At 41.2% G+C, this 72089-nt stretch overlaps 1 protein-coding gene across 1 annotated transcript; it reads right to left on the bottom strand.

Moving 5' to 3' along the window:
* Nucleotides 1–17700: 17700 nt before the first annotated feature.
* Nucleotides 17701–48042, bottom strand: LOC126354757 (translocator protein-like). Its single transcript, XM_050004639.1, has 5 exons — nucleotides 47803–48042; nucleotides 47530–47666; nucleotides 35667–35787; nucleotides 33279–33373; nucleotides 17701–18183 (listed from the first exon to the last, which is right to left on the bottom strand). The coding sequence occupies exons 2-5, from the start codon at nucleotides 47629–47631 to the stop codon at nucleotides 18004–18006; spliced, it is 498 nt and encodes a 165-aa protein (XP_049860596.1). The 5' UTR covers nucleotides 47632–47666; nucleotides 47803–48042; the 3' UTR covers nucleotides 17701–18003.
* Between the last annotated feature and the right edge of the window lie 24047 nt (nucleotides 48043–72089).

Here is a 72089-nt window from a genome sequence, read left to right as displayed (position 1 = left end):
CAGTGAAATTATAATGGATTTTTCCACCATGTGACTGTGCTATGACAGCTTTTAAGCACTTACTCTGCATTCTGTATTGTCATCCAGGAAACATGGTTTCCAGCAATTTGGACCCCTGCCCTTCATGGCTACTGAGGCTGTTTTAAGAATAATACTGACTATGAGAGGGTATCGGTTGGAGTTTATACATGTTTGCTGGACTCTATATCAGTGGTCTTCTGCCTCTTCCTACACTACTGGAGGCTGTGGTTATTTGAGTAAGTGCACAGAAGGGTTTTACCATCTCTGATGTTTATCTCCCTCCTGATGATGTGTCCCAAGATGTACTCTCAGCACTACTCTCTCAGTTCCCCCATCTTTCCTAGTCTTAGGCAACTTCAAAGCCCATAAACCTTTGTGGAGTGGTGCAACAATCACCGGCTGTGATAAAGACATCAAAATTTTACTGGTACGGCTCAAACTTTGCCTCTTGAACTCTGGTGCCCCCACACACTTCAGGGTGGCACACATAACTTATTCAGCCCTTGATCTCTCCTTTTGCAGCCCTGGTCTTCTACATCCATCGAATGGTGATTCCTTGATGACCTGTATGGTAGTGACCAGTTCCCAATCTTCCTTTACCTCGCTCAGCATTGCTCCCCTGGATGCCTACCCAGATGGGTTCTCCATAATGCTGATTGGGATTGGTCCACCTTTACTTTCATCCTTAGCTCCCCATCGCCGAGTCAGCATTGATGCAGCTGTTCAGCATACAATGGCAGCCATTCTTTAGGCAGCCAACCATGTCATCACCTCTTTCTTGGGATCCCCCCACTGGAAGATGGTACCCTGGTGGACACAAGAGATCACTGCAGCCATTAGAGAGATCATCAGCAGGCTCTCCAATGCCAAAAGCGGCACCCTTCACTGAAGCATCTCACTGCCTTTAAACGGTTCTGTGACCATGTCCACCAGCTCATTAAACAATGAAAGCAAGAATCCTGGGAATGGTATGTTTCCATCATTTGATAGCATACCTCTCCATCACAGGTATGGTTCTGGAATGAGGGTGCATTTCCATCTCAGCAGCAAGAAAGTGTGATAGTTCCAGTACTGAAACCAACTAAGAAACCCCTAGAGATGGAGTTATCACCCAGTCAGTCTTACTGAAGTCCTCTGTAAGTTGCTCAACAGCATGGTGAGCTACTGGTTGTGTTGGCTCCTTGAGTCCTGGGGCCTTTTGGCTGCAGCTCATGGTGGCTTTGACAAAGGCCACTCCATTTCTGATAATCTGGTTCACCTGGAGTACACCATCTGGATGGCCTTTGCACATTGTAACTTCATTGGTGTCTTTTTCAATCTACAGAAAGCTTATGACATAGTGTCTTCACTTCCTTACTATGATACATATGTGGAGACCCCATAGTCGTCTCCCAATTTTTGTCAAGAACTTCTTGTCACACCATACATTCTGGGTCCAAGAGGGTGCTTCACTCAGTGTCCCACATATCCAGGAGAAAGTGGTCCTGCAGGGCTCTATACTGAGTGTCCCCTTCTTTCTGGTTGCCGTCTATAGTCTAGAGGCAGCTGTGGAGTCCTCGGTATCACCCTCCTTATATGACAAAGATTTTTACTTTTATTATTACTCCTCTAGTAAGGGCACTGCTGAGTGTCACTTAAAGGGCACCACATGGGAAGTGAAGTCATGGGCTTTGACCCATGGCTTTCAGTTGTCAGCTGCCAAGACTTGTGTCATGCACTTCTGTTGCCGTTGTACTGCCCATGCACACTCAGGGCTTACCTAGATGATCAGTTAATTCTTGTAGTTTAGACACACCACTTTCTGGGACTGGTCTTTGATTCCTGGCTGGCATGGATTCCCCACCTTCGCCAATTTAAGTGAAAGTGCTGGTGACACCTCAATCCATTTCATTACCTCAGTAACAGTAGCTGTGGTGCAGAATGGTCTACCCTTTTGTGGCTCTACAAAGCCCTGATTCTGTCCCATCTTGCATATGGTGTAGCATCACCCTCAGCAATGTGGATACGGGACCTCATCCATCATTGTGGAGTCTGGCTTGTGACTACTAGTCGAGGCTGGAGTCTTTCCAGTACCTATCAGGTGCCAAGAACCGCTGCTGAATTATGCTATATGCATTTGTAGCTTCCCCAAACATTCCAACTACTGTCTTATTTTCCCTCTAAGGAAGCTCCACTGCCCACAACAGCGACCCAGAACTTGGTTTACAATTGCTGCATGCCTCCAGTGTCTGAAAATGCAACTTCCCCCACTGTTCCCCCTGATCTGAGACACATCACATCTGTCCCCATGGCTGGTGTTCAAACATTTGATTTCCTCAAAGTCTCGTTTGGTCCAAAAGATTCCATTGACCTCATGATTTTTTGCCATTTGATGTTGGCTGTCTTTGAGAAGTATCCAGGTTTGGAAGTGGTATTCACTGATGGCTCAACAGTCGACAAATGAACAGGCTTTGCATACACACTAGCATGGTGTAGTGAACTCCACTCTGTGCCAAAAGACTGCAGTGTCTTCATTGCTAAATTGATGGTCATTAAATTAGCCCTTAGTCATATTTGTTCTTGAGCTGGCAATCATGTCTGCTTGTGTGTGTGTGTGTGTGTGTGTGTGTGTGTGTGTGTGTGTGTGTGTGTGTGTGTGTGGAGGGGGGGGGAGGGCGGTACGCGCGTGCGCGCTAGTGTATAACTGTCCTTTTTCCCCCTAAGGCAAGTCTTTCCGCTCCTGGGATTGGAATGACTCCTTACCCTCTCCCTTAAAAGCCACATCCTTTCGTCTTTCCCTCTTTTCTGACGAAGCAACTGTTGGTTGCGAAAGCTTGAAATTTTGTGTGTGTGTGTGTGTGTGTGTGTGTGTGTGTGTGTTTTTATTGTCTATCTACCAGCACTTTCCCCTTTGGTAAGTCATGGAATCTTTGTTTTTAATATATTTTTCCCATGTGGAATATTTCTTTCTATTACATATATAAAATTAAAAAACAATATAAAAAAATCTGCCATTAGCCTCTACGTTTTGCTCTTTGATATAGATCCTGGTAATCAGATTCTGGGTTCCTTTCATTGGCAGCTGATTCAAAATCATCAATTTATCGCTGAGGTTAATGATAAAATCGTCAAGTGAAGTGAACAAATTAGTTACAATGTGCAGTGTTATTATTTCTTTTGAAGAAAATTACTTTTTTGTCCATTCTTTCCAATATAGAGCTCCAAATTGCCATTAGTATAATAAATTCTAGCTTTCCCATTTTTCTGGACAGACTAAGGGCTTCATCTCTAGTTTCTCTTGCCTGTTCCGTATCTTCTGCAATGGACATCAAAGTTTCTATAATTTGTTTATAACTTTCATGCAAGGTGCTTACTGCATCAGCTCGGGCTGACCTTCTGGTTTGTGAAAGACTATTAACAACTTTTTTTTAACCTAAATGTTCTGTCAATATTTTCCATCAGTGGGTAGAGCTCAACAAAAAGTTGTACACTTTCTGAACCATTTCAAAAAACTTTGATGCCTCTGATATACACCCAGCAGCTTGGATACCTACCAAGTTTAGTGAATGTCCTGCACATGATACGTAGGTGGCAAATTCACATTTCTCCTTAATTCTTGCTTGTAGACCAGTGCACTTCCCTAACACATTTAAAGCATTGTTGTAGCTTTGTCCTCTGCAATCTTTTATGAGAATATCATGATTCTCTAGAAAATTCAAGATGATTTCCTCTAAATACGCAGATTTATGGTCTTTAATAGGTATAAATTTCAGGAACGTTCAAACAGGAACCTGGTCTTTTATGTATCGAATTATAAAAGTTAGCTGGTCAACACTAATAGAAAAATATTCTGATAATTAACTTCATTTATAATTTTTTTAGGACCTGTTTCCCATTATGTCAATAAACTCATTATAGATGTTCGCTGCTAAATAAGAAGTGTTACCTTTTCCAGGATTCTCAAATTTTTGTAAGTGATCTGCAAGAAATGGATCAAATTCACTCAATAATTCCACACATCCCACATAATATCCATTGCTGGGAGATCCTAGGATTACATTGTCACCATGAAATGGAAGCCTTCTCGATGCCGAAAATTTTCCAGCAGCTACCATCGATTTAAGTACATTTCTCCAGTAAACAACTTCTTTTTGATGTTGAGATAATAAGTCTGTATTTATTCCACCAACCACTTTCTTCATACCAGATAAGTCACCATAGATTGCCTATGTGCTGAACTATTTTCAAGTGTTAAAATTATATGATTAATGTACTTCCAATCATTACATCCACTTGGTGAGTGTAGATTTACATCGGAAGGGTTAAATATGCAGCATGAAAAACAAAATACACAGTTTTCAGAAGGCAAGTACAGCAACCATTTTCTTTTGGTGGTTTCATTGGTATTTAATTTGCAAATAGATAATGCTGATTTATTAACATCTTTGTACATTGTGAATACCTCAGAAAAGTCAGTATCTTTATATTGAAAATATACAGTCACTCACAAATAAAACTTCCCAATTTCCTTCTGTAAAATTATCACGAAAATAATCAGTGGGCTTGTGTGATATTTCTTCTGGGTTGGAAAACTGTTGTTCAACTGACACAGTTGTTGGTGTTGGTGAAGTCACCAAAGTTGTAGCATTTTCATCATAGGGACGGTCACTTTCTGATTCAATCTCTTTTCTTAAATTGTTAGAAATCTGAAATTGCTGTACAACATGAACATTCAGAAAATCCCTCAATTTGTGATCAACATGACTCATCACGTGGAAGATTTATCATTTGATTGCTATTTACAGAAGTTGCTCCAGTAGTAGTAGTAAAATGTGTTGTAAATTTTGTAACTTTTCAATTAGATACTTCTAATGTGCAGCTTTTTTCCCTTTCTGCAGATCCACTAGCATATGACTGTTTAGACATTTTATATTATAATTTAGTATTTATTTTTAGACTGAAAATAGTTGCTAACACAAAACAAAAAAAAGGAAATGATGATTTAATCAAAGAATACCTCAGATACAGTCAATAACAACTACAAACAAGACAAACATCGCAACACTGGAGACAAATACAGTGGAATTCCTGGTCGTCGAGTCAGTTTATTTTTTAAGTCAGTCAGACATGTTTAATTTTACGTCGCTATTCGCTCTGTGCAGAACTATGCACTGCACAAAGCTAATAAGCAAGTAGGTATTGTAGTCAGTCATTATAATTTGATTTTTTCAAAATAAATTTGTTTTTTTGGTAATAAATATTGGTTATCATTTGGTGATGTGGCAGGAACTACCGGACCCCTATCGATCATGGGTAGGACTCCACCACGGACAGTTATGTCAAGCCTGAGTCGAGTACTGTCATCAGTTATAGTGTAGCTACCAGTAAAGCTCCTTTCGAAGGATTTTGAAGCTGAAAGCACAATATGTTTGTTAAAACCATCTTCAGGACTACAATTATGTTGATGTTTTGTAATTTGAACAAGTATTTTGATAGTCTAAGATGCCTAATACTTACCCTGTAATTTAGAAATATTGTGGTTAATACATACTGTGAAATGTAGTGCATGTAATCAACACAGTCCTACTAGACCCCTTACTGCTCCATAACATAATCACGGCAAAGTCTGTTCAGGTGCATTGCGTGAACTATATTTTGCAACAAACTCAGATTAAATATTTTTTACAATTAAGATCTGTGGCAAGCATACTGTTTGAAGGATCTTGTTTCAGTTGGTGTGCCTGGTAGTGCCAGGTTGTGTTGCCTTAGGAAATCAAAATTGGAATATGAATTAAAAATAAGTGAATGGGAGCCACACAGCAATGCTGCTATGTCAGAATCTTGAGGGAAGTATTAGACCAAATGGTAGTGTTGCCACTGGTGTGCATTGAAAAGGTGACTGCAGCCGTTTCTGCAAGTGAAGCGGTGTTTAAATAAACCCTTGCAGCATGTTTTTTTTTTTTTTTAAGTAGACAAGCCATCCTGTGTACAATTTAAATGTTTGAGGGCTCGGGTTGTTCACTATAGTATCCAGCTACAAGATTTGGATTGCACTGGGGAGAGCACAGTTGTGGTCAGTCAAATGATATAGCTTGAACAGTGAGCACTTACTTCGGTGAGTATCTTAAACAGGACTGGGTTTGGTGAAAGGCAGAAAGTCGGTTCAGAAATCAAGGAGGATAAGCTTAATTGTGGAGGTCAGATGAGTCTGGAAAAGGTGGTCAGGAGTGTGATGTGACAAGGATGTACCATACTCTTGACGTATTTGAAATTTTTGGTTGACACAACAAGACAATCACAGAATTCTGCATGTTTATTGGTAAACCTTCAAGAACTAGATACTGTATAAGAGTTGGTCAATGATCATTACCATCAGCTCTTGAAGCTGTTCATTTATGGTCATTTGCTGAAATGCATTAGTGCAGCCATGATGGAAGGAAGTAGTTTTGACAAATTTCAGCTTAAAGCCTGTAGAGATTTTATATTGGATTATGCATTGCCAGAGTTGATTTGTGTTCACTGTTTGTGAGTGGAAGGTGAACAAGTACTCTTAGCCAAATATGTTAGGAACATTAAATGTGGTGTTTAGGCACATCTACCCTAAGTGAAATTCGATAATATGAATAATATACTTGAGGGGATTATGCAGAGCAGTAGGTCACAAGTGAGCCCCACCTCCTGGTAGGAACGGGATGAAATGATGAGAGAGGTGGGAAACGTTAGGCATGCCAATGAGCAAAGACAAACAGAAGTCAGTAAGTGAGAGGTAATGGGTAACCGTGACAATAATAATAATAGTTCCAGATTTGTACAGTAGTACCAGCCACCTGATGTGGGATTGCCAGGTAGTTTGTAGGGAAAAAAATCTGTGAGGTTTGATTGACTAGCAGAGCAGACAGCAGCAGATTAATTACCAAGAGGTCTGAGTTTTGTAGTATGATAATTGGATCAATTGCTCGTGTTCTTTTGATTTGCACTAGTATAAATGAAGAAACAATTTGTGCACTCTTGGGCAGTTCAATTTCACTGATTAGCAAAACTTGGTACCACAATTAATATTATGTTTATACATTTCCATCATGAAGTTCATTTGCATGAATATGCAGGATGGCAAATTTAAATGACATGCAATTACAAGGTGACCCCTGGGCAAAACTGCGTGTTGAAGATTTTGCCTGGAAATTCCATGTGAAAATAGAATGTAATTTGGCAGTTCCACATAATTTTCCTCATGTTCTCACTGATGAGTTGGGAGTCACGAAACAGGCAAAGTACAATGTTGAGGTCACAGATAACGTTCCTCCAAGACAACCACTATACTGCACTTGCCCCCTTGGATGAAACAACCTAAGTCTGTTATTGATCAGATGTTACATGAGAAATAATTAGACCATTTAAATTGCCATATTCATCAAGATGCAAGGTGAACTTTAGCTAGCAGTTGATTATAGAGACCTGAATAAGAAAATAATTCTCCAGTCTATTCTAGATCTCCACTCATTCACGTTTTCGTGGTTTAGCAAGGTAGTTTTTTTTAAACAATAGACATAAATCAGGCTTATTATCAGATGCAAATGGCAGAAGAGTCAAAGCCAATAACTGCCTTTGAAACGTACAGGAATTTAAGAGAGTTTTGTTTGGGCTTTCAATAGGAGCAGCAGTGTTGTTATGTATCCTAAATAACTTTTTATCAAATATAAAGTTTAGATCTGTATATCATTATTTAGATGATCTCACAACCTTTAGTGAATGCTTTGAAGACCATGTTGGACATCTGTGGGAGGTTCCGATGTGGTTAAGGGACTGGCTGTCAAGCCATCCAAGGTTAAATTCACCTTACTGGAGACATCTTTTCTGGGTCATATTGTTTCATGAAAGGCATCAGCATCGACCAAACTCCCAATGAAGCAATTTTTGCTTGTCTCCCCTCCTAAGAATGCAAAGGGTATACTGAGGATCGTAGGAAGGCCAACTGTTTGATTGGTTTATATCAAATTTTGCCCAGTTGGTGAGACCTTAAAAATATTTAAGCGAAAAGGGCAGAAAGTTTCAGTGGGGTGAAACACAGCAGGATGCATTTGAGGGACTGAAAACTGATTTGGCAAGTGGGTCAGTTCTCACCATTCCAGACTTTTCAAAAGAATTCTTACTGCACATGGACATTTGCGTCAGGCGTGGTACCATATTGCTTCAGGAGCATCCATTGGGAGATGGCCTGTGGCATATGCCTCCCATGCTTCGTCATATCTTGAGTACTTAATTTATGAATTGAAGGTTTTGACAGCATTGTTCACATTAGATATGTTTAGCATATATTTGAACCAACAAATTGGCACTTAGTTGGGTTGTTAGAAGACCCACGTGTAATGGTCAGCGTGTGATTAGAATCAGGTTGAAGTATAGCATGTACAGGGTACAGAGAGAGATTTTCTTTTTGGCCAAACTGCCAAGGTCATTGGTCCCTACCTAGGCGTACATACTACTTAAACTAACTTATGCTAAGGACAACACACACGCCCATGCCCGAGGGAGGACTCTACCCTCCGACGGAGGAAGAGGTGTGTGTGTGTGTGTGGGGGGGGGGGGGGGGCAGCGCAAACCATGGCAAGATGCCTTAGACTGCGCGGCTACCCCGCACAGTAGTGGATAGTTTGAGCCAGATGTTTGGCGAGGAAAATAAGGAGCAAGTAATGGGGCACCTCAGTGATGTATAGAACAGCTGCTATTCATGCTAGTCAACGAACATTTTGTTTAAGGATGTAGGCCTACATCAGGAGTCTATCCTGAATTAAAGCTTATGTAGGGTAACCTGTTTCACATATTTACAAAGTAACATCCTTTTTTGCTACTAGGGGAGACTGGAGAAGTAACACAGTCTTACATACTGATTTGGTTCTGATGATTTTTAAATATTACCATGAATGTCCGGTTGGTGTCCTTAACACACAAGTGAAGATTAGAGAAAATTTGATTTGGACAGGGACTGTTTAAGAAATTAGGACCCTTGTTGAAACATGTAAGGTTTGCAGTATATGTAAACAAGTGGTGAATACTCTGCAAGGGTTGTTGGCCTCAGAGATAGTTGGATCAACTATCGCATTTATAATGACTATATTGGGCCGTTTTAATGGTACAAGGAAGGAAACCGATTCAGACTGATGTTTGGAGCATGTTTCTGTTGGTTCCCAACACACTATGCCCTAGCATAGAACACTGATACTTATATTCGATATTTGGCACCTTTGGCCCTTGTCATTGTCATGTATTGGACCAACCTATAGCTTTTACATCCAGAAAATTTCATTAGTTTTGTTTTGAGGTAGTAATCTCCCAAACCACTACTATTCCACTGAATCCATAATTTTCAACACAAATTAATTTTGACTTGCATTCAACACTTATCACTTCCCACTATCAAGACCGTCACTGCATTGGCTCTCCTCCAGTGTTTAAACACTGCTGTTCACGAGAGACACAAACAAATCCTCGCTACATTCGTGTTATGTTTCACATCAAATTGCCTGCATGAATCTTTGGGAAATTTTAGGCCTGGTTATTGTAGACAAGTTAAGAGATAAAATGCAGGGAGATGACCCACTTCACTCAGACTGGGCGACCATGTATCTGTTGGTAATTTTGGAGCAATGACCTAGGCAGTGGATAGGGTAATGAAGAAATTGGTGCCCAGATTTAGTTGGTCCTACTGAAATTCTCAGGATTGTCACACCTGTCACTGTCCTGGGTAGGTGTCCCAAAACTAACAATGGACTAAACCTTGCTTTATAAAATCTACATTTACATCTACATCCATACTCCGCAAGCCACCTGATGGTGTGTGGCGGAGGGTACCCTGAGTACCTCTATCGGTTCTCCCTTCTATTCCAGTCTCATATTGTACGTGGAAAGAAGGATTGTCGGTATGCTTCTGATTTTATCCTCATGGTCTCTTCGCGAGATATACGTAGGAGGGAGCAATATACTGCTTGACTCTTCGGTGAAGGTATGTTCTCGAAACTTTAACAAAAGCCCGTACCGAGCTACTGAGCGTCTCTCCTGCAGAGTCCTCCACTGGAGTTTATCTATCATCTCCGTAACGCTTTCACAATTACTAAATGATCCTGTAACGAAGTGCGCTGCTATCTGTTGGATCTTCTCTATCTCTTCTATCAACCCTACCTGGTGCGGATCCCACACTGCTGAGCAGTATTCAAGCATTGGGCGAACAAGCGTACTGTAACCTACTTCCTTTGTTGTCGGACTGCATTTCCTTAGGATTCTTCCAATGAATCTCAGTCTGGCATCTGCTTCACCGACGATCAACTTTATATGATCATTCCATTTTAAATCACTCCTAATGAGTACTCCCAGATAATTTATGGAATTAACTGCTTCCAGTTGCTGACCTGCTATTTTGTAGCTAAATGATAAGGGACCTATCTTTCTATGTATTCGCATCACATTACACTTGTCTACATTGAGATTCAATTGCCATTCCGTGCACCATGCGTCAATTCGCTGCAGATCCTCCTGCATTTCAGTACAATTTTCCATTGTTGCAACCTCTCGATACACCACAGCATCATCTGCAAAAAGCCTCGGTGAACTTCCGATGTCATCCACCAGGTCATTTATGTATATTGTGAATAGCAACGGTCCTATGACACTCCCCTGCGGCACACCTGAAATCACTCTTACTTCGGAAGACTTCTCTCCATTGAGAATGACATGCTGCGTTCTGTTATCTAGGAACTCCTCAATCCAATCACACAATTGATCTGATAGTCCGTATGCTCTTACTTTGTTCATTAAACGACTGTGGGGAACTGTGTCAAACGCCTTGCGGAAGTCAAGAAACACGGCATCTACCTGTGAACCCGTGTCTAAGGCCCTCTGAGTCTTGTGGACGAATAGCGCAAGCTGGGTTTCACACGACCGTCTTTTTCGAAACCCATGCTGATTCCTACAGAGTAGATTTCTAGTCTCCAGAAAAGACATTATACTCGAACATAATATGTGTTCCAAAATTCTACAACTGATCGACGTTAGAGATATAGGTCTATAGTTCCGCACATCTGTTCGACGTCCCTTCTTGAAAACGGGGATGACCTGTGCCCTTTTCCAATCCTTTGGAACGCTTCGCTCTTCTAGAGACCTACGGTACACCGCTGCAAGAAGGGGGGCAAGTTCCTTCGCGTACTCTGTGTAAAATCGAACTGGTATTCCATCAGGACCAGCGGACTTTCCTCTTTTGAGCGATTTTAATTGTTTCTCTATCCCTCTGTCATCTACTTCGATATCTACCATTTTGTCAACTGTGCGACAATCTAGAGAAGGAAGCACAGTGCAGTCTTCCTCTGTGAAACAGCTTTGGAAGAAGACATTTAGTAATTCGGCCTTTATTCTGTCATCCTCTGTTTCAGTACCATTTTGGTCACAGAGTGTCTGGACATTTTGTTTTGATCCACCTACCGCTTTGACATAGGACCAAAATTTCTTAGGATTTTCTGCCAAGTCAGTACATAGAACTTTACTTTCGAATTCATTGAAAGCCTCTCGCATAGCCCACCTCACACTGCATTTCGCTTCGCGTAATTTTTGTTGCAAGGCTTTGGCTATGTTTATGTTTGCTGTGAAGTTCCCTTTGCTTCCGCAGCAGTTTTCTAACTCGGTTGTTGTACCATGGTGGCTCTTTCCCATCTCTTACGATCCTGCTTGGCACATACTCATCTAACGCATATTGTACCATGGTTTTGAACTTTGTCCACTGATCCTCAACACTGTCTGTACTTGAGACAAAACTTATGTGTTGAGCCACCAAGTACTCTGAAATCTGCTTTTTGTCACTTTTGCTAAACAGAAAAATCTTCCTACCTTTTTTAATATTTCTATTTACAGCTGAAATCATCGATGCAGTAACCGCTTTATGATCGCTGATTCCCTGTTCTGCATTAACTGATTCAAAAAGTTCGGGTCTCTTTGTCACCAGAAGGTCTAATATGTTATCACCACGAATCAGTTTTCTGTTTAACTGCTCAAGGTAGTTTTCAGATAAAGCGCTTAAAAATATTTCACTGAATTCTTTGTCCCTGCCACCCGTTATGAACGTTTGAGTCTCCCAGTCTATATCCGGCAAATTAAAATCTCCACCCAGAACTATAATATGGTGGGGAAATCTACTCGAAATATTTTCCAAATTATTCTTCAGGTGCTGTGCCACAACAGCTGCTGAGCCCGGGGGCCTATAGAGACATCCAATTACCATGTCTGAGCCTGCTTTAACCGTGACCTTCACCCAAATCATTTCACAATTCGAATCTCCGTCAATTTCCTTCGATACTATTGCACTTCTTATCGCTATAAACACGCCTCCCCCTTCACTGTCCAGCCTATCTCTGCGGTATACATTCCAATCCGAGTTTAGGATTTCATTACTGTTTACGTCTGGTTTCAGCCAACTTTCTGTTCCTAGTACTATATGGGCGTTGTGACCGTTTATTAATGAGAGCAGTTCTGGGACCTTTCTATAGACACTCCTGCAGTTTACTATAAGCACATTAATATTGTTATTCCTTGTTGCATTTTGCCTACTCCTGCCTTGCCGCGTCTAAGGAGGCGTCTTGTCGGGCCTAGGGAGGGAATTCTCTAACCTAAAAAAACCCCATGTGCACTCCACACGTACTCCGCTACCCTCGTAGCCGCTTCCGGCGTGTAGTGCACGCCTGACCTATTCAGGGGGACCCTACATTTCTCCTGAGTGTGACCTCTTTCTTGTCTTTTGAAAAGGCATGTTGAAGTAATGAGAGTCTAAGACTGGAGATTGCTGTACTTTGAAGAGAGGTGATGTCTTTAGATTAGTATAAATGTTTGTATTTTTTGGCCATTTCTTGGTATCTCATTTTCTGTAAAGTCCCAGAGGAACTAAACTGTGCATTCAATTAAATCAATAGAGACATCATTAGAAGTGTTAACTTGACTGATTATTTTAAATGTCAATTGCAACAGTGTGACTTAATTATCTGGTACACAACAAATATTCTTTTGAGTTTCCCAAGAAGTTTTTGTCGATTGAGGAGTTTAAAGGGCTTCGGAGGGGGGGGGGGGGGGGAGGGAGGGGAGGGGAGGGGAGGGGAGGGGAGGAGGACAGCATGGGATTTGAATTTCCCAGTGCACTGCTGGGTCATGAGTCACATGGATGATGCAGTTGTCCATGCACTGCTCGAGGCACAAAGACACAAGCTGTGACCATAGAGTCTTGGGCCAGAGATGGACAGAGCAGCAACTGCCAAGCTGGTGTGCCTGTAATTACGTCTTGGCATGGGGCACCAGTTTTATCTAGTGCTTGACTGGAAGTGTCAGCAAATACAGTGTCACACAAACATGACAGTTATGTAGACCTTGTGCCCAAGTTCTGCCACCAGTTATAGTGTATGATAAAAGAAAATTGGTTGTAAACTTATCTTTTATTTATTGTGCTATTGGCCAATTTTGAGTAAGATATCATTATTAAGGACATATAAAATGTATAAACTACTGAAGAGTGAAATGCATAACTTGTATAACAGTCTAAAGATCTTAAAAATATATTAGGAATAAGGCACTGTCCTTTATTTACATATGCAGTAACATTACGCATCATGTTGTGCTAGATGTTTCATGCAAATCAATTGGTCAGGCCGCACGCGGAGCGACACATCGATGTTAGCATTGTCTGTATCAAATACCTATGGATGTTAGCTTTAACATCCAAGTTATACTACATACTTTTTTGATTGTATTTGATGCAGAGAATGCTGACATTGATATGTAGCTCTGCATGTTGACTGACATACTGATTTGCATGTCACATCTCGTGTAGCAAGGTGCGTAAGTTGAAGCATATGTAAGTAATGGACAGTACTTTATGCCTAATTTGCAACTTTGACACTTATGTTTTTAAGATCTTTAGTGTGTTATACAAGCAGGTTTAGGAAAGTTACTTTTTGAAAGTAAATAAGTGACAGTTAAAGCTACTGCCAAGGAAAAGTAACTTTGTTACAGTGATAGTTACTGTACATAAAAAATAAATGTCTCAGTTACTGCTATCATTACAGTTCATTTTCCACAAAATGTTGTTTTTCAAATATTACACATCTCCTAATTTGCCCCTCATTGCCCTCAACACAGTGCCGTTATACTGAAAACTCTCTCTTCAGATGCAATAGTTGGTATGTGTTAATTAAATTTAACAAAGAAGGTTTTGACTGTGGGAAACACACTGGCTTGTTGAATACATATGTTGAATAAAACAGTAAAAATTGTTCAGGATCCTAGTGAGCGCATGAAGTAAGTGTATCTTGTCTCTCAACACAAAAAAAATTTTCTCCTCTTCCTTGAGTACTTTTACTACTTCTGTAGCAGTGTCTCTTACAGCTGTTGTCTGCACCATGGCTTCCAGTGTATGACCCTTGGCTACACAGACATGTGGTTGATCCACCCAGTCAGTTTTGAATTTCGTGTGGAAGCACACAGACAGGATTAGGTATTTATTTTCAAATGCATATTCCAGTCTCTTCTGCAGCCCTGGAAGAATTGTATTAAGTAAAGGTCTGTATACTGTCAGCTCGTCTTCTTGTTCATCAGTCGTAATTTGCCTCCAGAACAATCTAAAAGCCCTGTAAAAGTTTGTGTCATTGTCTGTTGTGGTGCTACACACATTAATTTTGTATCCGATATTCTAACAATGACTTATTATTTCTTTGGCCAAAGCATCATATGTATGCACTACTTTCACATGTCTACAAGTGAAAAATGCCTTTTTTGAAGTATAAATGCAGACTGAAGCAACAAATGAAAATTTCTACTAAGATTAACCACTACACCGCCCCCCCCCCCCCCCCCCCGCCGGCTTTGCACAACTGCACGGACTATCCTAGCATGCCTCCCTCCTCAATCCGAATTCCCATTCATGCCTCAGCCCATTTGGTATTCCCCTAAATTCAAACAACATTGCAGAGATGAGTGCTAGGAAATACTGTGCAGTTGTGCAAAGCCACTGTGCCAAGGTGGCTTAAGAGTTAGCACATCTGCCTAGTGACCAGGAGACCCGGGTTTGAACCCTGCTCATGGTAAAAATTTTCATTCGGCACTTCAGTCCACATATATAATTCATAGATATCTGGGACTTGAAAAGATCTCTGGAACAATATAGTTTCATTTGACTGCCATGTTTCTTTTCGATGTGACTGGATGAAGCCAGTGATCAGTTTCTGCAATGAAGCTCTAAAACAAAAAGATATAATATAGTGGAAATATCAATGGATCTTGAAAACACAAGGAAAGCTACTGAGATCTGCATTCATTTCCACATTAAATTATACAGCAGACTAAGTAAATAAATAAAATAAAAGTAATGTAATCTAAGTATTTGAGATTTAGGAGCGTACCTTTTGCCTTCACTCCATACAATGGGGTGGTTGCCACCACATCCACCTTCTCAGGTTCTCCTTGAATTTGACTTTTCATTCTCTCAAACTTTTGATTTAATCCATTGCTTACAGTTTTTCTTGTCATAACTCACAGAGACTTTGGCAAGCACAGACGTACAAGATCTTTAAATGGCAGCAGAATAGCTGAGCAGTATCTATGATAAATTTAATTACTGCTCTGTCAACCATGCTTTGGGTTACATATTGTGAAGTTTAACGGTTGCTCCTTGATTTAAGTGGTGTTTGTTTTGAGTCTGGACCTGAAATGATATTGCTGCACTTACTTTTTGTGCCTCATACTTTATTTTTCTTAATTTGTTTTACGAAATGTGAATGTTCTCTCTAAAAGAAAGTGATAAATATTGAGAATATATGTTATTTAAATAAAACAAAGGTATCAATCATTCTTTTATTTAAATACCTAATGCTAACAGCAACCAAAAAACTTACTTGTTCGTGTTTTATTTTAAGCTGCAGTGGAGCTCCGACTTCTTTGTATTCTTTTCCCCATTATTGCACAATTTGCAAAGAAAGGAATCATTTTCTCCATCCAGCATCAAAAATTCAAACACTTCAACATAAGCTGGCCAAGGCACGTGTATCTCTGTTTCCTCCTCCACATCCAAAAGATGTGGAAATGAATGTAACATTGGAGAATGATTGTTATTCATGTGAGACATGTCATGTGACTGCAATGTACTCATTTATAACTTTCAAATAAAAATGTTATGAATAAATGAACAAAAATTAGGTGCAATAACGAAAAAAATTACAAGTGAGACATCAGATATTTCCTATGTATGGTCTGGAATATTATGCGCAAGTGATAATACTTAATAAATAGCAGACATATTGTTGATCAAGTGATGTGAGGAAGAACCACAAGCAGAAACAAACTGATGATAAGGTGTGGGCTGCGTGAAGAAAATGTGTCATTGGCGGCCACAGTGAATTCAAATGTTTTCAGAAAGCATCAACACAATTTGTTTTTTGTACAGTTCAGTGGCAGGGTGGTTCTTATCAGAATCGACAGCAGACCAACACCAACAATGATAGTTGAGGTATACATGTCGACATCACAAGCTGAAGATGAAGACAGAGAGAAAGTGTATGAGGATATTGAAAGGGTAATGCAGTATGTAAAGGGGGATGAAAATCTAATAGTCATGGAAGTCTGGAATGCAGTTGTAGGGGAAGGAGTAGAGGAAAAGGTTACAGAAGATATGGGCTTGGGACAAGTAATGAGAGAGGAGAAAGATTAATTGAGTTCTGTAACAAGTTTCAGCAAGTAATAGTGAATACTCTGTTCAAGAATCACAAGAGGAGGAGGTATACTTGGAAAAGGCCAGGAGATACGGGAACATTTCAATTAGATTACATCATGGTCAGACAGAGATTCCGAAATCAGATACTGGATTGTAAGGTGTACCCAGGAGCAGATATAGACTCAGATCACAATATAGTAGTGATGAAGAGTAGGCTGAAGTTCAAGACATTAGTCAGGAAGAATCAACATGCAAAGAAATGGGATACGGAAGCACTTAGGAATGATGATACACGGTTGAAGTTCTCTTATGCTATAGATACAGCAATAAGGATTAGCTCAGTGGGCAGTACAGTTAAAGAGGAATGGATGTCTCTGGAAAGGGCTATCTTATTGTCTTCTTCCACATCAATGTAAATATCAAACTCATCATCTGATTCATCATTTTCCTAGAGCAACAGATGGAGTACAATTCCCCTATGATGTTCATTTTCCGAACTGTAGGTCTTCCACAAACCCATGTTGGATCTGAACTAAAAAACCTGTTAGCAACAGCTGTTACAAACAAGTATTAAAAACTACTACATTAAATAAAAAAATTGAATATATACCTTCAGTAATGGCAAAGATCGCATGGGGTCTGGTAGACTCCAGCGATGCAGCTCTGGAAACAGTTTCTTCTCTCCAACACACTACAGTGACTAATGTGATATTGATGAGCTGAATATGTCTGTATTTAGTTAATTGAAAAGAAGATGGTACCGCATGTCCACAAGTGTATCGGTTCAACAGTGAGTGAATGCAGTACAGCTAGCATCTGTCAGATGCCACATGATCACTCCAGGGTTAAGAGCAATAATTTGTATTTGAAGGGCTTGGTGTTATTTCAGGTACTGATAATTCAGCTAATGAAAACACTTTGACTGAAAATTGTACTACTTCTGTTTTACGGTGCTCTTGAAACAGATTAGGTCAATGAAATTTTTATGTATTTAACCATGTAGACTTTGTACTGATAAAAGAGCCAACAAAGAAAATTTGTTTACAAAATATATTTTGAATTTTTAGATATTCTGTAGTAACCACAACAATTCATATATAAAGGCACAACAACATTACATTGCACAGGTGTTTCTAAAATTACAACTATTCTAAATATTTCACAGTACAAATAACATTAACTCTGACAATGAAAATGAGAGCAATCACAAATTTATATTACATGCTGATGCAGTCTTGCTTGCAAGCCATGTCTGTGATTACAATTGGAAACATTTAGTCTTTGGCTTCCTTTTCCTTGGGATTATCTCTCCAAACACAGTAAGTCAGAGCTGTAGCAAGAGTGAGCCATGCCATGTATGGAATGAAAATGTATCCAGCAATCGGGTTAATTTTGAAGAAATAATAGCCACAAGCAGCAGCATTTCCCCACAGCACACCAATCTCTAGTAGACTCTGTTGCAAGGAAGAGAGGGAAACAAATGAGACTAACATGTATATGACAACAGGAAAGCACACACAACTATACATGGCCAAGATGTGTAGTTTACATTTCGGTTAGTAAGGACATGACCTTTTACACACTACATAATTTTCAGACTAAAATCTGGCCCATTCTATTTATTTACTTATTTATTTCTATAAACAAAAGCAATGGAGTTGCCCAGGTTTAATCACTCAGTACTACCACCACCAAAGTTCCATTTGATACATAATTCACTAGTTCTACATACAATTTTATATCAGTACAAAACATACTGATGTAAAACATTCATTTTAATCTGATATTCAAAACCTACTTATTACCAGCAAATTTTAATTAATATAAACAGGAGTCCAATGACTTGTGTTTTTAAATGCTGCTAGTTAGATCTATCTGGATCTTCTCAAAAGTTGACTTGGCTACCTTATGCTACCAGGGTTGCCACAAGTTTCGCCAAGCAAAATTTCCCGACACTTCCCTGACTTCATGACTAGTTTTAGCATTTTTACATGACAAGTTTTGTCATCTCAAGAGTAAGTAAAGACATAAGCCAACAAAAAAAGTAAGGACTTTTGTGTTTCTAAACGTGTAAGTAGAAATCATAAGTATCAGCATAAACATCTTTTGTAATGAACTGTTTTTAGATGGAGAAAACAAGCCAAATGATATGTATGTTTCATTAAGATCACTGGTGTTATTTTATTTCAATAAAACAAAATGAATTTGGGGACAAAAATATGCATTTTGTTACAGTCGCAAGACATATTTAAAATACTTCACCGATTTCAGAAATAACCTCAGAAAAAAAGTGGGCCTCTTGAAAGACGTGTATAAGGCAGCGAAGAGTTGTTTAAACCAACACTATAGGTGACTGCCAATGAAATGTTGATTCTACTACGTTTGTTAATGTCGGTTATTACCCTCTGTGTTATGTCTATTATTTTACAGGTATTGTATGGTTTTTCTTTCAAGAAATACCTGAGTACATAGCATAAAAACTGCCAGCGACTGTCACTGTTTTCTTCTTATCGGCCATTCTTTCTAATGTGTAAACTACTTTCAAAGTGCCAAAATGTACTAGAATAAATAAAATGTCTATAAAATGCCACACTGTACACTGTACTTGCAATGAGCGAGTCACAATTCCTGAAATTCATCGTCCATGGCCCTGGCCCGCCGAGAAGAACCACACTCCTCGGCACATGGATAAACCACAAAATCCACTTTATTACACTGCACACAAACAGAGCTAACCTGGAGGCAGATCGGTTAGACTAGATCCAATTGGCAGGGCTCAGCACATTAGTGGGAAATGATGGGCTCAAGATCCGCACGCCCGATCCGTTAGAGATACTCCCAGAATTAGCCTGCGGTTTTGGTCAGTCATGATAGCTCACTTGTGTGACCAGGCATTCACATGCCTCAGACACCATGTTGTTGAAATGAGGCTGTGAAATGAGGCTGCAAGGATCAATCCAAGCAACAGACAACCTGCATTAATACTCCGAGAATCAATACTGATGAGGATAGGTAGCAACTCACCATAAATGTGATTGTTGAGCTGCAGACAGGCACATAAAAAAGAATCACAGTTTTTGGCCATAGCTTTTGTCAGAAAATGAGAGCACACACACATTCACACAATCACTCAGACAACTCAAGCAGTCATGACTGCTGTCTCTGGCCACTGCATCAACGGTCTCTGAGAATCAGAGACTAACAAACCACTTCTCTCACCTTTCTGCCTCGTATCGGCAGCTGCTAGGCTAATGGCAAGAAGTGGTGGCAGCACAGACTGCAAGCTGAGGTGACTGGTAGAAAGGGAAGATGCAGTAAGAATGAGGGATTAGGGAAACGGCGCACATACTCAGCTGCGCCCAGTGACGATGCATGACATCTCAGTGAACAAATGATTTCATTTACTGATACATAAATGAGGTTCTTCCAGTATTCCTTTCAAATTTCCCTGACACACTTTAAATTCCCTGCTATTCCCCAGTTTCCAGAACCCTGGCTACAGAACATTCAGCACATACTTCATACTTCTGGACCATGGTGTATGTCCTGGTTCATTCTTTACTGAGACAAAGCCTAAAAACACCTATACATCTACAATTTTGTTATGTTATGTAACTATAGATTACTTTTTAATTAAATTTAACCTGTTAGCTGACATACTTTTAATCGAACAATTAAACACAGTGCAATCTGCAGAAGCAAATTTATTTGGGAAATTTACATAACAATTATAAAAACACTATTTGAATAACTACAGTCAACACTATGATCTGATTCATTTAATCAGAGACTTTTGCAGAGAATATATAACTCTTCTTGGGTTTCCTGTCTGGCTCAGTTGGTTTTGTCTGAATTTCCTGTCTTGAGAGTTTTCACTTCTTGTCACTGGGGCTAAGTGCGCATGGAGCATATTTGTAAATGCTCATACACAGTTTAACTGAAGGTGAATTAAATAGAAATTATATAACAAACAGTGGCATAACAACAATGGATATGCAATGGAAGTTATAGAAAGAGAAATTATGAAAGAAAATATAGAAGAATACCAAGCCAGAAGAAAACAACTACATCATCAGCTAATTACAACTGGTGCTGTGTTTTTCAGTCTGAAGACTGATCTGATGCATCTCTCCACACTGGTCTATCACGAACATGCATCCTTATCTCTGCAAAACTACTGCAACCCACATCTATTTGAACCTGTTTACTGTATTCTAGCTTTGGTCTCACTCTAGAATTTTTGGCCCACACATCCTTCCACCAGACTATGGATCCCTTGAAACTTCAGGACACAGCATATCAGGCTATCTGTTTCTTCAAGTTGTCCCATAATTTCTTTTTTCTCAAATTAAGTTCAGTATCACCTCATTATTTATTCAATATACCCATATAATTTCCAGCATTCTTCTTTAGCACCACATTTCAAAAGCTACTTTCCTCTTCTTGTTTGAACAAATCTTCATTCATGTTTTACTTCTAGACAAGGATACACTCAATATGAATGATTTCAGGAAAGACTTCTTAACACTTTAAAATTTGATGTTACCAAATGACTCTCTTTCGGAAACACTTGTATTGCTACTGCCAGTCTATATTCTACATCATCTCTACTTTTGGCCATTGTCAATTAATTTGTGCCTCAAATGACTGAACTCATCCACTAATTTTAGTGTTTCCTAATCTAACTGAGGAGCATTTTTTCAAAGCTCGATATAAGCAAAAAATTTCAAAATTGTATCAGACAGGGTAATGGAATAATGTTGACATTTCACATCAACCCCTGATCCAATTTTAGCAAAAGTCTAGTATTGATGTGTGTATGAACAATCCTAATCACGAGATTTTTAGCAAAACATGATATATGCATTCTTAGAGCTATAGCAAAAGTCTACAGATGCAATGTAAGTACTCTCTAGTGCCTTTGCTCTATTTCCACAGCAAGCAATTAACAATAATGGAGAATACAGGCTGCTTTAAGTGATGTTACTCATTGCTGCTATGATATTTACTGGTGGGAATAGAGTTATAGCCAGACTTCATTGTTGTAGAAATACCTGTAGTTTACTTTTAAAGAAGTATTCACTTGATGCTCATGAGTACATCTACAAAGAAGTATTGCAAGCCGAAGCAGAATGTATGATGATTCTTGTGATTCTGGAAATGGTATACAATTCAAAGAATGTTCTGATGGAAGAAAATTCCAATTCAAGAAGAGATTGCATTGACCTAAAAAAACAGAGCAAAAAGTGTAAGAAGGAACCTATCATTAAATGCAATCATGGACTTGAGGTTTCACCTTTAGAAGCTAAATGAATGAAAAAATGCAAAGCTGCTGAGCTCTGCAATGAAGGTATTTCCCATTTTCACCATGACATGACATTATTACATAAAATGGATCAATCCAAGTTTATGTTAATATTTCTTCACCTCAGCATAGAGTAAGACAGAGGTTTTGGAACCAGATTACATAGTGTAAGGCATTTCTAAGGGCAGATTTGTTGGCTATGAAATGTAGATTGGATCTGAAGAAATTGCAAAAAGGTAGGAAATTAAGGAGATGAGACCTGAATAAGTTGAAAGAGCCAGAGGTTATTGAGAGTTTCAGAGGGAGCATTAGGCAACAGATGACTAGAACAGGGGAAAGGAATACAGTATAAGGTGAATGGGTAGCTTTAAGAGACAAAATAGTAGTTTTCAGAGACAAAATAGTAGTTTTCAGAGACAAAATAGTAGTTTTCAGAGACAAAATAGTAGTTTTCAGAGACAAAATAGTAGTTTTCAGAGACAAAATAGTAGTTTTCAGAGACAAAATAGTAGTTTTCAGAGACAAAATAGTAGTTTTCAGAGACAAAATAGTAGTTTTCAGAGACAAAATAGTAGTTTTCAGAGACAAAATAGTAGTTTTCAGAGACAAAATAGTAGTTTTCAGAGACAAAATAGTAGTTTTCAGAGACAAAATAGTAGTTTTCAGAGACAAAATAGTAGTTTTCAGAGACAAAATAGTGAAGGCAGCAGAAGTTCAAATAGATAAAAAGACAAGGCCTCGTAGAAATACTTGGGTAATGCACGAGATATTAAAAATAATTCATGAAAGGAGAAAATATAAAAAAAATGTGGTAAATAAAGCAAGTGAAAGGAAATAAAAATGTCTAAAAAATGAGAGTGACAGGAAATGGAAAATGGCTTCGCAGGAATGGATGGAGAACAAACGTAAGGATTTACAGGAATATATAACTAGGGGAAAGATAGAAACAGTCTACAGGACAATTAAGGAGGCCTTTGGAGAAAAAATAATTGTATGAATATCAAGAGCACAGATGGAAATCTAACCGTAAGCAAAGAAAGGAAAGCTGAAAGGTGGAATGAGTACATAGAGAGCAAACACAGGGGAGATGTATTTGAGGGCTGTATTATAGAAACGGAAGGGGACATAGATGAACTGAAAGACCTAAGAGCAGACATGGCCCCGGTAGTAAACAACATTCTGTTAGAACTACTGATAGCCTTGAGAAAGCCAGACATGAAAACTTTTTTACCTGGTGAGCAAAATTCATGAAACAGGTGAAATACCCCCAGGGTTCAGAAAGAATATAATTCCAATTCCAAGGAAGCCAGATGCTGGCCGGTGTGAACCTTACCAAACTATTACTTTAATAAGCAATGGTTGCAAAATACAGTGTGTACATTAAGTCCAGGAACACTTTAAATTCTTTTTGCACAAGAACTAAACACTTTGCAAATGTCATACATATTGCACTTCGAAGCGAAACACTGAAAGCCCCCCCCCCCCCCCCCCCCCCGAACATTCCATATTCGAGCCACGAGTGACCCGGCACAGGTCAATTCGGTGATCAAATTTTTGCCGTCCCAGCACGGCATCATCAACTGTGGAGCTCTGCTATATCACGTGGTAGAGGTGGCACATATGCCAGATCTTTAATGTGTCCCCACAGAAAAATGTCACATGGAGTGAGAACTGGTGTTTTTGTCGAACTCCAACAGACAGAAAGCTCGCTCTGCACCTGAACTTGCCATGTTTGCAACTAACATTCACTATCGGCAAACTACCAAACTATGCTGTGGTGGTATACATGGAATAAAAAGGAAGAACAACTTTCGGGGCTTCTCTTCAAAATGACATACGTATCACATCTGTACAATGTTTGGTTCTTGTGCAATAAATAATTGAAAGTGTTCTCAGACTTTATGTACACCCTGTACTAACACGAATTCATTACAGAGGAATGGAAAAACTGGTAGAAGCCAACCTTGGGGAAGAACAGTTTGGATTCCAGGAAACTATAGGACCATGTGAGGCAATATTGACCCTATGACTTATCATACAAAATAGGTTAAGAAAAGGCAAACCTATGTTTATAGCATTTGTAGACTTGGAGAGAACTTTTGACAATGTTGACTGGAATAATCTCTTTGAAATGCTGAGGGTAGTAGGGTAAAATACAGTGAGCAAAAGACTACTTCCAACTTGTACACAAAACAGGTGGCAGTTATAAGAGTTGAGGATCATGAAAGGGAAGCAGTGATTGAAAAGGGAATGAGACATGGCTGTAACCTACCCTTATGTTATTCAATATGTACACTTAACAAGCAGTAAAGGAAACCAAAGAATAATTTGGAGTAGAAATTAAGGCTCAGGGAGAAGAAACAAAAACTTTGAGGTTTGCCTATGACACTGTAATTCTGTCAGAGACAGCAAGGGACTTGGACGAGCATTTCAACAGAATGGAAATTGCCTTGAAAAGATGATGCCACATGAATATCACCCAAATTAAAACAGGAATAATAAAACACAGCTGAATTAAATCAGGTGAAGCTGAGGGAATTAGATTCAGAAGGATGTAGGTTGCAGTAACCACTGGGGGATGAAGAGCCCTGTACAGGACAGTGTAGCTTGGAGAGCTACATTAAAACAGTCTTTGGACTGAAGACCACAACAACAACAGCACAGAATTGTGAAAAACCAGAATGCAAAAATGAAGAAACAGTGATGAAGTATACCACTAGAAAATGGAATGGTGAACTAGTGCCTGTCTGTGTTGCCACTTTCCAAGGAGTACTTGGCATGTCAAAGGATAGGTTATTCTATCTAGCACACAGATTCCATGAAGGAGGGAGGTTGCCAAAGGAAAGGAGAGCAGGCAACAGAACAGGAATGGGCCACAAGGAGGTAACTGTTGCCATTAGGAATGATAAAAATAAATTAAGTGTAGAGAGAGGCACCATGGAAGGAGGAAGTCTATGAGAGGTTATTTGCCATCAGATCTCAGATTTCATAGCCAATAAAATGTTCAAGACATTCTGTGAAAGAAGAAAAAACTTGGGACTGAAACAATGGTCCTTATCAAAATACAAGCATATATTTTACAAACATTTCAATTTATCATTCAGGATATCTCATACCTGCTCCACTTATAAGGTTGGTTTAATGGGAATTAGAGCAGAAGCTTTGACATACAGCAAAACCAGTATATTCCAAAACTGTCAGTCAGTGACATTTTCTATGCTAGACAGATATGGTTATCCACATTTTTCATTATGACCCACACTAAGGAGCAACAAAAGGAAAGCATCATTTTTTACACCTGGTAAGAGACAGAATCTTCAAAAGCATGTAATCAAGTTGCTTGGCATTGCTGGATTTTCTTTCCAACTCAGGGGGGAAAACACACACACACACACACACACACACACACACACACACACACACACACACACACACACACAATCAAATTATTCCGAGATTCTTGCAGCAGCCAAAATACGAACAGTTGTATGACGGTGATTCTTACAGTATTCTTGGAAACGAGCACAAAATTCGATGATATTCCTCATGCCTTCCCTGTTGTATCTTGCACACCAGGTGGAATGATTTTGTGACGGGTAGCTCTCCCAAGGATTTCAATAATTCTGCAGGAATGTCATCTACCCCAAAGGCCTAGTCTTGATTTGTCAAGTAGAGAATTGTCCAATTCTCCTCACAGTATCATACCTACTGTCTCATCTTCTTCTACTTCCTGTTCTCTTTGTATAATATTAGCTTCAAGTATGTTACCCTCACACAAACATCCATATACTGCTTCCACCTTTCAGCCTTTCCTTCTTTGTTTAGTATGGGCGTGACATTTATGCTTTTAATATTCATCCACATGACAGCTATGCTTTTAATATTCTTCCAACTGCTTCTCTTTTCTTCAAACGTGTGTTCAGTCTTCCTATAGGCATTGTGTAGCTCTCCCATAACCATGAATGCTTCTTTAGTCTTGTTTTTGTCATCCTGCTTTGACATTCTGCATTATCTGTCAATCTAATTTGTTAGACAGCTGCAATCCCTTTGATCTGTTTAAGTTTCTGCATTTTTATGTTTTTCTTCTTGCATCAATTGGTTTCATTACTTCAGGCCATCCATTTATCTTCTATTGTCTTCCTTAGCCTTTTTTCATTCAATGGCTGATTAACACTCCCTTCAAAACTTTCGATTTATCTCATTCCCTCTCCTTAATGTCCTATCTTTCTGCAATTAATTCAGTTTTAATCTGCAGTTCACAATCAATAATTTATGATCAGCATCCACATTTGGCCCTGGAAATGTTATGTAGTTTGAAAAAAGTATCAAAATCTTCATTGCCATTATGTAATCTATTTGAAACTTTCTGGTGTCTCCAGGTCACTTCCATGTATACAGCTGTCTCTCATGATTATAATCCAAGTATTAGCAATGATCTATTTACACCAAGCACAAAACTCTACCACATGGGTTTCCTTTCCATTTCATTACCTCTCCTGCAATCCAGGTTCTCAAATTATTTTCCCCTCTTGGTATTTTCCTACTGTTGAATTCCAGCCCCCCCATCCCAATAAAATGTTTGTTTCTATTAATGGTCTGACTTATTTCTTTGACCTCAGCATACATTCTTTAGGTTTCCTCATCTGCAGAGCTAGTAGAAATGTACACTTGTATGAATGTAGTTAGTGTTGGCTTTGCATCTGTCTTGGTTACAATGAAGGACTCCCTAATCTGACTTGACGAGGACCTGTTCTTTCTGCCATTTCACTTACCTAATTCCTTACTTCAACCTATCCATTTCACTTCACTTTTTGAATTCTTAAACATACCTACTGAATTAAGGGATATAACCTCCTATGCTCTGACCTCTGCGAGTCCCTGTTTTGTGATGTTAGCAATGTGGACTGGGATGGGGGAGGCTTCCACTGAGGACAGATGTGCGGGTTCTGCGACAGCACAGACACAATGAAAGTAACACAGAATAGGAAATAGTAAAATATCTTACTCAACTCTGGTAATGCTGGTTACAGCAATTGCAGAATGCAGGTTTAGCTTATTTGTCCTGTGTTGACTAAAGTTCCATGAATAATGTTCTCTGCACTAACATTGGAAGTAAGCTAATCTTCTGTCTTAAGGTACTATTCAAAGAACAATTTCAAACAAACAGTACTCAGTTAAATCTCTAGGCAGGCAGTCTCTGTCAATACAAAATACTTCTATTCACTGTTTTGTTTCTACTGACAACTAATCACCATCGACCACTGTTTCTATCTCACTCGATAACTTGAAGACATGCCGAACATTCTGCAGGAACTCCCTACCAATACCCGGACTGACTTACAACTTGCAACTAACAGCTTTTAACTAATACTTGCTCATGCACAATTAACGATTACTTAAGTGCATGTGTGTCTATCAGTGGGTGCTGATGCTCCAGGGGAAGTGATTCTCATGGGCAACATGATCAGTTTGCATGCAGCAAAGTTCCTACTGTGGATGGACATCCACGGTACTTCTGGTACCAACTGTCACAAAATTTTGTTGTGTGCTATCTCAGTACACCACAGTTTAGCATCCTCTTGTGCAGTACCCACAGCTGTATCAAGTTGATCCTTCACCTTTGGGCATCTGGTAAAGCTGCTCCCCCTCCCCAACACCCATAAAATTTCTTTTCTGCAACTTTTTTTTATGCAAATTTTGTATTACATGTGTAGGTTCAACAAAAGTGGAGCATTATTGAAAATTTTTATGAAAATGAATCATACTGATGAAAAATACTGCACACAACAAATTAAATGCATAATTGTAGAATATGAATTGCAAATTGTATAAACTGATACCGTTCAATCTGTTCAACACATGTTACCACATATATTTGTGAGTTCTCTATTTCTGGTTTATTTAAATTCTTTGATAATTCATAGGCAAAGACTTGTCACTCGTGTACATTGTGTTCGATACAACTCACAAATTTTTCCGAACTGTCCCTAAGTGCTCTTCTAGTCACAGATTTTGCAATATTTCTAGCTTGCTCTGCTTTTAGCTATAGGTACGTTTCATATGGTATTTGCTTATCACTGAGGGTTTTTTCCTATTTTGTCATTCCATATTCTCAAAACATACTTTTGTTTGCAGGTGGCTTGTTTCCCCAATTCTTCATCCCTTCCCATTCCACATTAATATCCTTCCTTGTTTCGTTTTCTATGAAATATCTGCTCAATCTTTGCTGATAGGGGTCTGCTAATGATTTTTCTTTCAACACTGTAATCATACAATTTCCTTCATTTTTCTGTAGTATTAATTTATTTTCGATCATTTAGTATTTTGGCCTTTGGCAGATAATGGTCATTCTATACATAACATTCTCTGCATATTGTTACATCATTCACTAGCAATGCTGCTTGTATATTAGCTATCACACAATCTATGACTGATTTGGCACCTCCTTTACTCGAGGTATGCTTATGGATGTGTGTTAGTATCTTCAATGTATTATATATGCAAAATTCTCGCACCACCACCACCACCACCACCACCACCACCACCACCACCACCACCACCACTACTAGTGTTTCTTCTGGTTTCTGTGAACTTTCCTACAATGTCGTTGATAGGAATGTTTCCAACTCAGTATTCCAGTCTCCACTGGTGTACATTATATCTCTTTCACTGATATCTCCAATGAGAGATTGTAATTTCTGTCTCTAGTGAGTCTCGCCATGAAGTTTCATTTTCACACAGCTCAATGTTTATGGCATCACATCTCCAAAACTGTGTGTCATACAATGATTAATTTTGCAGGCACATTCAGCAGCATATGTGTATACTGTCCGAGAAATATGTTGTGAACAAAGTTAGCAGTAAAGGCGTAATAAATTAGAATGCCATGCCTGGTGTGGCACTTTTACTGCATGAACAGTTAAAATGTAGTAAGCGATAAACTTTAGTCCTTCTTCATTTTGTGGGGTTGTCAGTGAGAAAAAGTTTTAAATTATGCATTAAGTTTGTTGAAAGTTGCTAAGTATTCTCATTCTCAAGTACTAGATGAACATAGTCTAACTACACTCCTGGAAATTGAAATAAGAACACCGTGAATTCATTGTCCCAGGAAGGGGAAACTTTATTGACACATTCCTGGGGTCAGATACATCACATGATCACACTGACAGAACCACAGGCACATAGACACAGGCAACAGAGCTTGCACAATGTCGGCACTAGTACAGTGTATATCCACCTTTCGCAGGAATGCAGGCTGCTATTCTCCCATGGAGACGATCGTAGAGATGCTGGATGTAGTCCTGTGGAATGGCTTGCCATGCCATTTCCACCTGGCGCCTCAGTTGGACCAGCGTTCGTGCTGGACGTGCAGACCGCGTGAGACGACTCTTCATCCAGTCCCAAACATGCTCAATGGGGGACAGATCCGGAGATCTTGCTGGCCAGGGTAGTTGACTTACACCTTCTAGAGCACGTTGGGTGGCACGGGATACATGCGGACGTGCATTGTCCTGTTGGAATAGCAAGTTCCCTTGCCGGTCTAGGAATGGTAGAACGATGGGTTCGATGACGGTTTGGATGTACCGTGCACTGTTCAGTGTCCCCTCGACGATCACCAGATGTGTACGGCCAGTGTAGGAGATCGCTCCCCACACCATGATGCCGGGTGTTGGCCCTGTGTGCCTAGGTCGTATGCAGTCCTGATTGTGGCGCTCACCTGCACGGCGCCAAACATGCATACGAATATCATTGGCACCAAGGCAGAAGCGACTCTCATAGCTGAAGACTACACGTATCCATTCGTCCCTCCATTCACGCCTGTCGCAACACCACTGGAGGTGGGCTGCACAATGTTGTGGCGTGAGCGGAAGACGGCCTAACGGTGTGCGGGACCATAGCCCAGCTTCATGGAGACGGTTGTGAATGGTCCTCGCCGATACCCCAGGAGCAACAGTGTCCCTAATTTGCTGGGAAGTGGCGGTGCGGTCCCCTACGGCACTGCGTAGGATCCTACGGTCTTGGCGTGCATCCGTGCGTCGCTGCGGTCCGGTCCCAGGTCGACGGGCACGTACACATTCCGCCGATCACTGGCGACAACATCGATGTACTGTGGTGACCTCACGCCCCACGTGTTGAGCAATTCGGCGGTACGTCCACCCGGCCTCCCGCATGCCCACTATACGTCCTCGCTCGAAGTCCGTCAACTGCACATACGGTTCACGTCCACGTTGCCGCGGCATGCTACCAGTGTTAAAGACTGCGATGGAGCTCCGTATGCCACGGCAAACTGGCTGACACTGACGGCGGCGGTGCACAAATTCTGCGCAGCTAGCGCCATTCGACGGCAAACACCGCGGTTCCTGGTGTGTCCGCTGTGCCGTGCGTGTGATCATTGCTTGTACAGCCCTCTCGCAGTGTCCGGAGCAAGTATGGTGGGGGTGACACACCGGTGTCAATGTGTTCTTTTTTTCCATTTCCAGGAGTGTATTTGTGCATCATGTACTACACTTCTTTTTCACCTCTACCACTTTGATAGGGAGGTGGTTCTTATACTCACAGCAATTCTTTCTCGACACTAAGTGATGTGTGTTCCGAGTTTGGATTAAATTGATCCAGTAGTTCAGGAGGAGGTGCTTTGATTTGTAAAGAGGGTACACGAAAACATGACACAAAGATGAAGTGAATTAGGTACATGGTTATTAATTATTAAAGTAAACTTATAAGAGAGTTCAAAAATTTACACTAATGAATGATACACTACAAAATGCACTATTAGCCCATAAGCAGAAGTTGCCATGAGCATAAGAATACAGAAAGATCACACTTTCTGGTGCAGGAATGTAACAGTGATGCTGTTCTTAGTCCACTTTTTATCAGACAAAGCAGTTACATTTTCTGACAGTGGACGTGGAATGAATGACAATACAACCATTTTAGATGCACTGGACGAAATTTGGATTTTTTCACCTGAAGCATGAACTGATCCCAGACATCACTCCTTATCTAATAGGACACATTTGCAATTGTATAGACTGTATCACTTAATTTTCATCTTGCACCCTTTACAGTCTCACATAACACAGCTTCGTTAAATGCCACCTGATAGCAACAGTGGCTCATTTCGCCTTGTCATTGTCACTTTAAAGTAGTAACCTTGTTTACTCATCTTCTATTCTAAGTCATGACTAACCTTACACTCTTGCACGCTTCAGTGAGAGACAAGTCAACAGTATGAAGTGACTACAGTGCCACCATTCTCAGACTTTTTATACTAGCAGAACTACAGTGGTAATAAAGGAAGGCACTATACCACTGCTACAAAAGTAGTGTCTAGATTTGTAAAGTATGCAACCTGCAACATTAGCCACAGACTTTCTCAGTTTCCAATCTCTATTGGGGAGGTTAATTGGCACAACAATCACATCTGGGGTGCAGATAACTCCCACACTTTTCGGGAATATGTCACGAGATAGCAAAAGAGTTAATATGTGGTGTGCGCTGATGAAAGACAGCATAGCTGAACTATATTTCTTCAGCAGGCAAAGAGTAACAGGAACCATTTATTCCAGACATTTTGAGCCATTTGCTGTTCCTCAGCTTCTCCCCCTTCTGCCAAATGCAATCTCCCAGAAGGATAGCACAGCACCATACTGGAGTTAACGTGCTTGTCACTTCCTGAACCAAACATTTCCACAGCAATGGATGGTGTGTGATGGACCAACCAAGTGGGTCCTGCAATCTCCACGCATAGCTCCTTTGGTGGATGTCATCCTGTAAGGTTATGTGAAGGACAGCGTGTACAAATCCCCTGCACACAACCTTGGCAATCTCTGCAGAATTATGGCGGCAACAGCCTTTATCACCCCAGACTTGCTTTTGTGCCCACACTTTGAAATATATCATTGCCTAGACATTTTGTGTGTTATGAAAACAGCCAATGAAGAACTGTATTAATTTCTTGCAAGAGACTCAGTTATTTTGCACATGCTGCAAACTACAATCATTTATGTCTCATAGTTTTTTTTTTAAATTTTATCTGGAATTCAGTGAGATTCCATGGGGACACCCTGTACATTCAATATAAGGCTTTCCTTTGCCATTTTATTAATGTGGCATAACACAATGTGGTACCTGGTCATTGCCAGTGGCAGCTTCTAGTGCAACTAACAAGAGTAGAATTCAGCTCCCACAGAAATTGACAGTTGTATTGTTCTGATCTGTTGAAATCTAAGTCCTAGTTATTGCCACCCATTCTTCTGTTTAAACAAAGAACTGGATTTTGGTTATCAGTGGCAGTAATACTCTGCCTTTTCCCTCCCTCAACAGAAGCTGTATCAAGGAGGTTACCTTTCTGCTTAACAGCAGATGGTTTTGCTCGTCTGAAGTCATCTTAATAGCTTCAGATACTATTGTGAAACTAGTGGCACATTTAAGGGAGTTCAGAAACTTTCACTGTGACCCTTGTTTTTTCCCCCTTTATTGCACATCTTACTTGCATCTCCCTTTCTCAAGGACTGTAAAGTTTTCTGCATCCGGTCATTGGCTGGTACTCTTATCCATCAAAGAGCAATATGCTTAGTGCACAGATGGCAAGTGGCATTCTGACATAATGGATTTAGATCCCTCTTCTATCTGTATCCTCAACATCTCAGGTGATGGGTCCTATGCAGTGCTGAGATGAATTCTTCTGTTGTTCTTCACTGGTTAAACCTGATTTACATTGACTTTTTAGAGCCACACAGAACTCCAGTAATTGAGCAAATTGGCCACTCTCCCATAATTTCCTATGGCATGGATTTTGAAATTAATGAAATGACAGATTATACCCTCTTCCTGGAGCTGTGTTACATAGGAAATCCAAGCCAACGAGATCACAGTGAATAAAGTAACTAAATTGCACATCCACAAAGCAGGAGATTGTGATCTCAGCATGCTAAGTTTGAAATATGAAGTGGGATATGAATCTGCTGCCACTGTGGCAGTGACGGTCATCAGAGAAATGTCTAACTTCTCTGTCACTGGTAGTGAGTAACATGATATCTTGATGGATTAGGACATCTTTCAGCATAATTTCACTGATATCACAGAAGTCTTCTTACTGAAAATTCATCCAGCCAACAACTCAATGCACCAAAGATTCAAGAAGAATTTTAAATTATTTAAAATTAAACTAAACTATAGGTAGATACACAAATGCCTAAACAGGGGATAAAATGCAAAGGCATAAGTAATAGTGGAACTTACAAGGCCAATGTTATGTGACCCAAAGAAAATTGGTGTCCATGCCCAGTTTAAAACCAGCTGACTTCCATACAGAGCCAAGGGAAGCCTCGCATCACCTTAAAAATGAGAGAGCTGTTACAGTCAGATGTTTTCACCAATTCTTAATTTCAACAGCATAAACATCAAAGTACAGGCACAATGAACAATGTGAAGAGTAACAATAATTATTAGGCAATTACAAATTCAATATTTTTCATAATGGTGTAGCATTCAAAGAGATTCATAAGCGGAAAAAAATCTAACTTAGATTTTTTTCCGCTTATGAGCAATGGTCAAAAACTAGTACTACATACTAACATTAGAGTGACAATGATCCAATATCTATACTTCATTCACTTCATAAATATAATGCTGCTCTTACTGTTTGTATTATTTATTAACATGGGCAATAATTCTTTCAGATAGGTGCTTAGTTCATGACACGCAATGTAATCCAAATGGTAATTAACAGAAATGATAACAATGTCACCAAGTAATTCAAACAAGAGAAAAAAGGTACATGGAAGCAAAAGGACTACTGACAATTATTCCAGGAACGGTCTTGTTTGAAGTTTCTTTTGTTGTGATATGCTTCTATGGGGCTGTGAACCAAAATAAATACATTTTGTAGAGGAAAGGAACCAAGAAGTGGTTTGTTACATTCCTGTGGCTAATGCACCTCATCAGTTTATTTTCATTGATTGTGAAAGATGCATGAAGTACATTACTTATAACTAATAAGCAATGAGTTTATATTAACTTCTCCAGTTGGATAATGTAATAAAGCCATTTTCACATTAACAGTTTCCCAATGTGAACTTAGTCAGAGCAATACAGTGTTGTAGGGGAAAGAAAGGCCATTATCATCTTTAATTACATAGGTAACACAATTTATTTCTAAATATTTGGCAAGTGAAACATAACATGGTGTGACATGTTAAGCACCAATATAGCCACTTAATAATTGTTTTTTCACAGTTTTGTGACAAGATTTCCTCCTATGGTGTGTAGCAGGCTTTAGCATTGCCCTACTTTTATTTAGATTGATTTTCCACATATTGTGAGGACCCTTAAACATGAGAGTTTAAGAGTGTGTGTGTATGTGGAGGGGGGTTAACTTTAAATTATAGTTATCGAACATACCAGTACGGGCTGGACAGGAACTATTTCATATATGACATTTCCAACCTCGGCAAGCAACTTGGTAGCTATTACCAAATGCTTTGTGTACTCCGTTTTGATTAAGGATGAGTAATGCTCACTCTCTTCCTTTTTCATTTGAGAAATAGTTTAGAGAATATTCCCCGTCCATCGCGATGTTTTAGTAAGACTACCATGATACCAGATGAAATCGGGCGATTCTTTCGACTAGGTGCCAGCACAAATCACAGATGTAAAATGGCAGCCTGGTTGAGAGGGAGGCATGGGTTGTTTCCTAGCATCGTGACAGTTCATGTTGACTTCAATAAGATCGGCATTTATTTCATTTTTAATTGTTTTTCTCAGAAGGGGAGGATGAAGACTGAATGGATGGTTTCTTGATACTAATGCTTTTGTTTGCGACTTTGATGAAACTTGCATAACAATAATATTCATCAGTTAAAGCTAATGTTTTAGATGTGGGTGCTTGTTTTATATGATGCACAAGTTTTAAAGCAGATACCACGTGCATTTTCTGGATCTCTGTAGCTCTTCACAATTAAAATCAGTGTTTCTAAATAATTACTGGGATACTTGACCACAATGGATGAGATCTTACTTGTCATTTTCAAATCAGAGGTAGTATAAGGGTGGAGGGCTGATCAAAAAATCAATGATGCTACGTGCTTGTGAAAACTACTTATTAATCCAGCAAAATGCTGGGAAACAAGGGGTCATGCCCCCTCAGTTATTTTTCCCTCAATCTACTTGCGAGTAGAAAAGCAAAGGAAATGACTTGCAGTGGTGCAAGGTACCCTCCGCCATGCAGCATACAGTTGCTTGCTAAGTACACATCTAGATGTAGAAGCAGATATTGTTACACGCTCTACACATGCAATGGTAGTTGCAGCCCTTTAGTGGTGCAGCTACCCTGCATTGTGCTGCAATCAGCACATGCCTTTCTTTGGGGTGCAGTTTGTCATTACTAAACATTGTGCACATTCAGTGTAGCTTAAAACATTATTAAAACCTCTCTTTTCTATTCCATGTAGCAGTTATTTTACAAAATATGCTTTTAATAAATATGGCACATGGCTGGGCAACAAGGGTGTTCATTTAGTGCTCTGCCTTCAACAGTTAATTCCATGATACAGCAGCAAATAATGCAGGGTTCTATAGGAAGTCAATCAGTGATGTACCTTCACGAAAATACAAATTAATTCCATGTACCTTCAAAACCACCACCATCTCTCCACACTAGGTATGAAGCATATCCCATGCTAGAGTAAAGACCTGTCCATACTGGTCCAAAAACTCTATTTGGTGGACACCACACAGGTTTCTTCAATTTCTGAAAGATAAAATAAATTATACTGATTACATCAATAGAACAAAATTAACTACTTAGTTCTATGCAGTATATTAACAACCAACTCAATCAGCAATTTTTAACTTAAAGTATGTAAAATTTACTGCAATAAAATAGGAAGTCATCAAGTTTTATTATTTTGTACAAATGTCACAATACTGGTGATTTCAATCATAATGTATTCTCCTGCTTCTTTTATAATCTTAAAAAGTGGAACCAAACAATTAACAAAAATCACAGACTCGGTTTTTGCCCATCTGCTTCTATTCCACATCCAAGTGATGGAATGACATTATACCTACACAAACACTGTCACCATTAACAAGTGATGCAGTAAGTGAGAATATTGACACACAACACCGTATTAGCACTGTGTGTGGCAAAAGATATCAAAATGAAATCAGTGTAACCTTTCAAACTGGAATTGAGAGATCAAGTGGTTAAAAATACACACGAGGTGGCCATTTCTGACATTTCTATTCAGAAGTAACAAATGTTTCCTGGTTTTCATTCCACTATTACATAGTTAGCCATTCTATCTCTCTCTCTCTCTCAAATCTTCAGGTTGTCCTTCATGAATTCTTCGGTTGAATTGTAACATTTCGGCACTAGCTTTTCATATATTTTTTCCAGTGTTTCTAAATTTCTACTGAGCAATTCTGGTAGCAATACCCTCACTGCAAATGCTATGCTATTTAATTTATTTGCAAGGTACTGTGTACGTGAGCCTCATGATAGGTTTTTATCGAGTTGCATTCCTAAGAATTTCACACAGCGATCCTCCTGCAAAAATGGGGTTTTTGTGATTGATTCGATCATCATTTAATTTGGCTTGTTTTATTTTAAACTGCATTAACTGAATCTTTTCCATGTTTAATTTTAACCAGTTTAAACCATCAAATTAGGTACCTAATTTCTCTAACACAGTTTGAGGAATTTGGTCAATATTGTTACTTTCATTGATTACAGATATGTCATCCACAAGCAAAACAGAGCGACAACATTAAGTTGTAAATCATCTATGTGAAACATAAACAGAAAGGGGCCTGAGACGGAATCTTGTGGTACTCCTCGTTCCTCTGTCTGATGATATAACCACTCTTTGTCTTTGATTGGTTAGGTAGGACATAAACCATTCTAATACAGTACCCCTAATGACATATTTGTCCATTTTACAGAATAGCAAGGAGCGGTTCACACTGTTGGGACCTAGAACTACTGGCTCTACTCCTCAATAATATTGCTGCCCTACCACGGCAAGAACAACTGTACCTTTGCCAGATGTGTACTCTGTGGTATGTGCTAAATGCATTGTGTATGCACTGCGAGAATAAAAGTATTTTGAGTAAGTGATGGGAGTGTGAGCAATTATTTATTGTTGTAATTACCATGACTGCTCCCCGCTACCTAAGGTGGTGACACTGTTATTTTCTTTCCAACTGCAGCATGAAATGCCAAGTTACACTGACGCCAGTGCACCGCCAATCACCATGGGATACAAACTTCACACCGCGAAGAATACGCCCCATGATGATGCTTCATCACCTGGCATCACTACAGACTATGTATCTGTGCATGTATTCGGTGTTCTTGTCGATTCCCAGACAATCTAACCAGTACTACAGTGGTTCTCAAAGAGTTGGAAATGTTCCAATTGTTTCAACAGCTGCAGAACCAGGCTATCATTACCTCTCACCAAACAAACACGCTAAATCACTAATCCTAAATGACGTTATCAGTGAAGGTAGTGAGACAAAGCCTGCCTCTCCCTTAACTCTGCTACATCAACAGTGACCATACACAGTGAACAATGGCTGCCTGCCACTGTCCTCACCTCCCACCTAATCAGTGCTAATAATATACCGATCAATGACAGTGATGAACTACACCACACTCATTTTCATTCTAACGACTCTGTGCATGTCAACATTCTGCGTGCAACATACCAAATTACAGACATCCGCCAGAATACTGGAATTGTTGGCAAACAGCGCCACCACATATGACAACCTTCCAGTGCAGAGAATCGATATTTATGGGTTATTTCAGACAAATCTGCCTTACAAGTGACCTTTATGTGCCAGACCACGTTTTTTTTCATGGCTTACTCCCAAACTTTACATTCTGGGCTATACTGTGTGTTACCCGGGTGATGTCACACTTGTTACGGCCGCATTGCGACTCGCGGATCATCATCATGAACACGTCACACTGACAACAGCCGTGCTGCACTCTAGGCCACACCTGCCATGTGATGTCACTCAAGCAAGCACACCATGTCTACCTACAACAGTGCTGGGTTTTCACACCTTGTGACTAGTGTATCAATAGAGCAAGCCTGGCCACAACTATGATCCACACACCGTGGGAGCATAAGGAGTACCTACAACAGCTGGTTGTCCATGTTTTACTGCTGACGCTCTGCTACACCCCACACTTTGGTGAGGGTGAGCACATGTTTTTGAACAATTGTTATTCATGTTTTCTGTTCCGTTTTATATTCCTGTTCTGAGATTTTTCTTGACACCCGTCTCACTAAGTTACTGAACGGGTGCTGAAGACCTTGTTGTCGTGCGCCCCAAACCCCTCTACTACTACTACTACTACTACTACTACTACTACTACTACTACTACTACAACAGCTGCTCTGTTGGATGACCTACACAAATACACCATCTGCCACAACTGCCACCAACCAGGACCTGCCCAGCACGCTGTGTTCCTCGGTTCTACAGCCGCCTCTACCAGTGCCACCAGACAGTGTTCACAAACCCACACCATATACTTCACACGACTCCAAAAACCTCAAACAGGTCCTGGCCCCCGCCACCAAGCAGATTACCACCAGCCACACACTGAGTTATATCTGCCACTGCTACAAGTTGATTTTCCGCAAGCATGGTTCGCCCTCTGTGAGTGCATGACGCAGTCAGGTGGGATCACAGACGACTATGATGTGTTTTTGGTGCTTTTGAACCACATCCACACCAACACCGATCTCATTAGTGACCTCCTATTGCATACACTAACCACTGACAAATATGAGACAGCAAAGCACTCATACTACTGCGCCTGTTGCATTCACCTGAACAACTCTACCTCACCTTTGCTGGGCCGTCGCTTGGCCACGGCACCCTGTCAGCGCTGGTGCAGGTTAACCTTATGAATCGTGACAAACCTCTTACCAGATCATATTCTCTGGTCGCTATGGCTTCTTAAGCTGCTTGAAAATGTACAGATGGCCATGCTAGTGGAAACTACTGGAAACCCAGTTACAACTTGCCGACCAGATACTTGCGCCCGCCCAACATCATCACACCTCGATAAGCACTTGCATCGGCTCCAGCACCGATGTCAACACCTGTTACATCTATAGCCAGCCTGGGCCAGCCTCTACACAGGCCGCATCCACAGAGACCACCATGCAAGACACAATGCGGCCAACCAAAAGTTGCCAAGCTGCTCCGATTTCAGCCAAGCCCTTCTACGCCACATCAACAGCAGTCTTGTGAGACTCCACTCCGCTGGGGCACCAACAATCAGATACCACGACAGACCCAGGCGCTGTGTTTGTTGTGGAATGTAAGTAACTACCTGGCGCATTCACACCTGGCCTTCGACAAATGCCTAACTGTCACAACTCACTCGGCCAAGATGCCGTGCCTGTGTGGGGACAACATACATTTGAACACGTGCTCCATCATTGATAGTTACACCATGCACAATATTCAGGACTTCTTCCAGGAAATGGCTTATGCAACCATCTATAGTGTGATTGACTGCAGAAGAGCTTATTTGCAGATTCCAATGGCCAAGGAGGACATCCTCCTGCAAAAATGGGTTTTTGTGATTGATTTGATCATCATTTAATTTGGCTTGTTTTATTTTAAACTGCATTAACTGAATCTTTTCCATGTTTAATTTTAACCAGTTTAAATCATCAAATTAGGTACCTAATTTTTCTAATACAGTTTGAGGAATTTGGTCAATATTGTTACTTTCAATGATTACAGATATGTCATCCACAAGTAAAACTGAGTGACACTCAATATTAAGTTGTAAATCACCTATGTAACACAGAAACAGTAAGGGACCCGAGACAGAATCTTGTGGTACTCCTTGTTCCTCTCTCTGATGATACAGCATTTTATTTTTATTTTTATTTTTTTTTACCACACTCTTTTCCTATTGTTACTTGGACAATGTAATTATCTTCTCACAAACAGCCCAAGATCATGAGAAACACATCCAAGCAGTAGTCGACAATTAGCAGAGCATGGTTTTGTGGTCAATGTGGACAAATGCCAACTCCGGTATAAATGTGTTACACTTGTCAGCCACGTCGTCAACGCTTCGGGCATCTGCCCCATCCCGAAAAACATAGACCAAATCCAGAACCTACCACTCCTGATGGACTATCAAGATTTGCACCATTTTTCAGGGGTAATTAATTTTTACCGCCAACACCTCTCCCACGCCACAGAAACATATCTGCAGCTCACAAAGTCACTCTGCGGCAAGAACACATCAGGCACATGTAAGCTCACTTGGACTCCTGATGTGCAAGCAGAACATCAAAACCGAGCTCGATCAGATGACCACACTGTCACAGCCATTGCCGGACACCCAGGTGGCCGATGACAGTGACTGGGCAATGAGGGCAGAGTTACAAAAGGAAGTACCAAGTGCAACCCAACCCTTACAGTTTCTCTTACAAAAACTAACCAACTCCCAGAAAATGTAGTCAACCTTCGACCATGAGATTTTGGCAATACACGAAGCGGTTCAGTACTCCCAAGAAGACACTGAGGGACCGGTCTCACTATTTACACAGACCACTGACCTCTGGCTGAAGCTAATAAAAACCCACTAGCCAATACACCCCCCCCCCCCCCTCTCGACAATTCCACCACCTGGACTATATTTCACAATATATTACAGACATCCGCTATGTACAAGGAGCAGAAAACACGGCGGTGGCCGACTACCTCTCATGACTCACCATCACATCAGCACACCTTGTGTTCAACCAACTAGAGGTGCCACAAGCAACTGACACCAACCTTCAAAACCTGCTATTTGGACACACAACAGGCCTCCAGCTCCAGCCATTGCAGGCACAACCAAACTAGTTTGGTGCAATGTATTCCATGGTAGGCAATGACCAGTCATCCCACAGAACTTCAGGAAGACAGCTTTCAACCTCCTCCACAACCTGTCTCACCCCCGAGTACACCCGACACTGAAACTTATACACAAATGTTTTGTTTGGACTAACATCAAAAGAGACTGCACTGTGTAGACAAGAGCCTGCATCCAATGGCAATGAGCCAAGACAGGATGTCATGCCAAACTGCCCTTTCGGAAATTCCCCACTGCGAAGGGCAGTTTCCAACATGTCCACATAGAACTGGTGGAGCCACTCCCAGATTCAAACGGATACAAAAGCATCCCATCAGCCACAGACAGGGCAACTCGATGGGTGGAGGCCCCACCTCTGACTGATATCTCAGCCAACACCATCGCTCAAGCTCCCATCACATTATGAATTGCACACTTCGGCTGCCCAGAATCCGTGACAACTGGCCAGGGCCATCAGAGTCAGCCCTGTTCTCCGAGCTCTGCTGTCTGTGTGGGTGCCACCGTTTCCACACGACGGCCTACCATTCTCAGCTCAACGGAGTTGTGGAACGGTGGCACCACACCCTCGAGACAGCATTCACATGACACATCATGAGTGGACGGAGGCCCTCCCCTGGGTGCTGCTGGGCATATGAGCTGCCTACAAAGAAGATCTGGACACCTCACTGGCAGAGGAAAATGATCACCCGCCCAGCAGAGTTCATACCACAAACCACCGGCCCTGTCGGCACCAACCTGCCAGACCTAGTAAAATGTGTCAGAGACCACATCTGCCATGTCTGCCATACCACTATGCCAAACCGACCATCTTTGTGCACAAGGATCTCCAATCATGTACACATTTCATGCTCAGGACTGACACTGTCAAACCTGCCCTCCACCCTGCACAGTGGCCCGTACAAGGTGTTGAAGTGAGGGCCAAACACTTTTGATATCTTGCAAGCCAAAAATGACAACAGTGCCACTGAACCACCTAAAACTGGCGTGGACTTTAGCGGACACACCTGGTTTTTACCCTCCACTGGCCTCAGCTCCAGGCCCCTCAAGCTAATTTACAGTCTGCCTAGACCTGAGAGAGTACCTCTAAGAATACATTTCCATAGTACTGCAGGTCTCAATACTCATGGTTAGAGCCAAATTTTACAATAGACAGTCAGGCTGCAGCATCGCCTCAAAGTCATTAGAGCACTCCACGCCTCTTCCGCCCTACAACTGACACAGCATGTCTGACATCCACTCTTTCTTCAGATGACTACCTGCTCGTGTCCGCCCCCAGAGCACTTCTGGCCACCCAGGCACCTGGCAGACTATGATGTGTCTGCCCTCACCATTGCTGGCAGGACAATTCCTCACGATGTACACCAGTCACCGTGCTCCACACTAACATGTCGAAAATCTCCATATGCACTGGAGCCAGCATATGTAGTACAGCCTGTTCGAAGCAGAAATATATGCTAGCAGTAAAGTCGCTTCCCTACCACAGCAAGAACAACTGTATTTTTGCCACATCATTTCTGTAGTATGCACTCTACAGTAAATGCACTGTGTGTACCCTGCAAGAATAAAAGTATTCATAGTAAGTGATGGAAGTATGAGTGATTATCATCTTAATTACGAAGGCTGCTCCCCATTACTTACAGCACTATAAAAGGCGTCTAATATGTCATGAACAATTCCTGTGGCATGGAGTGAGTTGTCTAGAGAGGACCTAATTTTATCTACAAAATGATTTATAATAGATACTGTGGTTTTACCTCAGTGAAATCCATACTGATTTTCTGAGATTATTTTAAATTTTTCTGTGAAAATTTTAATTTATACTGCAACTACCTTATCAAATATTTTTGATGGTGATGGAAGAAGAGAGATTGTTCAATAGTTCTATGTTTTTTGTGCCTTTTTGAATTGTGACTTAACTATTACATACTTAAGCATGTCTGGAAAATAACCTACTTGAAGGGATATACAACACTGCAATAGAACATAATAAATTATGGGGCTAAAATAAGGTGGAATAAAGTAGAACAGAAGGTGGCTGCGAAGCTTGGCAAACTGCAGAGATTGGTCTGTTTGGTCAGGAAAGGTGGAATTAGCTACACACCCACTGTGGGGGATAGAGACTATGCTCGAAAAGCTCCCATTGCACCTTTGGGTTACAGTGGAGGCAAGAACAGAAGCATACAGATTAGAAACTGGATACCTGAAACTTCCTGGCTGATTAAAACTGTGTGCCAAACTGAGACTCAAATTCGGGGCCTTTACCTTTCGCGGGCAAAAGCTCTACCAACTGAGCTACCAAAGCACAACCCACGACCCGTCCTCTCAGTTTTACTTCGGCCAGTACCTCATCTCCTACCTCCTAAAACTTCACAGCTATTCTGCAAAACTTGCAGCACTAACACTCCTGGAAGAAAGGATATTGCAGAGACATGCCTTAGTCACAGCCTAGGGGATGTTCCCAGATTGTTCACTCTTCAGTGGAGTGTACGCTGATATGAAACTTCCTTGCAGATTAAAACTGTACGCCGAACTGAGATTCGAACGCGTGACCTTTGCCAGTTTGAATCTCAGTCCAGCACACAGTTTTAATCTGCCAGCAAGTTTCATATTTGTGCACACTCTGCTGCAGGGTGAAAATTTCATTCTGGATACCTATAGGATATCTAGAATCTTACACCAACATAGTGAGTGTGGTAAATATAGGAATGGTCAGGTAAATTCCAGCTCACCATAAAATAGCTTTCAGCTGTGTCAATAAACCTTTCAGTGTAACAGTTGGAAGAAGGGCGCAGTGGAAGAATGAACTCTGACACTGTTCAGGAGACACGGTCTGGTTTACTGACATGTCGAAAATGTATGTATGTGCTGGGGCCAGCAAATGCAGTACAGCCTGTTCAAGGCAGAAATATCTGCTAGCAGAGCTGCAAGGAGAGGAATCTTTGCAGCTGCTGCAGGGAGCATAGCATTTGCATTTTATTCAGACAGCCAAGCAGCTATGAAATCTCTATCATCCCCTGCAGCAGAATGCCATGATGCCACTGCAAGACTAGGAGGAAAGCAACAAGGTAAACCTGCTTGGAACCGCTGTTCACTCAGGAATTAATGGCAATGAACAAGGTGATAAGCTAGCCACGATAAGTGTGACAACTCCACTTATTGGATCAGAGCCTACCGTAACCATCACAAATGTGATGGTAAAATCAAAACTATGTAGATGAATCAAAAGGCAGCATGTAGATTATTGGGTTGTGACCCAAAACCAAAAATATAACAAGCTAATGATGCAAAAGCCATGTTTCAAGTGAAGTTCTGTAGTCCTGGACTTAAACAGGAAACAGATTAAACAAATAAGGACTAATGACTAGCCATGGGAACTTTAAATAAAACTTACAAACAATGTGCAAAGAGAAAGAAGCACTTAAGTGCAGACTATGTGGTAAGGGGGATGCGAAAGCACTATACTTAATCTTCCCATGCAGTGTGTTATTTGTAAAAGACACAGAAAACTCAAAGTCGCAAAGAAATCATGACTGATAAGAAATTAGTAAAGGGTCTCCTAGGACTCTTTAAGCCCACCAGTTGACTTTACTAGAATCACAGGAAGTAAAACCGCACAAAAAACTGATTTGCGCACTACAACCACTCAAGTTTTGGCACCCTTGTGCAAATCAAATCAAACAAAATCAATTGTATAAGGATTGACCTAGGAACTCCCGGGCTGCTTCCTAATTTCCACAAATAACATTTTTCCATTCACTGACTGTGTCTTTCAGCAGTTATGGTAGACAATTTCAATGACTGGTGATTTTCTGTCCTATTCTTGACATTATGAACACTACAATTAACATTATGCCCCATCATGAGATTTTCACTCTGCAGCAGAGTGTGCGCTGATATGAAACTTCCTGACAGATTAAAACTGTGTGCCCGACCAAGACTCGAACTCGGGATCTTTGCCTTTCGTGGGCAAGTGCTCTACCAACTGAGCTACCGAAGCATGACTCACGCCCGATACTCACAGCTTTGCTTCTGCCAGTGTCTCGTCTCCTACATTCCAAACTTTACAGAAGCTCTCCTGCGAACCTGGAGGAGAACTTCTTTAAAGTTTGGAATGTAGGAGACAAGATACTGGCAGAAATAAAGCTGTGAGCTGTGAGTTCGAGTCTCGGTCGGGCACACAGTTTTAATCTGCCAGGAAGTTTCATTGCGCCCCGAGTATTTACAAGACATGTCTTTAGTGAGGTTAGCTGAACCACTGACCTTTTAACCCCAAAATGGGTGGTTCACATAATCCCATATGCACTAGTGAAATATGGTTTGCAACAGCATATCCTAAATCAAAAGAACATTAGTAAATGAAATAGGAAATGAAAGCTTTAGAAACATTGTTTTAATTCTTTAGAAACGTATTTTTAATTTACTATTTATCCAACTTGAGACAATGGTTCCATCCTAGAGCCAGGTGAGACTCCAAGCAAATTTGTATTTTATTCTTATCTTAGCACACATTTTACAGATCACAATGTACAGGAGAATTTACAGCTTATGGTATACATAGTTTCATAATTTTCTAACATTAAGTCTGCCAGTACAGGTTTACTTTGAACATCATAAGATTATTAAATTTCTTTATTTTCTCCTGATGCACCAATACTTAATATATATATTTTCCAGTCAGTATTTTATACAGACAATATTATGCACAAAACTATGATATAATATAGTTACAATGCTCAAACGCATCTCATTATTCATAAATTCCTCAACACAGTAGATGCATTTTCCCACCAGGCACAGTTTTCACTATCTCCATGCTCATTACATCTCTACCCTTTAGTTTATTGTACACTTTCATTCCAGTCTACCTGGCTGCCTGTTGAAAGGGTTTTTAGTGGTGTGTCAAAGCATGGAATTTTGTATCTAGTGTTGTACATATTTCGAAACGGTGTTCTTCAGTTAGCTAACGATTACTGTGTAAAAAATTGAATAGTGGGAGACAGGATGTTCTTGGATGAACAGCATATAGTTTTCTAACAATTATTTTTTTGATGTAGCAGGACGTTGACACGTGGCTTGAATTCCCAAAACTAAAATGGATTCAAAGTACTGTGGTACACCACTTTCCTGTTTATGTCCATTACACTAGATAGCATGTCCTTTGCAAAAGCAAGGCTGTTTAATTTAGTAGCTAAATAATCTATATCTGCTTGCCAATTTAGATTTTTGTCCAAGTTTAGTTACACGAATCTGATGGACTGTGCTTCTTCCATAACTTGATTTTTATGTATGACACTAATTTTTGGCTGTTTGGTTTCAAATTGAACAAACATGCCTAAGTTTATCAGTTACCCTGTCCTCTTAAAGCACACTTATATGTTCAACATGTTATGTACATTCTTTGAGCTATTTATTTTCATTGTTTTAAGATGACACTTCCTTATTTGAAGATGATCTCTGGATGAATAACTGACATCACAAACACAATTAACAGTCAATGACAAAGACAGAGTGAAAACAAAATGAGCAAAAAATTTACTTCAAATCTTGTTAACAATGGTTAGTAACACAGCAGTGACCTATTTTGGCTGTCAAAACAGCATATGAGATGACAGACTGCGGACTTAATTAAATTTTCGAAATGGTAAAATTTTCTTACTTTTTCATTTTTAATAGTGTAGTTGAGTTAACTCTCACAGTTAGTTAACCTCACTTTAACCAACTACATATACAAGACAGACTACAGCAACCTTCAGTCATTTGTATCATGTAATGTAAATCTGGATGAAGTTTGTACATATGTCAATTACTGGTATAAGTGACACACACTGTCTGGGATATGAACTTCCCAAAAATATTTCATATAATATCAAACAACAATTGGCTACTGAAAAAACAACAAGCTGAATGGAGGGGTCATGATTATAATGGTCAATGGGGCCCCACAATGTAGCAGTCCCACACACAATTTGAGTTATTCTCTACACCACTAATCTGCAATGTTACCTTAAACTGGAACAGGATGTGGTCAATCCAATCGAGGTATACCTCAGCTGCTCTTTGATGTTGCATGAATGTAATGTGAAATGTGTTTCATTCATCTCATAACGTACACCATTTCAGAACGTATGTCTAATTTACAGGAGACATGGTAAACCAACCAAATATATCAGTGCAGCTCAATCATACAATAATTTAAGCTAAAATAACTTTATTTAAATTTTTTACGTTAGTTCATATCAATCTTAGTCCGTTGCACACACAGAAACCTGATTATATATCAGTTTGTTTATAATGGGAACCTGGTGTGTCACATCACACTGGTAAGAGTAAAGTCAGTTAACTGAAACTTGCAAAACGATGACTAAACATCACAACATTCTCGGCATGTGTACAACAGTCATATTAAACTACTGATTTGAAAAGTAAAATATTACTTACGAATATTGTGGAGTGTCAGGTTTTTCAACGTAGTTTTTCCTGAACACGAAGAGTTTAGCGTAAGATTAAGACCGAGTTAAATTCCCTACACTGTTACCCTTGTTACCACGTCTTAAAGCAAATAGATCAGACATCAGTACTCACCGCATACCACGTATCTATGTTTCGGGCAACAAAAAATGCGCCAAACCATCCTCCAACATTAGGAAGAACGCAAGCTCCTACAGCTGGCCACACGACGGGCATCTTTTCCTAGAGTTTCAAGTGGAATTTCGAAGCACCTGTGTTTACAAAAACCCACCGTTAAGGATACATTGCTTTGGGATAATTTACATCAACAACACAAAATCGTCAAACATGTGAATAAACAAACAAAACACGGCTAATCTTGACCAATTGTTTCGACATTCCTCATACCCTTTAAATTTGCGCGGTGTATTGGACACACCTAACCACCACTACTTTCCACTTCACACTGTAAGCGCAAACTGCAAAGTATATCTCTGAACAAAGAGGGATATCAGTGACTGCAACCAATCCCCACACAGCAAGTTTTAGTTAGAATCTACCAACTCATGGATGAACTCGTTACATAAGTGACGCACCAGAAGATATAAAGTTATCGGCACCATACTCAGCGTATCGAAACGCCCGAATGGACCATATTTACGCGACTTACGAGTATAAAAATTAATATTATTTACCGAGAAGAAAGTTGCAAAACATTTATTAAAAATACATCTACATAATTATTTGCAAACCACAATGCAGTGCCTGGCAGAGGGTTCACCCCATTGTACCAGCTATTACGGCTTTTTTCCTTTCGCATATCGAGCGCGGGAAGAATGACTGCTTAACTGCCTCTGTCCTCGCGATTTCTGTGGGAGTGTTACGTGCGAGGTTGTAGTACGTCCTAGAGTCATCGTTTAAATCCAGTTTCTGGAACTTCGCAAGAAGGCTTTCTCGGGTTAGCTTACGTCCACCTTAAAATGTCTGTCAGTTCAGTTCTTTTAACCTCTCTGTGACACTCTCCCACAGGGCAAACAAACATTTGACCATTCATTCAGCCTTTTTCTGTATACGTTTAATATCCCCTATTAACTCTGTTTGGTATGGATCCCACACACTTGAGCAATATTCTAGAGTGGGTCGCTCGAATGATTTGTAAGAAACCTCCTTTGAAGAGTCATTGCATTTCCCTAATATTCTACCAATATACCTGCATTCTACTACCTTCTTATTCACAACTAACCCCAGATTAGTACAGTGGTTCAAGACCAATAAGCTTATTACAAATTCTGAAAAAAAAACTGACAGTTAACTTTCCCACCACACAAAATATCCATCGTGCAAACACTGTTTTCGCTGTTGAGGGGAAAAAGGTGTCTCAAATGCGAATCATACAAGATTTTTTAGGCAGACTTATTGAGGAAGATTTGAAGTGGGAGATGCACCTAAACAATCTAAAAAAAACTGAATACACGTAAGCAAAGTAAGTAAAAACTTTTGAAAAAGAGGACTGTATCACACGGGAGCTATGTTACATAACCATATGCCTTCTTACTTGAAATGCATACGAAATCAAATACGTTTAAGGTAAAGTCCAAACAGATCTTGCATGACCACTGCTTCACAATGTCTCCGAATTTCTGGTGCGTCATTAAAAGTGAACCACATTTGCCAAATATTGTTAATTATGAACTATGTCACTTCATGTTAGAATTTAGTGTGTTGATAACTTAGTCTCTTTTAATAACTATTGTTGTCAAAGGTAGGATCAATGTAGTGTGTCAATTTAAATTATTAAAATTCCAGAGCCGCCGTAAGATGCATGTAACTATTTCTTTATTATACGTGTTTCACTCGACGAGCACTACCGTCTTCAAAAATTACATTGCGACTTGTGACGGCTCTACAATTTTAATTTATTTCGGTCGCTGTTCCTGTGCAGGCAAATGCATGTGCTCGTTGAATTTATACTATCATCCACTTTGACTGTGTAGTCACAATGACTACGTTATCACAAATTAATTTTTACTCTTGTCTTATATTATATGTGCAAACAATACATTAAAATGATCCTCGAACTAAGTAAATAAATATATTATCGTTCCATTTCATGTCCCTACAAAGTGTTACACCCAGGTATTTCTAGGGTTGACTGATCCCAACCATAGCTCAGTGCTCTTATAGGTTTAGGTATACTAGTTTTTTGCGTTTTGTGAAGTGCACAGTTTTACATCTGGTTCTTTTGTTAACAATCAAATAAATAAAATCGTCGTCGCTAATTTTCGGAAGGTAATTTGTGTTAAACACAGAAAAACTCGGATTCGACTCTTTCTTTTTAGTGTGTAAGATATTTTGTTTATCAAGATCATCAGTTGTTCATAATTTTTGATAGCCGGTGGTGCAAGAGAAGTGAACCATGGAGTGGAAGTAGATCAAACGTTAAGACTAGTGTCAAAGCGTACTTTCTTGAAGACCTGAGGGAGAAGAGACTGGTATTCCCAACTCATCTTTATAAACAAACATTCGAGGTATCGAAACAGATCATTTAACAAACAGAGAACTTCCATTACTCGATCAAAGACGATAACACAGCCATAGAAGATTAATTCAGTCAGAGAGCAAGTACTGAGACAAATGCAAATCACACGCAGAGAAATTCCGATTTTTAAAAATGTGTCTACTACATATGATCAAAATAAAACTAACAGATATCAGGTTGACGCCGCTAGAAGAGGGAATCAACGGCAATGTAGGGAAATACCATCCCATGGCTTAGGGAAAATTATTATTCACCTCAGATGCCACATTTATAAATATAATTGCGAATCTCGAAACTGTAGGGAAGAGTAGAGTGTGCACTGATTTCACTACAAGGGCAGCTGCCAATAAATCGGTAGAAGGCAAACCACTAAGTCAAAGGAAATGGTTTCTTGTATATCGACTCACAGAACTCACCTCCAGGAAGTTGCAAAAAATGTAGATGCTAAACTGTTAGAGGTGGAGCTGAAGGTACTCAGTCTATAATCCCCTTGACTGATGTATGAAAAGTGTGCAAAGGAATAAATCACTTGGGTACAGTAATAACCACTGTCCCTCAACAAACATCATTATCATGTTCTTGTCAAAGTTCTTACCAGAATATATTAAAATCTGTGGTCATCTTCCTCTGTTTCTGAATCTTCTGGCCAGACTTCACCTAGTCATCGACATCTGTGTCCACTTTGTCTTCAAAATCCTCTTGAAATTAATGATTATCCTCTTAGAATAGCGTGTTTTGGATTTCTGCAACATGATTTGTGTTGAGGAGGTTGTATGTCTTACTGTAGCCCACCATAATGAAGTCTATCCCACCTAAAATCATAAAATTCCTATGAAAAACGCAATCGGGCGCTGTGTATCAATTTGATACTTGATATTCAGACAAGAGTAAAAGACGACTAAACGCTCCAAAAAGAGTATAAGTGAATTTTAAATTCTAAATTAGCTTTCTACTACTTACTAAGTTATGTTGATAATCATAGAAAATACCTGTTGAAATGAAATGGAACAGGCGTGGTGTATCAAACTGAGCAATCACCAAATATCTCGACAAAAGTGCAGTCACGTTGATACTGAAGCACATAACAATGGAAAGCGTTCAGAGAAGGGAAGCTACCAGTGAGAAGGCGCCAGTGCTATCAACCGCTGACAAATAATTTACAGCAAATATCGACATGTATGAATTTGAACAGCTGTGCCCGATGGAAAGCTAAAATAGTACTGGGTCTCAATATAAGTCTCAGAAGGAGATGTTACTCAAAGAGCCCGTGGTAAACCAAGGATGCATGGTGGAAAACATATCAACAAACTATACAAGAAGAACTCGGGAAACTGCATCCAGGATGGACACCACAGGAAGCCTACACAGCTTTATGGCAGACATTAATCTAACAGTTTACAATGCAATTCTCCAGCGGTGAATAGAATTTTTCTCTGGTAAATCAAGAGTTTTTGATGGGTTACTGAAAGTTCAAAAGCCTTGGGTAAAAGAAGATGAGAACTAATTAAATATCATAGGGAAAAGGCACTGAATAGATTCAGGGAACTTAGAAGAATAGTTGCAAACACCAGCAGATTCTTGACGAAAAGGTAGCTTGCATTGACCACTGAAATGGATTTAATGGGGAATCTAACATATCTCAAGTGTGGAAGACAATTCGCTCTCTAAAACATCTTCATGCTGCTGGATGTTCTGTGATGGATCATGTAGGGTTAGAAGGTTTTGCGTGAAAATTAGCTCCTCCATCTTATTCTGAAGCCCCCATTATTATTCTTAACGTTTTCCTTCTGCAGTATGCAGGTGAAATATGCCTATACTCATCTGGATCCACAGAGGATTCGGCAGTCAGCATTCCAGCAGAGGCAGTTTTAAAAGTGGATGAGTGGTTTCATGCTAATGGCCTTGAAATCTTTTCTTCAAAGTCATCAGTTGTGATATTTTCAAGAAACAAAGGGCACTATAAAGAAATTCAAGCAAAGAACTACACACTTCATCCAAATTTTTGGGAATGTGGTTGGGTTCTAGACTCAGTATATTCTTCACATCAAGTTCATTATTGATACTAGCCTCCTAGTCATGATCATCATCAGATCTTTAACTAGAGCATAGTGGGGTGCTAACCCAAATGTTTTATCAACCTTATATTTAGTTTACATTAGCAGCAGGATTGAAAATGATTGCACAGTATATGGGAATGCCAGTGTCAAGTATGTTCATAAGTTAGAGACGTTTCAATATAGCTACATTGGGACTTGTTTACAAGCAATTAGATCAGTTTCACTTAACAGAGAAGCACTGGAAATGCGTTCACATCTTAGGTGCCAACAGCTCCCTATAATGGAAAGGTTGGCACTCACATCTCACCTACACACTATTTTGAGCAACAGAGACTTATACTGCCCGCCAGACTATTTTAGAAATTTTCTCTTGTTGAAAACCCTCTCCATAAGACTTTTAAGATCAAGAAGACTTCTAACGTTTGAGTGCCCTTTATAATATAATAAAAAATAATAATAAATGTTTATATATATGGAAATAAAGAGATTAATGTTTTGGCATTTTGGGGAAGCACAATAAACTAAGCTAAGCCTGTAAATTGGTAAAGAATCTTTTCATATTAGTTCTACATAAACGGAATAGTCTTTCTCTTGTTGTAGATTTATGCTCATCAATTAATAATACTTTGCCCAATCGCATATCCACCTACAAAATCTTGACCATGTCTATCATTTCTTTTGTAATCGGATCTTCATAATAACTCTGCAGTACACAGGTGGACTTCTTGGATTTTTATATATTACAGTACTACTTGGAAAAATTCAGTTTTTCACTGGTGAAATACTACTATATTATTTCTTCTATGCACATCAAAAATACAAACTTTCTATTTACTCTCACAACCAAAATGGTTACCGCCGATTTCGATCTAAAATAAAGTGCGTCTACCTTCCTTCATTAACAGAGAGCGAGTCCTTCCTCTTACTGAGGAAGAGAATAACCATGTTACGTTTTGTAACACTTGAAAATCAAAAATACATGACAATAGGCGCAGGCCCTAAGTTAGGCTACATAAAAGCAAAAAAATGCAAAAGGTACGTCACAAATGCCCCCCTACTGTACACTGTCAGAAAGAAGTCTCTTTATTTAGCAAGACAGTGTACAGTAGCCTTATTTACAGTGGGACTCTTAGTTGATCACTTGAATCAGGTCAATGGAGTTTTAATATCCTTATGCTGCTACAAGTATGTTTACAAAGCTTCATTTTTTTGTCCATCGCAAATTCATACACACAAAAATAGTCACAGACATTTATATCACTTAATTACATGTGTATGTTGTGCTACCGTCTTAGTTTGGTATTTATCGTTACATTTGTTAAGCTGTATGGCCTGAGCAGGGAAAAAATTTAAATTTCTTATACTGTCCCTTCAATGTGTTTTTAGAAATTGTTTTACTCACTTTCTTTCGGTTAATTGGCATTTTTGAGAAGGTGTCCTTTTGGCACACTCTATCTCATTGTTCGCTGTGATTATCGATAGCAGCAGCTCATTGTTTAGCGCGCCTGTCGCAGAGACACAAGTGCCACGTGAGCAATAGCACTGCCCGTGAATCCAATGTAATGTCGCTCCAGGCTTATGAAGTCGGTGTTGTGTATGCCCTCCCATCCCGAGGCTGGATACAACAGATTCAGCTCCAACACTCAACCTGAAGAACAGCAGTACCTCATCTCACACCTGGACGAAGTTTTCTGGCAGTGAAATTGAAGGTAAGGACCGCACTGCAGGATTCGGCATCGTCTTCCGTTTTGCACTGTAATTCAGCGGTCCTCAAACATCAATTAGTGGTTGTACGGATTTCCACTGCTTTCTCCATCACAAAAGCATCACACTCACTGTATTCACTTTGCTAGGCTGTAGCATTTACTTTTATCAAGGCTCAGCCGATATTTTCGCTATAATCAGGCCTTACAATTTTTGTATCACTTCACATGTGAGAGTATTTTACTCGTCTATTGCGTTGCACTTCACACACACACATAAATGGTTCTCTTTCAGGAATAAAATCTCACATAAAATTGACAACAGCATATAAATTTTACATAGACATAGACAACAGCAAAGTTGGCAAATAAATGTACAATTCACATTCACATTTCATATAAGGACTTCATGACAGGCACCATCTTACACACTAATGTGTAAATTAGGAGGAGTCTTTCATTTCTTCTGGCTAATTGTATTTCCCTTTCTTGTCTTGCAGGACTGACCTCCTGCGCGATTTTACCTTCACAACTATACATAGAAAATACGTTCCAACACTACTCACTACATGGAAAAAAGAGAATTTGCAAGGGTCTGCTTGAGAGATCAAAGATTGCTACTTGTAGTGCATCGGTAGTGTACTTATTCTATCCTTGGCATTTGATAAATCTTGATAGTGTGTACAATATTTACATGTGCTCGTTTGTAAGCGAGTATTGGGAATGTTGTATCTATTGACAATCCTGACTTCATCACTGCTTGTTAATCGTCATACGATTTCACATTCATGTACACACATTTCAAACTGTATATCTGCCTTATTGGTGCTACGACATATACATGTTTACCTTTGTAGTGTGTGACGTAATTTTACCGTATTTTTGTCGTGTGTAATTCCACTCATAATTCATGCCCGCTACGGAAGAAGGTGCATATAATAAATGTACTGCTTTTGCTTGTGCGTGTGTTAAGAACTCAATGTAGAAAATATTGTTTCAGTGCATTGTGTGTTCATACCTCATACAAACTGTATATCATATTTTCGTTTACATTCACCTTAAGGTTGACCAAGCTGTAACAATTAGTTTTCATACTAAGTTGTTTTGAATTCTGATGTATGTGTGGCAAATTACTGTGCTGTGATGTACCATGTACCTTTGTACTATTGACTTCACTGTCTCTTATTTACTCTTCACTGCTTCTTCAAGACGTTTGTTTTCACAATTACTTGCCGTACATGTATCATCATACTTTGCTTTCCACACGCATACAATTATTCAAGCTAAGACTTAAAACTATATAATCTATTCTTTCTTACGTAGCTTTCATAGCCCTTGTCCTGGTACACCTGCAATATTCATCTTCATATTCATCGCTATATACCCATATAATTACTCATTAAACATCTTCCACATCAATCTCAGTTTTTACCCGTATATTGCCTGTGGGGTTCTAACACTGGCATCACCACCCTATTTATTTCTTCCCACAAATATAAATAAACTCATATTGCTCTAATACACTTTCATTCTCTTCCTAGATTCATTAGATTTATGATATGTCACCACAAATGTAGAATAACTAATTAATACCTCCAGTTGAATCTAAAATCTTTCACCACTTCCAAGTATTATCCAGCAGTGAAATTTTATTTATGTCTCCATATTGCTTTTTAAACATACAGTACTTACTTGAATTATTTTGTTAGAATTAACGTAATTACACTGTGTGCATATTGTTTGTTTTCATATTTACTTAGTTTCTCTCCTGCGTCTTGTATGATTCATGGTTACAGTTTTATTTTGCTGCTTATTCTTTTCCTATAACACACTAAGTAATTAATAGCAACTAACATAAATGAGTGCTTTAATAGCAAATTTGTGGGGATGTATTCTCCCTGCACATTAAGCTCACTACTTCTAAAGTTGTCTGTAAAGAAGTATAGTTCTATAAGTGCACAGCTTCTCCTCTTGCTAAGTCTTGTACAATATGTTATTATATAGTTTACATCTCAGCCAAACGCTTTTTTCTATGTGTATATTTCATTCTACGTTTCTCATCCTTGCTTACTTATGTGCTATATGTAAATCAATTTGCCCTTAAGTTCTGTGGTAATCACTTTCTTTTAAGTGTACACATTATTACTTCTTTTTTAAACGTGTCTTAATCCTGTTGTATATAGTCAGATAGCTCATTTCCTGTGTATATTCTCTTCTACTTTGAACCCTTATATTTACTTCTAACTATGTACATTCAATGGCGTATGTTAAGTTCACAGATTTAGCAGTTCCTACGTTTCTTATAGTTTACTTGCGCCGATGAGCTCCTTTTCTTCAACCTATGTATGCTTCACATAATGAAATACTCTTAAAATTAGTGTTCTTTACAGTATAGTCTCTGACTTAGGAATAAATGTCTCGATTCCTTTTGTTTGTGCAGCTGACTTACGTTATAGTAATCAGCTGATAGGTACTCCATTTAACATCGCTTCTGTTTTGGCCAGTTGGCTGCATGCCGTTGATGCTGATTAACTTAAATTCCAAAGTGGTTTCTGTCATGGTTCACAACATGTCTTTGCGCATGTCGGCTGTAGCCTGCTGTCCTTAAGGGTGACACTGTACTTTACTTTGCATTTTGCCTACTCTACCCTAACGATCAGCTGTTAGCCGCTTCGCATATAGTTGTTACTGTATGGTCAGCTTTAAGTGAGGCTACACATCTGAATACACTTCACCACTTGTTGCTCTCTCTTAAACCTCACACGCTGTGAATTCCTGCCTTTTCCATTACTCTTATTCAAGTTTTTTCACATGATGTAGTATGACTACGTCATGTAATGGTTTTCACTCATTCAGTATTACATACAGTTGTTTTAGTTCTTCTTGTATATTCCGTTTCCTTAAGATGTCCTTAGGTTAGTTAGGTTTAAGTAGTTATAAGTTCCAGGGGACTGATGACCCCAGAAGTCCCATAGTGCTCAGAGCCATTTGAACTATTTGAATCGGATGTGTCTCTGGCAGCTGCACTGTTTTTATTAGGTAATGCATTTTAGTAAGCGAGCTGATGACACAGTTTACGATAGGCCTATACAAGCAGCCAAGCAAACAAAAGTATCGAGCAATATATCGGTTCTAAGTCCTTATATCTCGCGAAAAGACCATGAAGTACTGCGCAGTCTGGGTCTCTTACCAGGCAGAATTAACGGAGTTCATCGAGGAAGTTCAAAGAAGATCAGCACCTTTTGTATTATCGCTAAAAAGGGAAGAGAGTGTCACGGACATGATTCAGAATTTGGGACGGACACCATTAAACTAAATGCGTTTCTCGTTGCGACGGAATCTTCTCACGAGATTAAAATCACCAGTTTTCTCCTCCGATTGTGGAAATGTTTTGTTGACGTCGGTTTACATAGGGAGAAACGATCATCATAAAAAATAAGGGAAATAAGAGCTCATACGGAAAGATATTGGTGTTCGTTTTTCCTGCGCCCTGTTAGAGAGTGGAGTAATAGAGAATGGTTGTGATGGTAGTTCGATGAACCCTCTGCCAGGCACTTAAATGTGATTTGCAGAGTATGCTTGTTGATGTAGATGTAGCTGTAGAAAGACAACTGAACTTTACTATTGCACAACGTTTACTGACGCGAGAAAAGCAAAGATTTGTCGAAATGAATGCAGTCTCTGAGCTAGGGGGAGGTGTTTTCTCCTCATTCTAACATTGCCCTGCTACAAGCGTGTCCTTTATGTGGGAAGTATCAACCGTCACAAGAACGTTAAAGATGCATTGTGTAGGTCATAAAAGGCTGCTGCGATTATTGCCTGTGTCTCCGCTCTTTCAAAGTGTGTTAAGATTTTTCCCCATAAAACACGATCCAAGTGCTATCTTTATGACATTCGCCGAGCGACTACTCTCTGCCCTCATACAAAGTGCACAGTGCTTTACGTTATCTTACAAGGAGAGACCAAACGATGCGACTCATCGATATCGATTTCGTCGAGCCTCGGCGTACTTATCGGGAGACGCAAGAGAGTAACTTCTGTGAACGGTTAAGGTCAGCATGCTTCCGTTTTCGGAAGAAAGAAAATCGAGATCAAAGGTGATTCTGCGGGCCTTTTCGAGCAGAGGAAACATCATAAAATTTATCTATACCTATCTGGCCCGCAGAAAATTACTTTTGCAGACATTGAAGATTTACTAATTTCGATCCTTTGACAATACACTAAACAGACTGTCTACACTGCTTTTGTCCGTCCTCTCCTGGCGTATTACTTCGTAATGTGGGATCCTCATCACATAGGATTGACGGAGAACGTCGAAAAACTTCAAAGTAGGGCAGCTCGTTCTATATTATCGCAAAACAGGGGAGAGAGAATCACAGATGCAATTCACGAATTGAGGTGGCAATCATTAAAACACAGTATTTTTTCGTTGCGCTCAGATATTTTCACGAAATTTCAGGCACAAGCCTTCTCTTCTGGATGCCAAAATGGTTTTTTGAGTCCCACGTGCATAGGGAGAAATGGCTATCCCGATAAAATAAGAGAAAGAAGCCCTCATGGTAAGATTTGTGTGTTCATTTTCCCCACGTGCTAGTCCAGAGGGAAAAGATAGAGAAGTAGTCTGAAAGTGGGTCCGTAAACCCTCTACCAAATGGGAACTGCTCATCAATAATGATCACGTGATACAGGGGTGCACACCTACCAGCTGCAGTGAAGTCCAAACTGTATTCATAAGAGTCCATAGCTCCCATCATTGACAGTTACAAGCCATTGATATTGTTCTAACTGAGGTTCATGTCAAACCCAACTATCAACAGATGCGTCCCGAAAACGTAAACAAGGAAGTTTCCTTTACTTATTTTAAATCGTCTTTTCCATCAGACATGCAGCTGTTTTAAATGCCATTTTCTGAGGGAACAGACATTGTAAAATATGTATTACAAGTCTAGAAGGGCAACACGACAATAATAATACCAACTCAGCGGGAATTCAAGTAATGTTGCGAACATCAGGGACGTAGACAGTGTGGTCTATGGAGGTTTGGCTTGGTGTAAGAAGCGTGTGTGGATAACCGACAGTGCTGGCGTAGCCGCCATGTGCGGAGCTCGCCGTGAGTGGCGCACGTCGTCGGCCGGGTGTCGTTGCAGCTTGTGAATACGACATAGCCATCCTGTTATGGAAGCTCAGATTCGGAAGGCTACGTTGAAATTTTCGGTCCCCTTTTGGACATGAAAGGCCAAAAGTTTATAAAATCGACGATTGGTTGTTCGAAAAGATAGGATTACAACATGATGATGATGTTCACAGAGTGGCGTATGATTTCTTTAGTGCGAGATGTTGAAACGTGTTCCCGGATTATGACAAAAACAGGTGGCGTGGCGAATTTTCTTCATTCCTATGGTGAATCTTGTTCAACTGCAATCAGTTTGCGCTGGTTTAGGGTTGCGATCTGAGCGCATATTCAACCTCCCATTTCAACTGAATTTCGATCTCATTAAAGAAGCGATAACGCCTTATGGATCACTTTTGCGGGTTACTGGCGAGAAATGGACGGGCAACAAACATTTCAATGTTGACAATTGCGTGCGAAATGTTACAATTGGTCTTCATAAACATATCCCGTCGTATATTATGCTTCAAGGTTTCAAAGCCTTATTTATTTATGATGGCCAACCAAGGATCTGCGTAGTGTGTGGATCTACGGATCATCCTAAGGCAACCTGTCCGCGTGTCAAACCTTTACGGAGGGAAAAAAAGGCACTCACCTCCGCGGGCGACGTGCGTGAGCAACAAAAACTGTCGTATGCGGAGACCTTGTCAGCACGATCGCAAGAAACTGGGAATGGGCAAGGCCCTTACATATTACATCAGGGAGAAGATGAAGGAAATCAGGATTCAACTGCACGTAACTTATTGACAAGTGAACAGAGTTCAACGGTTACCCTGCCAAAATGTTCGAATCAGGCCTCTCTAGCAGAGACTTATACCCAGACCTCAGACACCTGGAAAAGAATTTACTCTGCCTGTTATATATTCCCAGGTACCCCTAGGTTCCAATTCCGATGATGTTCCAGTGTAATCAGGAGGTAGTGACATGCTAGTAGACGAGGATACAAACCCGAACAGCCCAACATTCAGCGACCGATCTGATAATCCAGTATCAAGTAAGGACAATTCAAAAAAGTTGCCTAACAAACGAAACGGCCCCCTAGACTACAAAGTCTGGAAGAGAGACAGGAAATAGAAAGAAAAAGAACACGCACGAAAGGTAACCTTAAGAAATCTCAGACTGGGGAAACTGAGGCGGCTGATGCAGTTTGGGTAATGGCTCCCATTGTAAATGAGGGCATTCAAATGGAATTAGACAATCACGTGAATACAACCGCGTTAGCATCTTCTAAGTCTCACCCAGTTCCGAGCACGCTTTGATGGGAAGATACTGGGCAGCAGTAAACAGTTATATGCAGACTTACAAGTTGGCTACAGTTAATGTCTGTCGGATAAGCTCGGCGGTAAAGCTACAATGTTTGAAAGATTACCTTTATGCTGCTGACATAGATATTGCCATGTTACAAAAGGTTGACACAACTAACGTGGCGGACATCACAGGTTATGAAGCCATCATCAACATCGGAAATGAAGGAGGAACTGCGGTTTTATTCAAAGAGGGTATCGAGTGTCGAGCTCGAGCCATTTGAGAGACTGGTTGGAGTATAACTGTTCAACTTCATGACCTCGTTTTAATTAACGAATATGCGCCATCTGGGACTAGTGAAAGGCGGCACAGCAGTAACTTTTGTCCGAATGGGATAGTTGAACTGTTAAAGGACGTTGGAGCTGCTGTCATGCTTGCCGGAGATTTAAACTGTGTGTTGCGCCGCGAAAACCAGACGCCCAATGTTAACACTTGGAGCTGCAAGCAATGGAGACTGAGTTAGAACTACAAGACACCTGGACTTACTTGAATCCTATCCATACCGGATATACACTCCTGGAAATGGAAAAAAGAACACATTGACACCGGTGTGTCAGACCCACCATACTTGCTCCGGATACTGCGAGAGGGCTGTACAAGCAATGATCACACGCACGGCACAGCGGACACACCAGGAACCGCGGTGTTGGCCGTCGAATGGCGCTAGCTGTGCAGCATTTGTGCACCGCCGCCGTCAGTGTCAGCCAGTTTGCCGTGGCATACGGAGCTCCATCGCAGTCTTTAACACAGGTAGCATGCCGCGGCAGCGTGTACGTGAACCGTATGTGCAGTTGACGGACTTTGAGCGAGGGCGTATAGTGGGCATGCGGGAGGCCGGGTGGACGTACCGCCGAATTGCTCAACACGTGGGGCGTGAGGTCTCCACAGTACATCGATGTTGTCGCCAGTGGTCGGCGGAAGGTGCACGTCCCCGTCGACCTGGGACCGGACCGCAGCGACGCACGGATGCACGCCAAGACCGTAGGATCCTACGCAGTGCCGTAGGGGACCGCACCGCCACTTCCCAGCAAATTAGGGACACTGTTGCTCCTGGGGTATCGGTGAGGACCATTCGCAACCGTCTCCATGAAGCTGGGCTACGGTCCCGCACACCGTTAGGCCGTCTTCCGCTCACGCCCCAACATGGTGCAGCCCGCCTCCAGTGGTGTCGCGACAGGCGTGAATGGAGGGACGAATGGAGACGTGTCGTCTTCAGCGATGAGAGTCGCTTCTGCCTTGGCGCCAATGATGGTCGTATGCGTATGCGTGTTTGGCGCCGTGCAGGTGAGCGCCACAATCAGGACTGCATACGACTGAGGCACACAGGGCCAACACCCGGCATCATGGTGTGGGGAGCGATCTCCTACACTGGCCGTACACCTCTGGTGATCGTCGAGGGGACACTGAATAGTGCACGGTACATCCAAACCGTCATCGAACCCATCGTTCTACCATTCCTAGACCGGCAAAGGAACTTGCTGTTCCAACAGCACAATGCATGTCCGCATGTATCCCATGCCACCCAACGTGCTCTAGAAGGTGTAAGTCAACTACCCTGGCCAGCAAGATCTCCGGATCTGTCACCCATTGAGCATGTTTGGGACTGGATGAAGCGTCGTTTCACGCTGTCTGCACGTCCAGCACGAACGCTGGTCCAACTGAGGCGCCAGGTGGAAATGGCATGGCAAGCCGTTCCACAGGACTACATCCAGCATCTCTACGATCGTCTCCATGGGAGAATAGCAGCCTGCATTGCTGCGAAAGGTGGATATACACTGTACTAGTGCCGATATTGTGCATGCTCTGTTGCCTGTGTCTATGTGCCTGTGGTTCTGTCAGTGTGATCATGTGACGTATCTGACCCCAGGAATGTGTCAATAAAGTTTCCCCTTCCTGGGACAATGAATTCACGGTGTTCTTATTTCAATTTCCAGGAGTGTTATTGGGAAAACCCCGCCGACTCCGAATTTACTTTCATTTGCTGAAAAATATATGACTTCCTTACAGACATTATATGTCTCCAGTGCATAATAACTTACATTGTGAAATGAATGAATGTTTGTTATGGATTTTTCCGTACCCTTTTTTCCTGTTATGAGTTATGGCTCAAAAATCGCTCTGAGCACTATGGGACTTAACATCTGAGGTCATCAGTCCCCTAGAACTTAGAACTACTTAAACCTAACTAAGGACATCACACACATATATGCCCGAGGCAGGATTCGAACCTGACACCGTAGCGGTCGGGCTGTTCCAGACTGAAGTGCCTAAAACCGCGCGGCCACTCCGGCCGGCTATGAGTTATGTTCTACAAGGCGCTCACGCCATTGGAAGTGGCAATCTGTTATTTATTTACTTTAATTACTACTTCAACCTTGTTCTACTGTTAAGGCATGTATGGGAATACATGGGTATACCCGGCCGTGGTGGTCTCGCGGTTCTAGGCGCGCAGTCCTGAATCGTGCGACTGCTAAGGTCGCAGGTTCGAATCCTGCCTCGGGCACGGATGTGTGTGATGTCCTTAGGTTAGTTAGGTTTAAGTAGGTCTAAGTTCTAGGGGACTGATGACCACAGCAGTTGAGTCCCATAGTGCTCAGAGCCATTTGAACCATTTTTTTACATGGGAATAATGGAGCTACTTAGTGACAGGTATGCGCGAAGCATTGTAGCCACGCCTTGGATCTTTTTAAAAAAGAAAGAGAAAGAAACAAAAAAGATGGATCAGGCGACCACTCGCGAGAAGCGGGGAGTCCGAGTTCGAGTCCCCGTGCGGCCCAAATTTTCATGAGTCTTCAATAGGTAATATTTCCATGCCTAGTACAGCTGACGTGAAAAGAACCTGCAATTTTCAAATAAATTTCGTTAAGTTGGCTTTATCTGCAAGAGCAGATGAATGGATGGATATAAACACATAATAGGCACAAAAAATATACGAGTTGCACCGAGAATCAAGTACCTGTCGTTAAACGTCGAAGGCGTAAATCATTATATATTTCTGGTTCATAATAAAATTTATTTTTATGACTGATTTCATGGAACTACCAAAAGCTGCTGTATATTTAATCACAGATAAGCAGTTTCGATCAAGTGGTCATCTATGAGTAGCGGATTAACACTGTTAAGTTAAACGACCGTTCCTTGGCGTCAAATACATCACTGTTTTCATTTCAGCATTTGTTGCGAGGATGATTCGTTTGTGTGAAGTACATGGCTTTAATTTATTATTCGAAGGTGGACACTTGACCGAAACTGGTTGCCTGGAAATGAATATACTGAACAACAGCCTTTGGTGGTTCTGTAATGGTAGGAGAGTAACCTTCTCTTTGGACCAAATTTGACTACTGACAGTAGCATTACCTATAAGCAGAGGTAGGGTAAATGTATGACATCATCATGCCTCACCCCTTTCCTAAGCCAGACCTCATTCCCATGCCACACCCCTTTCCCGTAGTTTATTTAATACTTAATTTGAAAGTTTTGAAGCCAGTTGCTTAACAGTAAACAGATATTTTTGTCAACAGTATGGCGCAGTTATCTGACTAATATAGCTTTTTACTCTTGTTTCATCAGTTTAGATTTTGGCCCATTTGAGGTTACGTTGCAAAGGTGGCACAAAAGTCAAAATTTCATCAACTGACTTTTTTTCAGAAGTTTTCACTAAGGGTTCACCTCATCAACCAGGATCTTATGGAAGATGATGATATTATATAATGTTCTACAATAGAAAACCGTAACTGTCGTTGTATTTTAGCAAATGTGGGATTCAATTCCTTTTGTGTCAGTTTAGATTTTGAGGTTAAAACAGTGAGTAGTTATATTAGGAACAGTTTCAAGAAGATAAAATTCATTTCTTGAACTAGAGTTTCCATTTTCGATATAGCTGTTGTGAACATTATGTGCTTCAGCGCCGGCCGGTGTGGCCGAGTAGTTCTAGGCGCTTCTATCCGGAACTGCGCGACTACTACGGTCGCATGTTCGAATCCTGCCTCGGTCATGGATGTGTCTGATGTCCTTAGGTTAGTTAGGTTTAAGTAGTTCTGAAATCTAGGAGACTGATGACCTCAGATGTTAAGTCCCATAGTGCTCAGAGCCATTTGAACCATTTTTTGTGCTTAAGCATATGTGCGTTGAAACTTCCTGGCAGATTAAATCTCTGTGCCTGACCGAGACTCGAGCTCGGGACCTTTGCCTTTCGCGGGCAAGTGCTCCACCAACTGAGCTACCGAAGCACGACTCACGCCCCGTCCTCACAGTTTTAATCTGCCAGGAAGTGTCGTATCAGGGCACACTCCGCTGCAGAGTGAAAATCTCATTCTGGAAACATCCCCCAGGCTGTGGCTAAGCCATGTCACCGCAATATCGTTTCTTTCAGGAGTGCTAGTTCTGCCAGGTTCGCAGAAGAACTTCTGTAAAGTTTGGAAGGTTGGAGACGAGGTACTGACAGAAGTAAAGTTGTGAGGAGGGGGCGTGAGTCGTGCTTGGGTAGCTCAGTAGCAAGTCCGCCTTTAGCCGCGGAGCAGCTCGGACTTGTTTACGTCCCGGCTGCGAACGTTCGCGGAAGAAGCGGTGTTTACACCGTCGTCACTCGCGTGTGTTACTGTTTGAATCGAACGCCATGGCACATAATTTCCGAAAAACCACGATACAGTTCACGTTCTGTAACGAGTATGCACAACCGAAGGCTTTCGAAATCGAACGTTTCTTGAGGGACGAAGTGCAACTTAATTACACGGAGATTATTGGAATTCATTTATCAATCGTGAGCAGCACTCTTTACGTAAAGATGATTGACGACGCAGCATGCGATAGGATCATTGAAGCCGCCAAACGAGGATTCCAGTTCCGACACTCCGATGGTCATATTGGCGAAGTTTTAGTCGCTCATTCGGGCCTGGGCGTGCGTACGATTCGAGTCTTCGAGCTGCCTTTCGAGGTACCAGAATCATTGGTCACTGAACTGCTCCAGCCATATGGCAGAGTTATCAGTCATACGGCCGAACGTTGGGCAAGTTTTAGCACGTATCCAGTGCTCAATGGTGTCCGACAGGTGCGAATTGCCCTTACGAAACATGTCCCATCGTACATCAACATCGGCGGCTGTCGAGCTATTGTCATCTATGATGGACAGCCCCGTACATGCTCCGGGTGTGGTGGTGAAGGACATCTTCGATCTGCGTGTATACAGAGGAGACTCGTGCAACTCCCCAGCGGAGACCTCCAGAATCCGACTACACCAACGTCACTACCGATGACTTACGTGGCGGCGCTTCGCGGGGAGGTGACGCCGAGGTCGGAACGCACTATCGAACCGACGCCGCAGTTGATTGAGGCGCCTTCGGACCCCACTGACGAAGGAATGGCTCCGACCAACCTCCAATCCCAGACATTACAGGTGGTGCAAAAAGAGGTTGACAGCTTCACAACAGGCATGGAAGCTGAAGTGGAACGGCCCCAGGGCGTTGTGGCGACGGCGAGACTGCAGGAGATACAAGATTCACCGACACCAGAGGCCGAGGTGAGGGCCCGCAAACAACGCTCGCCAAAGCGCCGCAAGAAGCGCCGACTAAACTCTGCGGAGACGCTATCTTCTCTTCTTAGGAGCCCAGAGGAGACTAACACTATGGACCTGTCTGACTTGGAACCACAAGCTTCGGATGTCGCAGACCATATGAATTCGGACAGTGAAAAGATGTCATGTCGCTCAGACGACGCATCCGCTCAGGGGCCTGCTACCCCTTCTGCGGTGGAGTCTAAAGCTGCGAAAGAACAACAGCTGTCACTCATCAATGCTGCACAGGAAAATTTGGAGCACCCCAATGATATCAGCTGGTATGAGCAGGACGACGAAATCACCGATGCGGACCATTCTACTGGTGGGGACTCGCATCCATCTGCATCTCAAGAAACCTAATACCGCAGGGACACGTCCGTCTGGCGGCCCTCTGCGGATGTGCAAAGGGACTGTCGATACGGTGAAACTTTGTCATTTTAACATCATGTGGAGATGACAGCTACTCGACCCCAGGCATACAGAATAGGGACAGTGAATGTAAATACCATTAGATCGCCCGTGAAACAGCGGTTGTTTAGGGACATGATATACGCGTCGGATGTGGATATACTGATGGTGCAGGAAATCTACATTCCTGAGTTCCAGGAAGTCCATGGCTACATCTCCTACATCTCGCCGCACTCGAACAACGACAGTGGAACGGCGATATTGGTCCGGGACGGGATTCCGGTTCGCGACCTGGCTTATCTACCTTCGGCACGAGGACTGGCGATAACAGTTAATGGAATTCGCATTCTCAATGTTTATGCCCCTTCCGGCACCGACAACAGACGGGCGCGTGCGAGATATTATTCGGAAGAGATTGTGCCCTTATTTACCGGAGTCGAGGAGGTATGGACCACGTGTCAACGCCGTCTACCAACATATACCTCCGTGCTTCAATGGTGGCTCGAGTGTACTAAGCCGGCAATAAGAAGAGCGCTCATACAGTATGGTCGGGATAAGACGAGATGGCAAAGAGACACTCTTGATTATTATTACACCATGCTTCGTGAGCTATCCTTCCAGGTGCCGTCTCCAGAACATCAAGCGGAAGTTCATCGTGTCAAGGCACAAATCCTATCGATCACGCGACGACGACTGGGTGGCATGCCAATACGGGCACGATGTCTTGACACCATCACTGGGGAACGTACCTCGATGCACCATGTGTCGCGGGAACATAAACGTTACCACCGGGCATTGGTAACAGTGCTCCACGGTTTAGATGGCCGTCAACTGACAACACAACAGGACATTGCAAATGAATTTTTAGAGCATTTCCACCACCTCTATGCCGGTACACCGACGGACCGTCTCGTGGGGGAAGAGATACTGCAACATCTGCAAACGACACTGACAGAGACGGAGATAAGGCAGCGCTTATGGAGCCACTCACAGAAGACGATATAAAGGTGGCACTCACAAAAGGAGCGGCCCATAAATCACCAGGGCCAGATGGGATTACGCTAGAGTTTTATCGAGAATTCGTGGACATGATGATGCCACAGCTGGTGTCGATGTACAATGAGGCGATGCGTCCGGACATGCGCCTACCGTCGGATTTTGTGACGGGCTTTCTTCTTCCCATCCCGAAGATGGCGGGGAGTCGCAATGTTAATCAATATCGGCATCTCACTATGCTAAACACCGATTATAAAATCTTCGCAAGACTAGTAGCGTCTCGTCTCAAGCTGGCGATATCCAGGACAATATCCCCTGATCAGGCTTACCTAGGGGTGCGAAGCAACATCTCCTCGGCGTTAAGTGAATACCGTGACGTTATCGCCCTTGCGGAAAAGTGGAAAATGCGAGCAGCGATGATATCTGTGGATTTCGATCGTGCGTTCGATAGGATAAACCATGACTTCTTGGCGTCAGTCATGAGCCGAATGGCGATTCCACCTGTTTTTATCTCCATCGTATTGAGGCTAATACGAGGGGCTACATCGAAGGTGATTGTAAACGGCCGGGAAGCGGGCTCGATTCCCATTAAAAGCTCAGTCCAACAAGGGTGCCCACTCTCCATGATGCTGTTTGCGATAGCGCTTGAGCCGCTGATGTGTGTTATGAGGCGCTCACTTATTAGGATAGCACTTAATGAGAACTCTTTCGTTTGCCGCGCATATGCGGACGACATGATCCAGCCTTGTCAGATCAGGACATGAAGTGCGTCAGGCTGTTGAACATCTAGACTCTTACGGGACGGCGGCAGGCAGTGTCGTTAACATGACGAAATCCAAAATTATGCACATTGGACGGGGTCTGGAAGACGTACCGGGACCGTTTCAAACGGTGGAATCGCTGAGATGTCTGGGGATTACATTTACCCGTTCACTACGGCGGTCAGCGGCGGCGAGTTCTCGGCGGCTTCTGCAGAATGTTCGTCTGACGATACGCAACAACTCACTGAGAGCCTTTGACATGATCCAACGTGTGGCATACACCAACGTTCACATAGCGTCACGACTGCCCCATTTAGCGCAGATCCTACCAATACCGAAGGGTATTGCAGATCGCCTCATGGCTGCCTTTGGTTACTATGTTAGTACTGGGATGTTATTTAAGATCAAGTATGATACGTTAACGCTACAGTTCCGGAACGGTGGCCTCAACCTCACAAACGTGAGAAACAAAGCTCTGGGGCTTTACATGCGAGCGATGATACGAAATTGGCAACAAAGAAAGCATACCATAACGTCAGCTCTGATAGAACTACTTGTTCCGCCTTCGTACGAACCCCCTATTGCGATGGGCAATATTTTGCCTTCTCTTGCACACATTGCCTCATTTCTTGTTGATTACAGTTATGTTCGTCTGAAAGTACCTTCGACGAGAATACCCACGACTCGGGAGATCTATAGATGCTTGATGGATCACCATGGCCGCAATATAATGGAATTCAAATACGAGAACGTGGAACCACATTTGGTGTGCAGTGCATACTCCATTACTGTCAACAGCAGCGAGATCGATGTGGTATATTCTTATAAACCGTAAACTTGTGACCAGGAGTCGATTACATACAATTCATATGGTCGATTCTCCTCTTTGCACCAACTGTGGACTGTTAGCAACGGAAGAACATGGTTTAGTGTGTGGCGCAGCGAAGGACGTCTGGATGCTGACTCGTCGAATACTGGCCTTCCTTCAGCGCACTAACTACACAGAAATCACATCGGATGTACTTTTTCTACCGGACAAGACCTTTTTTCCCAAACAAAAGACATATGCGGTCAATTGGATCGCTGGACATGCGACGAAATATTTGTATTCGTACGATATTAAGTCCGTGATGGATTATTGGATGTATTTACAAGAACAACACGAGCTCATACGGAGTCATACGAAATACAGGACTTACTTTTCCAATTTTTTAGGAAGTGTTTTTCAAAATCCTCCCGATAGCTGGGGTGTCCGCCAGTGACTAGGATTGTCATTTACTTTATTTCTGTTACAAGAAAAAAAAGAGGGCGGCCTTTGTGTTGATTTTTTGGTTTCCAAATTGTTTTTGCTGTCTCGATACTTTTCTTATCCCTAGGACAGCACAATTGTACGAATAAAGATTGTTTGTTTACCCTGCCTTCCTGAAAGGGTTAGCGTAAAAAAAAGTAGTTCTAAGTTCTAGGGAATAAAAAAAAGAAAAAGTCCGGAACCGCGTGGAAAAAAAAGTTGGTAGAGCACTTGCCCGGGAAAGGCAAAGGACCCGAGTTCGAGTCTCGGTCCGGCACACAGTTTTAATCAGCCACGAAGTTTCATATCAGCGCACACTCCGCTGCAGAGTGAAAATGTTGTATGTGTGTTGATCATGCGGGCATCACCGATAGATGATATGCTCCAGTGGGCTTTATTTCGTAATTTGCCTTTTTTTTTTTTTTTTTTTTAGGAGAAACGATTAGATGTTACAGTCATTTTAAACGAAAAATCAGTAAACTACTTTTTGTTTGCTAACAGCGTTGCCATATCTGAAACTGAGTCTTAGGTATTAACGAGAAAAATGCAAAATGGTCTGTTTTCATACTATTTGCTACATTTTTGTGCTTTTAAGTCATTATACACGTATTTCAAATAAAACGCCCTTAATTTTGATGATAATGTTGTTTGCAATACGGGGAACCACCTGATATTGCAGGTAATGTACAAGCAAGGATGGCTACAAATAGTTTTTTCCCCTGTTTTTCGATGTATTCTTTCCGATAAGGTTAAACGTACTTGTTGTATGTATGGAATAAATGTATTTCCAGATATATTACTTTTTCATAAGATTGTTATTATTAGGTAAGTAGCTATTTGTGAAGAACAACATTCTTTAGGTTAAATCATTGTTATTTGATACTACATACAATTTTGGATTCTTGTTATTGCATATACACTAAAGTGGCAAAGAAATTGGTACAGGCTTGCGTATTCAAATACAGAGATATGTAAATAGCCAGAATACGATGCTGCTGTCGCCAGCGAATTAGATAAGACAAGTGTCTGGCGGGCAGTTGTTAGTTTGGTTACTGCTGCTTAAATGGCAGGTTATCAAGATATAAGTGAGTTTCAACGTGGTGTTATAGTCGGCGCTCGAGCGATGGTACACAATATCTCCGAGGTAGCGATGAAGTGTAATTTAAATATCAGGAATCCGGTAAAACATCAAATCTACAACATCGCTGCGGCCGGAAAAAGATCCTGCAAGAACGGGACCATCAACGACTGAGACGTGACATAACTGCAAGACTTTCGCATATTGCTGCAGATTTCAATGCTGGGCCATCAACAAGTGACAGTGTGCGAACCATTCAAAGAAACAACATCGATGTGGGCTTTCAGAGACGGAGGTCTACTCGTGTACTCTTATGACTGCATGACACAAAGCTTTACGCCTCACCTGGGTCCGTCAACACCGATATTGGACTACTGATGCTGGAAACATGTTGCCTGGTCGGACGAGTCTCGTTTCAAATTGTTTCGAGCTGATGGACGTGTACGGGTATGGAGACAACCACATGAATTCATGGTCTCTGCATGTCAGCAGAGGCTGTTTAAGCTGGTGGCGCTCCATAATGGTGTGAGGCATGCGCAGTTGGATTGATATGGGACCCCTGATATGTCTAGATACGACAGGTGACCTGCATCCATTCATGTGCATTGTGTATTCCGACAGACTTGGACCATTCCAGCAGGACAATGCGACACCCCACAAGTCCAGAATTGCTACAGAGTGCCTCTAGGAATACTCTGCTGAGTTTAAACACTTCCGCTGGCCACCAAACTCCCCAGACATGTGTGGTGTCACCGCCAGACACCACACTTGCTAGGTAGTAGCCTTTAAATCGGCCGCAGTCCGGTAGTATACGTCGGACCCTCGTGTCGCCACTATCAGTGATTGCAGACCGAGCGCCGCCACACGGCAGGTCTAGAGAGACTTACTAGCACTCGCCCAAGTTGTACAGCCGACTTTGCTAGCGATGGTTCACTGACTAAATACGCTCTCATTTGCCGAGACGATAGTTAGCATAGCCTTCAGCTCCGTTATTTGCTACGACCTAGCAAGGCGTCATTATCGGTTACTATTGATTTTGTGAACCATGTACCGTCAAAACCGACGTTCATCATTAATTGATTAAAGTTAAGTATTCCACCAGCTACGTCCGTTGTTTCTAAATTCTAATTTGCTTGTCCTGTTCCAGACCTCACGCCAGCCTGCGTGAGCTAAATCGCGTGCCTTTCGGCCTCCTCTAGTAACACGGTGTTGGCTCTCCTGCCAACCACAAAAACATGACCATTATTGAGCATATCTGGGATGCCGCCCGGCGTGGAAGCGATTCTAGGCGCTACGGTCATCTGTCCTCTAGAGATTAGAACTACTTAAACCTGACCAACCTAAGTACATCACAAACATCAATGCCCGAGGCAGGATTCGAACCTGCAACCGTAGCGGTCGCGCGGTTCCAGACTGAAGCTCCTAGAACCGCATGGCCACAGCGTCCGGCCTAGGTGCACAAATTTACAGTCTTATATATACTTCCCCCCTGTGGGTCCAGGGGTTAGAATAGGCCCGAGGTACTCCTGCCTGTCATAAGAGGCGACTAAAAGGAGTCTCACAGGTTTCGGTCTTTATGCGATGGTCCCCTGTCGGGTTTGACTATCTCTCTAAATTAGGCCAATTGAGGAAGTGTGCCTTACATAGAGCATCATGTCCATCGTTGGTATTTTCCTGATTTTTCAGTTGGTGTGTGTAAATGTGGCAGGAGTATGTTTTTTGTTTTATATGCTGTGTGTTATATCTGTTTCTTCGGTATATTTGCAGTCTACAACGTTGATTTGTATGCGTATGTTAATATGTATCATTCTTTTTTGTTAGCCATTTCCAAGAGTTTCT

This window comes from Schistocerca gregaria, chromosome 3 (assembly GCF_023897955.1).
Source record: "Schistocerca gregaria isolate iqSchGreg1 chromosome 3, iqSchGreg1.2, whole genome shotgun sequence".
Taxonomy (NCBI): Eukaryota; Metazoa; Arthropoda; class Insecta; order Orthoptera; family Acrididae; genus Schistocerca; species Schistocerca gregaria.
The sequence above is the reverse complement of the archived record's forward strand: the minus strand, read 5'-3'. Positions and strand labels throughout refer to the sequence as shown.

What these genes read in the sequence shown, in the direction of transcription:
- LOC126354757 (XM_050004639.1), bottom strand. Translation starts at nt 47,631, where the DNA reads ATGCCCGTCGTGTGGCCAGCTGTAGGAGCTTGCGTTCTTCCTAATGTT. An exon ending in AGATGGTGGTGGTTTTGAAG is followed by an intron (nt 33,374 to 35,666) that starts GTACATGGAATT and finishes CTCATTTTTAAG; the next exon opens with GTGATGCGAGGCTTCCCTTG. An exon ending in GGTCACATAACATTGGCCTT is followed by an intron (nt 18,184 to 33,278) that starts GTAAGTTCCACT and finishes TCCTTGCAACAG; the next exon opens with AGTCTACTAGAGATTGGTGT.